This window comes from Electrona antarctica (assembly GCF_951216825.1).
Source record: "Electrona antarctica genome assembly, chromosome: 1".
Classification (NCBI taxonomy): Eukaryota; Metazoa; Chordata; class Actinopteri; order Myctophiformes; family Myctophidae; genus Electrona; species Electrona antarctica.
The window spans coordinates 24,515,692-24,587,780 of record NC_136806.1 but is presented as its reverse complement, the minus strand read 5'-3'; the positions used below and the strand labels follow the sequence as shown (position 1 = coordinate 24,587,780).

The 72,089-nt window shown below is 40.7% G+C and overlaps 2 protein-coding genes across 3 annotated transcripts in view; both read left to right on the top strand.

The window, feature by feature from the left end:
* Window positions 1-6,599, top strand: part of LOC306942096 (E3 ubiquitin-protein ligase RNF38-like) — an 18,339-nt gene extending 11,740 nt beyond the window's left edge. For both annotated transcript variants that reach the window (XM_079527808.1, XM_079527807.1), the window contains 7 exons: window positions 1-150; window positions 1,645-1,806; window positions 1,952-2,055; window positions 2,783-2,864; window positions 2,961-3,082; window positions 3,840-3,939; window positions 5,477-6,599. The exon at window positions 1-150 is cut by the window's left edge and continues 30 nt beyond it. In XM_079527808.1, the coding sequence (XP_079383934.1) occupies window positions 1-150; window positions 1,645-1,806; window positions 1,952-2,055; window positions 2,783-2,864; window positions 2,961-3,082; window positions 3,840-3,939; window positions 5,477-5,539 (783 nt within the window). In that variant the 3' untranslated portion in view covers window positions 5,540-6,599. The remainder of the gene's footprint in view (window positions 151-1,644; window positions 1,807-1,951; window positions 2,056-2,782; window positions 2,865-2,960; window positions 3,083-3,839; window positions 3,940-5,476) is intronic.
* A 14,078-nt stretch (window positions 6,600-20,677) lies between these two features.
* LOC306924797 (neuronal acetylcholine receptor subunit beta-2-like) lies at window positions 20,678-69,585 on the top strand. The gene is made up of 6 exons (XM_079503445.1): window positions 20,678-20,760; window positions 61,877-62,022; window positions 63,739-63,783; window positions 64,251-64,360; window positions 66,667-67,672; window positions 69,245-69,585. Exons 1-6 carry the CDS (start codon window positions 20,709-20,711, stop codon window positions 69,398-69,400), a joined length of 1,515 nt encoding a protein of 504 aa, XP_079359571.1. The 5' UTR covers window positions 20,678-20,708; the 3' UTR covers window positions 69,401-69,585.
* The last annotated feature ends 2,504 nt before the right edge of the window (window positions 69,586-72,089 follow it).

The following is a 72,089-nucleotide window of genomic DNA, read 5'->3' as shown; positions in this document are numbered from 1 at the left end:
CCCATACCCTACCCCTTCCCCTCACTACTCTCCAGTGACCCGGCCTTCCTCCTGCCTCCACACCTCCCTCCCCCTCACCTCTCCCACCACCCACCTCACCTCCCACAGCCTGGACAGTTTGGCCACTATCCTACACAGCAGGCTCGCTCGGTGAGTAGAGTGATGCACATAAATCCCGACTTACAATTAGTTGTGTGCCTTTATCGCGCACCGAAAAGAGCAGATCTACAAGATGGATCTGCTATTTTTGGTGCGCAGATTAAATAACAATCTTGACCAATAATGGGGATGCCGGGATGAAAGTGGTCCTTTGTGCATAAGACTTCCTCCATGCCTTCTTGTTGAGTGATTTGCAGAATTAAAATGTATTCCCTTCTCTCTCTCTGTGTGTGTGTGTGTGTGTGTGTGTGTGTGTGTGTGTGTGTGTGTGTGTGTGTGTGTGTGTGTGTGTGTGTGTGTGTGTGTGTGTGTGTGTGTGTGTGTGTGTGTGTGTGTGTGTGTGTGTGTGTGTGTGTGTGTGTGTGTGTGTGTGTGTGTGTGTGTGTGTGTGTGTGTGTGTGTGTGTGTGTGTGTGTGTGTACACTTCTAGTAATTTTTACTAGTCGGGGGGGGGGGGAAATAAATTTTTGTACATTGAAAAACTGTGTACATGGTCACTATAATCTACCTGATCTTGAGGCCTACAACATTTTCTTGTCAACTAGTACCAACAAGGTCGACTAGTGTGTGTGTGTGTGTGCGTATTGTTCAATTAGAGGAGTTGAGTTGTCTGTCATCGTATACTGTCCAATCAGATGAGGGCAAAGTGTCACAAATGCCTTGGGAAGAGTTTAATCTGAGGGGAGAATAGAGTTATTGCACGATTTTAAACGTTTATAAACTATTTCAATGATTTTAAAGGGCCACTTCACCCCTTTTGCAACCAGATCTTATTTTAATGATGTTTGGGAGACAAACACTTTCCTGGGGTTTTTATGTGGGTAATGTGTTTATAGATATTTTAGTATTTCAAAGTGTCTGTGATGTCATGGACACTGGTCTCACTGTTGGATTACCATAATGCTTTGCTGCACTCACCCCACCTTGTGGAGAGGGGCAGGGCTGTCTTACTGAAGCTGAATTCCAATACCCAAAATCTCAGCCACTCACACTCGGCCAATCCAGCATGGCGGTGGTACCGTGAAATTGGTGACCTGCTGAAATAGGTGACAATCGTGTAGACATCATATAACGTCAGTGTCCAAACGTAAATCATTGCTGTTTGTTTATTAGCAGAGTCTAACCTAGCGGTATTTTGGCCTCGTATTAAAGACCTGCAAGTTATGTCAAGTCTACAAGATAGTCACATATTTTGTCATATCACCAATTTCACCGTAACACTGCCATGCTGGCATGGCTGAGATTTTGGGTATTGGAATTTGGCTTGAGACAACATGTAGTCCAGGAAGGATGTGAGACCAGTGTCCATGACAACAGACACTTTGAAATACTAAAATATCTAAAAACATTTTCCCAAACATCATTAAAAAAAGATCTGGTTGCAAGTGGTGAAGTGGCCCTTTAAGCACTGGAGTGCAATAACAATAGTCTGCTTGCCTCTAGGCAACCACACTAATAACCGTCCTTTTTAAATGCCCCCACCAGCCATTACAGAGGATAGAGAATGATGTGGAGCTGCTAGGAGAGCACCTGTCTTTGGGGGCAGGGCTCCACTACCCCCCAAGTGCCCACCCAGCCCTCACCCCACACTCCACACAGCTGCACTTCCTCTCCCATGATCCTTTGCCACAGGAGTTCTTTGGTGTGGTGAGTGACCGCATTTCGTTTTCTCTCGGGTGTTTGTTCGCTGATTATCGTAGTGATGCATTCTTGTCGGCTTCGTAGAACAGAGTAAATACTTTTAAAATGTACCTGCCAGGTTTAGTGAACTGATCTAATTGTTTTCCATCAGTCCTATCCAAACTTCCTGCCTCGGCGGATCCCAAGCCGGCGTTACCGCTCACAGCAACCACTGCCACCTTCGCCTTACCACCCCAGCTTCCTGCCTTACTTCCTGTAAGTAGATTACTGGTTTGAAAATGGTCTTGCATGATGTACCAAAGATCAAATGAGTTGTACTACATTCCACAGTGTTTAGAGTTGTGTGAACAACAGTCTCACGCTGTACATGCTGTTTGTTAATTTATCACTTGAAACATGAAATTCCGGGGCACGGTGGCACAGTTGGTAGTGCTGTCGCCTCACAGCTAGAAGGTCCTGGGTTCGATTCCCGCTCGGGGCGCTGTGGGTGCTGGCGGCGTGTTTCCTCCTCCACGTCATCAGTGCCCATACCCGAGGCGGGGTTGGCGAAAGGGCCTTTCTGTGTGGAGTTTGCATGTTCTCCCTGTGTCCCCTAGGGAAGGTACCCTCATAAAAAACATGCAGTAATCGTGGTCTCTAAACTGCCTCCCCCTGGCCAACCGGGGCGCCTGATGGAGGGGAAAGGAACTGGTTGGAATAACGTGTTCCTTCCACGCGCTACGTCCAACCAGGGAAACTCCCCCCTGTCAGGTGTAAAGGGAGCAACTTGGACACTCGGGCATGAAGGAAGCATGAGTTCAAGTCCGTTGCTCTCCCCATGTCCCCCATATATGGGGACTAGGTTGGCGGAGGGTGTGTAGAGCCCAGGATCACATTAGATAATTGACACAGGGGTGAAAAATGGGTTACAAAATCGTGGGATAAAAACATAAAAAATAAACATGAAATTCCTAAACTTGCTCTTGTTAAACTTTTCCCTCAGTTCAATGCTGCCAGTCCAGCCCACAGGTCCAGCAATCAGTCTAGAACTTGATGTTGACGATGGAGAAGTGGAAAATTATGAGGTTTGGCTTGTTCCAAATATGTGTCCCACTTTATTTTCCTTTTTATGTATTGCAGACAGAAATCTGAGCCTTGTTATTTTGTTACATGTCACACAGGCTCTCTTGAACCTGGCTGAGCGCCTGGGAGAGGCCAAACTCAGAGGCCTGACTAAGGGAGACATTGAACAGCTGCCTTCCTATCGGTTCAATCCCAATAACCACCAGTCAGAACAAACACTGTGAGTACTGCTCTATTGGAATTATGTACAATTCCCATATTGGTACAAAAGTTGCCCGAGTCCTGAGCTGCTTTTGGTGGAAATGTAGAAACAGGATTGCAGAGTTTGATGGACTTCCATTTAGACTGACACCACGCAGTAATGTGAGGAAAAATAAAACGTGATGTAGTAGTTAAATATATTTGAAAAATCCAGTTTAGGGCTGCAAATGGCTAAAATAATTCTGATTATTTTCATCAAAATCACAATTAGTAATTGGTACTTCTTGGGGATTTGGGGATCAAAAGTTACTTTTTGTATCTTGTGTTATAATCTTGTTCTTTTCAAGGACAGCATGTAAAAGAAAATATTTGAACTGAAAATATTGGTTTGTCTTGTGGCGATTAGCGGTGCGTCGCCACTCACGCCCACTGCTTGCGTTCAGTTCATTCACGTAAGTATGTTCCCTTTTATGAATGACATGACGTCACGCTGCCTGCCTGGCTGCTGGAGTAGTGTGTCGGCGTCATGTCACTTGAGAGGTTGCTTTTTGAGACTGGGGAGGGTTTAAGCGAGGTTATGCCTGCCTCTACATCCCCATTTCCCACAGAACCTCAAAGTGCTAATGTGCATATGATTATTCTGCACTACAGTGAGCATTGACTTAAACATAAACCACTATAATCAGTCCTTCACAAAAATAATAACCAAAAAAAGGGGGGAGGGGGGGAGTTTTTGCCATAGTATTGTGCACTGAAACGACCTTTGTATTTTGCAGGTGCGTGGTGTGTATGAGTGATTTCGAATCTCGCCAGCTGCTGAGAGTCCTGCCCTGTAGCCATGAGTTCCATGGCAAATGTGTCGACAAGTGGCTCAGGGTGAGTTCATTCAGTCAGATGGCCACGGTGTAGTCTGCTGACTAAGGCCTGCTCTGTAATTTTTATTTCAAGGTTGAGAGACGTATCAAGCATGACTACTATGCTTTTTTGATGGCAAGGTCAAAACATAATGAACAGTCTTCTTTTTTCTTCTCTATTCAGATATGAAACATTTGCAACGGATTCATTAACTAGATAACTGCATTCACAAGGGTTTTGAACATAGTTGACAGCAACATGTACTTATAGTGAACTCTACACATCTGAAAAAAAATGCACAATCCCTAAATATGTCATGCAGTTATAGAGACAGTTTTTCTTGAGCGATTAGAGCCGGGGTTCCAAACCCTTCGGTTAACACGGACCGGCTGACTGTTCATAAGGTGCCCAATTGTATGAAAACACAGAAGTAGACTGCTATTTATATTAATTATTATATCATTGGATATCCAAATGGAGTTCTATCCAAAGGATACGATGATTACAATTACAGGTGGACAACTATAGTTAAACTGGCAGAGTGAGGCATCACTACCAGGGTTACACCTTCTGATAGTTGTTGACATGAAATTACCCTCAACTGGTGAGTGTAAAAAAAAACCCACAAACGGTTGTAGCAGCGCTGCTCGATAGACTAGAATAAAGATACCAAGGATTCGTCAGTGATGTCACTGTCATACGATAGTATTTTTCAGACTCGACTGTTCTCGACATTGATATTTGTACAATCCATAAACTAGGAATTCCCAGCCACCTTCTCACGGCCCTGTGGTACATGTCCCATGGACCGGCACCCGTTCGCGTCCCGGTGGTTGGGAATCTCTGGATTAGTTTGACAGTTTGATTGATTGAAGCCACACTATATGAAGGATCACACCGCTGGGACGAGCGCTAAAACGGTCTCGTCCCATCTCGACCCTTTGGTGTGGTTTGGGCTTAAGAGTCCTTGGATTCACCACAGAGAACGTTTATAATAACCCCTCCTGAAGCCTAGAATGACGATGGACAATAAGCCCTGCGAATGCCTTGACAAGACATCCACTGAAAATGCTGTTAGAATATAGCTATTGTTCTCAAATTACTTTAACGTGGCACTTCATGAGAGGACACTGAATGGTAGTTATTTTAATCACAGCTTAAAGAAATTATGTTTGGGGTGGGTGCTATAAGCTTTTCCCCAATTCTCAGCGAGGGATGGCACTGGAAAAATAGGTAATTAAGTTGTTTTATTTGCTTAATTCACATAATTAGGGTTTTATGGAACTAAGCACTCCAATAAAATACCTAATGAGAGCTAAATACTGGAATGAAAATCTTAAAGGGAATTGATTACAATTTTGTGTTATCAGCTAAATGCCCATATTTGTTTTTGTGTGACTGCAATACTATTGTACCGTAGGAAGATTGGAAGCCGTTCTCTCTCGCGCCACTGAAGCATTGAATTGACTACCCCCCCCCCCCCCCCCCCCCGCCCCATATTGAAACTGAAACGGTGCCTAACATGGAGCCTCCTCCTGTCCTCTGTCCATCTCTACAGGCTAACAGGACGTGTCCCATCTGCCGGGCCGACGCCTCAGAGGTCCAGCGAGATTCTGAGTGACCACAGATGGGATTATTGTAGACACTCCTTACTGTCCGTCAAACTGTTCTAGCACTGCCCCCCCCCCCCCTCCCCGTGTTAACACGCATGAGGACATGCGCAGATTGCGCACGCACACACTCTTTCATCCAGTAGCACTTTCTCCCCTTCCCTCCTTCCTGTTGTCATTCTTAATCCTAGTATTGCCTCATCTGTGTATTCCTCTTTTATTTTCTCCATATGCGTTCTGTCATGCCCGTTTTATTTTTTTGTGGACCCCCCTCCCCAAAACCCTCCTTACATCTCTCCTCAGCTCTGAATGTCCCTCAGATTGACCCACCCTCTGACATAGACTCTGGTGAGTCCTCATGCGTATCCCTGTGGGCTTCGGTAAATGCCTACGGTATGTATGGCTGTGTATATGTGTGAGAGTGATCAATCTGTGCTGTCCCAGAGCATGTCTGAGTTTCTGTTATGTTTCAGATGAGTAATGAATGTCTGACTTTTTGTTTTCATGAGTGACTGATTGTACTTACTGTTTGTACATGTATGCACTGTATGTATGCCGTGTGTGTGTGTGTTTTGTTATACACTTTTCTCCTTTATAGTTTATAACACTAAGGCTCCATGCTGCTGCTCGGAGGCCTGATAATTCTGTTTCTGTTTTAATTGATCATTTATTAGTATTATTACTGATTATAAGCGATTGTTTTTCCTGCCTGGCAGTTACCTCATCATTCCGTTTTTGATTATCATTTACGACAGCACACTTCACTGTACAACTTTGAAGTTAAGCAAGCGCATTATATATATTTTTTTCCTTTACTGTTTTGTCAAAGATGAGTTTGTCTGTGACTTTGCAGTGGCACATGTGTTTTATACATATATCTATACATATATATCTATATATACTGTATAAATATATGAATATCTGTATACCAAATAAAAGGCTTGATATGAACTTTTTAAAAACAGCTTTTTGTACAGTTTTTTCAAAAAAGATATTAACATGGTAAAGTTTAATTGTGTTGGATGTGTTAAGAGTGGTGGGTCTTTATTAAACATAATATTGCACACGTTATCACTGGTTTCCTGTTTTTTTTTTTTTTTTCATGGAATTTGGGGTTTGAGCTGCAATTCCACCAAGCTACCATTAGGTGGAGTTACTGTAAAGATCTTTGAGATCAGTTCAAATTGTATCTACAATATTTTAGTCACTGTCTAACGTTCCTCATCCCATATAATAAAATGTTTTCATGAAGAGAAAGCATATTAACATTACGCCTACGGTATATGGATAATCTATGGTTCAGTGTGTGGATGTTTGTGAACTAATCATAAAATATGTTAGAAAAAATAAAAAGAGGTCCAAGGCACTCTGCTCCAGTTAAGTGAAAAATATCCTTTATTATAACTGCATGGCTAAGATCATTGTATCACATAAAATATATTTAAAAAAGACGAGTTATTTAGAACGCTTTGGTTTCACAGGGTAAAATGTCCTTTCTACCACCGTGCAGACTGGGATTGAATCCTCCGCTGGGCGTTTGGCTTGGCTGGGCGTCCATGGAGTAGGGCAATCTGTTGCTTCACCAGTAACTCCTACAGGTCACTATATAGTTGTTTTCCCCAGGATAGTTGGGAAAGTCTTCAGCTGAGATGGCCTTTTATTGGCTGAGATGGGCGGGGAAGGGAGCTTCATGTGATAACCTATGTTCCTCCATGGCTTGTCAAGTCAGACGGTGTGTTTGTCGATGTTCAACGCCATCGGCTGTTTGTAGACACTTGCTTGTCCAACGGTTCACAGGCATGCCAACAGTGAGGCTTCGAAGCTCATTATGCGCACCTGCCATATTGATGATTAAAAAGTTGTTCAAAACATTGTACATATGCAGGATGTTGACAAACACAAGCACTCTTCTTCCCCAGCCATCCCCATAAAAACAATGGCCTACCTACAGGTTAGCTCAGCAGTGAGTGTTGAATTGAGGAGTAGGGACTAGGGTGGTCTTCAGGCTCATACATACTCCAGTTAGGTGATAAGTTATCACCTCAAACGAGTATGACAAGGCCTTCCGCTCATGCAACGTGCTCCTGCAGTGAAGTTCCTGTTCCTCACTACCAGCTGATCAATCAGTAGGTGAAGGAGACAAGCAGTGTGGGGAATTGACAATAACTGAATATTAAATCCTAATGACCAAATATACCGTAATTTATTATATCAATAAAATAAAAACAATTGTGGGTAATGATTCCACATTCTTCTCTTTAATGTATGCATACTTGTTTGCAAAGCCATTTGCTTACAGACTGTCATATGTATGGCAGCACATGCTTGTTCCCCCTAGCTGCCTACCTCCCTATATTCCTTCAAATTGCATGTCTGTTTCTGGCTGTGTGCGAGCCTGTTTCCCTAGCAGCACACGTCTGCTTCCCTACCACCATCTGCCTGTTGACAAGCCTTATGTCAACAACAGATATGTGTGTGATGGGATGGTTATCTGGTGGGACTGGTCTTACTTTGAGATGGCACATATAAACTACACTAATAAACATTTTATGTCCACAAGGTCAAAGGACAACTTCCCTGATATATGGCTCAGCATCAACTGACTCTACTCTACTGTCATGCCTAAAACGTTGTCTTTTGTCACCCTCAGCTTTATTGGCCAAGCATGAGAACATGCACTGTACAATTGTTTCAAAGAACTTGAACACAACCGAAACTGCAACCAATGTGTCATTGTGGATCATTCATCCTCATTTATGTATGCTAAGAAAGGGAATGTTTATGTGGGCAATACATTTGGTTTATTAACTACCCCAACTTCCCTATTCTGGGCATGTCATTTGGCAAAACTAGGTGAACATTTTGCAAAAATAATAAAATATAGCTGAACTCAATTGTAGATGTCTATATTTGGCAAAGAGATGGGTGTAGATGGAAAAAAGGATATAGACCCGTGGGGGACCCCGGTCAACAAACTGGTTAAATGATTCTCGGTCACTCCTGAATCGTGTTTTACTTAATTTATTAGTTGTGACTATACCAAGGAGGACACAGTGAAAATAATCTTTTCAAGTTACAGTATTCCAGCCAACCAACTTTCACAGGCTTTATACCGAACACTGCAGGCATTGATGTAGCCATTATTCTTGCAATTTAAATTACGTTTGCATATTAACACCTGTCACCACTAGATAGCAGTATTTTACAAGTTACCACTCCCTTGGAAGTCGCTGTTAAGTAGGCCTATCACTTCCATATTAGTAGTGGGGGAGAGATTAACACTGTAAAGGAACAGCACAGTGCTGTGGTGGTCACTGTTGATGAAATGAAATCTATATTTACCCAGGGTATCTGGGCTAAGCTCAAGAACTTGTTTCCAGCCAGGCCCTGCTCATAGAACACATTTCATCGTAGTGGTTCCATGCCTTGTTCAAGGGCACTTCAGCGGTGGTAATTTTAACGTGTCGGACGGCTGATTCGAACTAGGAACCTTCCGGTATCAAGACCGCGCCGCTATCCGTTCGGCCACCGCTGATCTTCTCCAGATCAGTGGTTCCAAACCTTTTGTCCTTGGAGCCACTGTTCTTACAGTTGGGTGCCACCGATATTGTCCCTTATCATTTGACCCATTTAGGCTTGACCTCAAAATTTTAAAAAATCCTTCTAAATCCTCCAGTTTTCTGAAATAAATATTTTCACGATTTTTCAAAAATAGCAGACCTACAAGCTCGTAGCGCGCCACTCGGTGGCGCGCTATGAGCTTGTAGATCTGCTATTTTTCAATAGCTAAATTATAACATAATGTTTAAAACACCAAAAGGGGTTCCCGCCCAAAATGGGTTAACTGTCCTTTTGCGCAGATCACGCAAACCTCTGCAAAAAGAAAAGGACAATATCGATGGCCTCCAACTGTACATAGAACAAAAGCTGAGGCTTGGCTACTTAAGACGATGTTACCAAGATCAAACCCCAGTGTTATCCTTCAGCATCAGTTATATAGTATGGTGCATTTATATATAGCACTTATCCAAAGCGCTTTACATAGACTGTGCATTACATCACCCATTCACACACCAATGGTGGAGGAAATGGGGAGAGAGATGGGGAATGACATGCAGCAAAGGCCGTCGGGATTGGGACTGGAACCACTGTATACGTCAGCAGGCTACTTTGGAGCCCCAGTGCCCGGACTGCTGGCATACGGTCTTAATTAAATCATGCTATATTATGTAGGTCTACTAATACCTTCATATAAAATAGGAAAGAATAATAATATGTTATCAAATAAAAATAACCTGGATACACCAATAGCAGTAGTGTTGATACGAAACACTGGAGACCATTATTTCACTTCTTTGTTGAGTGTTAGAGTAGCTCTTTCCTTTTCTGTTTATTCAACAAACAACAATAAGCAGAACATTAGGCCTGGGTCACTACTGGGTGTATTGGTCCTGTCTACAATTAGTGCTCCTATCGTCTGTGCTGCCACGCACGCACGCAAGCAACGCACACACACACCAGTGAAAAATAGGTATATATCAATGTGTTTTGTGTGATTTAATACAACTCTAATATAATCATGTCCACTGTTCATCTCCCCAGGTTATCTCTTTAAAGCCCCCATGGCCACCGGCAGTTTTGTCCTTAGTTGATCTTATTTTGCAGACAAATGGGTCTCTTGTGCCAGCTGGCTGCACAATTATATCTTTGCCAATGCCATGCTATTTGGTCTGGTAAGATAGCCTATAGTATGTATGTGGAAAAACATAGTCATTGAAATAATGTTTTTATTTTTGCTCGTTTGAGGCACATACAGTAAGCAACATTTGTAAGAATGAGGCTGGCTAAGTATATTTATACTCGGTGATGATAGACAATCAATGTAATTGAAAAATATGTAAATAATTAAGAAGAGACAACTATATAAAAAGAGTAAAGTCTCACATAAAGATCACAGAAACTGGCTGAGACAAATGGCAAGTTCGACACAAAATACCATGAAAAGTAAAATGTAATGATTAATATTTTTCCAATTTTACGAACAATATTGTTTTTCTGTAAGGCCCTGCATGGATCAGCTGTACAGAATACATGTTGATGCATAGCTAAAATGTTGTTCCATTCTGAAGGGGTGAACACACACACACACACACACACACACACACACACACACACACACACACACACACACACAAAAATATAGTTCAGTTACTCACAGACACATAGACACACAGACGCAGTGGCAGGATGAGAGGGGTGTAAACAGAAAAGAGGTAGCAGGTGCGTTAAAGGCCCTGAGACAAAATAGCATGAGGACCAACCTCACATGTCACCTCTCATCTGCACACAATCATATGACAGCTGTGTGTGTGTGTGTGTGTGTGTGTGTGTGTGTGTGTGTGTGTGTGTGTGTGCGCGCGCGTGCGCATGCTTGCGAACACACCTGCAGTCTTGTATGTGTGAGTGCTGGAGCTATTTATGATGAGCTGACTGAGGAGATCTGTAAAAAAACTGGTGGAATGCACGCATACACACACACACACGCACGCAAACATATTGTACATGCACGTGTTTGTGTTTCACCCTGTCAGTCTCTGTTTATGACCATAACTAATACATTATAAATGAGCTGCACTGTCAGGGATGACAGCTCAGCATTTTGTTGAATCTTGTGTGTATTAACACCAACAAAATGACATAAAATACCTCATATAAATACTGTACTGTATGATAATATCAAATGTAGATGTTGTAAAAACTGTGTAAACTATAGTCTGGACTTGCTGTATTTAGGTTCTGTGTGTAGATCATGTAACAGTGTGTTATTTTCTTCACAGACCTGCCTCTGGTATTTTCTTCATTTCTTCACTAATTTATCCCAGAAGTTTATATTCCCTCTCCAAGAGACAGGGATGTGTCATAACAAACACAACTATACAGTACAGTACACATACTGTAGTTGTTAGCGTCTCTGCGCGTGTCTTGCTCACAGCAAATGTTGTCTTATTGCGCTGACATTCAGGTCCATGATCCCTTGAAGCTGTTTACTCCCTGGATAATTGGCCCGTTTGATCCCGTTTTGAGTAAACAAGACATCATGGCAATGATGCCAATGGCCTTATAACTCTCTGCACACACAGACAGGCATGTATGCACGCACGAGCACGCACGCACGTGCATGCACACACACACACACACACACACACACACACACACACACACACACACACACACACACACACACACACACACACACACACACACACACACACAGGGATATCATTTCTCTGATGTGGGTTCTGAATTCTCCCCAATGAGTTATTGATCTCTGATCGATTGTGTGGGTTTCTCTTGTGGACTGGGGTTGGAAGGGGGGGTGTCTGTCCACTTTCTTCCTTCCTTTCTTTCCTATTTGCAAACTTGTTTTTGCAGCGAGTCAACCAAGGACGATGTAGGATGTTTACTTTCACACTTGGAGCGCGGCCATCTGTTGCAAGTTCTCCAAATATCTAAAGGCTAAGTAATAAACTGTTCGTTGAAGTCAAGTTGAAATGAAAAATGTGTTTTTAATACTTTTAGATTACAGCTCTCTGTCATGGCAGTGTGACTGTCTGTTCTGACACTTCTATTTCTTTGTTTATTAGCCGGTTGGAGCTGCATTCCACATTCAGTGAGATGTGTTCTGGCAATTACCTGGCTGGTCTCCATCTGACCCAAATACCTGGCTGTCACTGCACACAGTGCTCCGTGATAATAGTAGGCCTAACCTACAGCCAGTGCACATTTCTGTGCTGTCCGTAGTCTGTACTTGGTCAGTTAAATTGAGAACCTGTTTCCGAATCCTTATTGGGCCTGCTTCTAATTCTTGATCTCCTCCACCTGCCAGCCTGACCACCTCTCGAGTCCCCACGCAGCTCCAACCTTTGAGGACCTTGCCTATAGTTCTTCTAGGAGGAGGATGTTAACCATGCCTTTTGGCTTGAGAGATTTGAGGCCTCCCTTGTGTTTGAGTAAATAAATACTCTGTATTTTTAGCATACCATTTCCTTTGTCTTTGTCTGCATCTGGGTTCCCTGTCTGCCTTGACACTCTGGTTATATTGTATATTATATTAACAGTATTAATTTCAACTAATACTATAATGACATCCTATTAACCTCTTCCACTTCTAGTGGCATAGAACTTAAAGATTGGGCATTTTTTTTTACATCCAGAAAATCTTAAAAGTCCATTGATTAGCAAACTATGACATGCACGTCTAACACATTGCAAGCATTAATTCTGCTCTTTGACTCATTTTAGCAACATTATGCTCTGCCCACCAGTAATGATATTTGTAATGATATTTCTGGCTCCAAAACTGTGGAATGCACTCCCCGTTGCAGTCAGAACTGCAGCATCACTCCCAATCTTCCGCCGTAGTCTGAAAACCCACGTTTTCAGACTCCACCATGGCCCATAGCACTTACCCTACCCCCTTAGACAGCACTTTTTAGACTTATAGATAGATAGCATTTGATACAGACTTATAGCATGTTATGTAGACAGCACAATAATTGCATTGTATGTAGTCATAGCACTTCATAGTATATATGTACAGCATAGTATAGTATATATGTATAGTTTATATGTACAGTGTCATTATATAGATATGTTCTAGCTACGTTCTTAGCTTACGCATGTTTCTTGATAAATGCTTTTTATATATGTGATGTATTCCCATGCTTTTTGTTCTTGCTTAATGTAAATCGCTCTGGATTAAGAGCGTCTGCTAAATGCCTAAATTGTAAATTGTAAATTGTAAATTGTCACAAAGAGGTGACCATTTCATGGGCCGTTTACAGCATCTATATCTATCAACAGTTCACTACAAACCAACTCTACTATGATACTCTTTTACCACTACAGTTGAAACCTTTTCATTCTACGTTGTTGACCTATACGACAGGGCTCATGTGTGAAATAATGTACCGTATGTTCTGCTCCAGATAATTCAGTCACATTTTTGTTTTATTCCATGTAGGTTCAAGCAAAGTTCAACCTATGTGATCAGTACTATATATATATACTGTCAATATATGCACCTATCCACTGACTAGAAGACACAAAGTTCAACCTATGTGATCAGTACTATATATATATACTGTCAATATATGCACCTATCCACTGACTAGAAGACACAAAGTGAAATGAAGGCTCCCAAAAGGCTGCATAGTGTAAATCAAGAGATCTTGGAAGCCACTTGATGATATTTATTTGCTCATAATTATTTATTTTCTACAACAATTATAGCACTTAAAGGTAATGGACAATGCTATAACTAGTTATTCTATTTGGCTTTTTATTATGAAGTAATATTATTGTACATGTATTTCCAGTAATTAGCATATTTGCTTGTTGTTACTTAAGCCTAGTTAGTTTCTGTTTTTACTGCATAATCAACAGTTTGGGTATTTTCATGGTACGCAATTTAAATATAGTACAGAAACCACTGTATTTGGTTGAGTTTCCTCTGTCTGCCAAGGCCCACTCCAACATTGTTTTGACTATTGTATTGTAGGTCTCAGCTGTTGCCAATTCTTGGAATGTCCCATTAACCTAATTTATAATTCAGGCATAGCAAATGTAAGGTGAAAATGTTGCTTCAGACCAACTGAATCCACTCATCGTCCGTTTAAGTCAATTATCCATGAGTAAGTAACCCATCGAGCAGTAGACTTTGAACCAGCTGTGCTAATCCAGTGTTGTTTAATAACCCCTAAATACAGTAATGTTCTGCTGGATGAGAGGTTCTTCCAGGAAAAGACAACGATGGCACATTGTATTCTAAATAAATGAGAATGTCCATCATAACAATGTATAAGATTACCTAACTAGAAAAAGTGGGATATATTCCTCAGCCTAGTAAGAAAATGTGTGAAAGATTTCACGTAAATTGCATGCTGCGTTCATGATTTGAGGCTTTTGTTCAAAACGGGGCAATCTTGCAAACTGTGAAAGCCAATTATAGCCAATTAGGATGGAATATGAAATATCGAACAGATCCGACTTGAGCACATGACCATAGAGATACTGTGTAACGATTTGTGAGATTTTTGGACAGTATCTGGAGGAGTAATATCAAAAATGTGTTTTACAAAAGTCGGCCTCCTGGTGGCGCTATAAAAGGCAGATGCGGAAAATGCAGGTCAAAGATTTGTCCTTGGCCTCTAGGGAGTGTGCATGCAACGTTTCACGCAGATTGGTGCAGTTTTAGGTAAAACATGTGAAAGCTGCCTCATGGTGGCGCTATAACAGGCCGTTCTGGAAAATGTTGGGCAGAGGTTCATCATTGGCATCCAGGGAGTGTGTGTGCAAAGTTTGGCATCGACCGGGTTAACGGTGCCGGAGATTAGCTGGTAACGGACGGACGGAAGGACGGACGGACGGACGGACACACGGACGGAGTGCAAAACATACTCTCTCCCCATGCCTTCGGCCTGGTGGAGACAAAAATGTAGAACGGTATATATGTGCTACACCTGAAACCAAGGCATCAGCTAATGTGCTTAACTAGCCAGGTATGTGCATGTACAGTATGCTAGTGAACCAATGGCTATATCTCGTGATAAAGGAGAACCTTGTTCATTTAGAATCTGGTGTGTGTTGCTATAATGCTATTCCACATTCCATAGTCAAGAACACGTCATTCCCTACAGATATAGATAAAAGGCTGCACCTGTACATTTACCAATGGAAAAGCGCTGTAAACTCTGACAGTAATGCTGTGTGAGCATTTCATGTTAATTTCCATATTACATAACATAAACATGGGAACACTTTACCAGTAAGACGCCCTGAGGTCGCGCTGAAACAACAGGTCTGAGATTTTTTTTTATTGACGTTTTCGGGCCGGGTAGGGCGTAAAATGTGTGCTAATTAGTAAGGCCAGGTAGGGCCAGTTAGGCCCCAGTTAGGGCCCATGCAGGTAGGGCTGTGCCTACATTTTCGGGCCTGTTGAGAACTCTAGTTTTCGCTGGCTGCGGGGGGCACCTGCACTAATAACTTTGGGGCGGGAGTTTGAATGGACAGGTATCAATAGGAAGACATCGGAGACGAATAGAAGGACAGGTGGGGAGGATCAACATATGGAATGTCAGAACAGGTCAGCTACATATGGAGATCTAAGGGTTTGAGGATTGAGGTCAGATGTAGAGTTGCTGGTCGGCTCCATATACAGTATGCAGATCTAGGTGATGATCCAGTCTTCTCCATGTATGGCTATCCAGGGTTAGATGAGGTCAGTGTCGTGATCTTCATATATGGAGACGGACATATATGGAGCATGTCATGAGGCGTGATGGACTGATGGCCAGCTTGTAGATTGGCCATTTTTAAAAGATTTCTTATACATTTTATGCATTTGAAAACTTCGGGATAATGAGTACTTTGTACTTTTGGTACTCTGAGTATATTTTTATACCAATAGCTTTGTACTTTTACTCAACAAAACAATTAATTCCAGACTCTACATTGCAGTATCGATACTTTTACTTAAGTGAGTACTTTTTCCACCACTGTCCATTTCTGCAGCTCTATAGATCCTGAGTCTAGTCTCCTTGGGCGTTCCGAGTTATGAGTAACGTGACTGTGTGATGGAACATGCTGGAATGCGTCACGCTGTCATATTGCATTTCCAGTACATGTTGTATAATGCTGTGGGCAGCCTCTGCCTGTCATGTTATTGCCACAGCTGGATTATGTTCAGCATTGAATCTGCTGGTCCCCCAGTTGACATGACAGGCTTTATGTTGAGATGGACTATACCAGTCGTTTTCAACCAGTGGTCCGGGGACCACCAGTGGTCCTTGAGGGGATTCCATGATGTACAACCCTGATGTAGAGGTGGTAAACATCTGGACCCTGATAGAGCTTTAACGCTTGAGAAACTTTCTTCAGTTCGGGAAGCCCTGCCCAAGCTGAAAAAGTTCAGCATCTTTTGTAATATGCTGCAGGCTATAGCCATCTTTACAGCCCTACTGTTAGCAGGGCTAAAAATACATACGTCATAGGATAATGGTGAATATCACAAAATGACAATAAGGATACACAATATTATGAGTAAGAGAAACAAAGGGATGACAGTAAATGAAGTTATAGGGATGAAAAGAAAGCGAGTATCAGTAACCGCCCGAGGATGAAATGAAACCAATTGGACTGATTATCGTGCACTGGAGCAGAGAGCGGCTGTGACAGGCAAACAGTCAGGCATTAGGAAAGCTCCATCTTAGCCTGTCATTTGGTAATGCAACTGTCCCCAAGTAATATGAGTTCATGATATTGCTGATGCTGATACAGTGAGGGATTGGCCACTTCACCAAGGCATGATATTCAGACTGCGGGCGAATACACAGAACAGGCCCTGTGAGGCCTGCTAGTGCTACTACTATGAACTAGTGGGGGCATGTGATGGAAAGGATGGAGGAAAGAAATGAAACTGAAGACTAAACAGAAATTATTTACCATTTTAAACCTTCGTCACTATTGTGTGCATGACAAGATTTTTCTAAAATCTTCAAAAACCTTGAAATATGCCTCAGAGACATTTTAAGTGTGTGATGGTGTGTGGACAGTATAGCATAAGGGAGTGGTTGATTCCTATCACATTACCAGTGCTTTAGGAAGTAAACTAATGGCGTGACGTGAAATACTGGAGTGCTTATGGATGTCCTTGTGTGTGCGTGCGTGCGTGCGTGCGTGCGTGCGTGCGTGCGTGCGTGTGCGTGCGTGCGTGTGTATACACCTGCTGCTTTTGAGTGGTTGTTTGCTGTGTGTTGTCTCATTGACCAGGTTGGTTGAGTCCACACTGAACTCTAAGTAGCTCTGATTTGATTTGCATTCCCTCTGGGTCTTCTCTGTTTGCTTTTAGCATCCAGAGATAATGGTCATGATAGACAGAAGGGCAACGGGGAGGTGGAATGCTACTGTAACTGTATGTTACTGAGGTGCAGGACAGGTATGATGCTTAGGGATGGGTATAGTAATATGATCTGCATGGCATCATAGCTGTGAGTGACTTGCAGATATGGGATGAAAGGTTTAGGCAGCCAGTGACAATGCAGATAGTACACAGTACATTATTCAGTGTTAAGAATAGATTTTTTTACACCGGTGGTTCTCAAATGATTTAATGTCAAGGACCCCCGAATGAATACGTATTTGGCCATCATTTTAGTGTATAACAAAGCCTCTCTGGTCCAGAGACTTACTAGTGCAAGCTGAAAGCTGGCCACAGTTTATCGCAAATAACCATCCACATCCACTTTACAGGACTGGATTGTTATTACACTGTGTAATCATACACGTGTTACCCGGCATATCCCAGCCTCAAAGTACGATAATGTCAACTACATCTAACCCTTTAGGGTTCGGGAGTGCAGGATCAGCCAGATGGGGTTTCCCTGACTGAGCAGATGGGGCTCCCATCATTTGAATGAGGACACTTTGAGCAGGATGGCCCCTGGTTCTCATAGACCTCCTGTCATGGGGGTTTGGGTTTCTGAAAACCATCAGTCCACTTAAATCCTCTGCATTGGTATCTAACTTTAAATCTATGCCATGTGGACAAGGTTTTCCATGTCCTTCTAAAATAATATTTGCACGTGTATTTTACACCGTCTTTTGTTAGATTTTTTTTGTCTTTTGTACTGCAGCTTTTAGTCCTATAGTTCTTTCCCGATGGGAGACAAATAAAGAGAACTTCGACCGTGGCTTCAATTTGTCTCTCCAAGATTCTCCTCCTTTTATTATACTTTTCTTTCATTCTTCATTTTATTTTTTGTCCATTTTGTGGAGCAGTTCGCTGGAGTTTTATGTGTAACACATTTTGTTCTGCTTCTTTGTCCTTCCTCGTCCTCTCGCCCTCTTCACGCTCTTCCCGTCCACCTACCTACATCCGTCTACAGGGATTTCTGGGTTAGTCAGTGGGTGTCTTGACTTGGACCACATAGAAGTGTGCAGGCTGTTCAAAGCGTGGCCGCATAATTAAGTTCAGGATGAGTTAATTACATAATCCCCCTCCCTCTGTAATAGTTATGCAGCCCCTGGTTACCAGCTGAGGCCGCCTGGCCATATCGCTGTGTTTATGCCGGGGAGTGAAATGCCCGGCGCTGTTCTCATCTCATTGTGCTGACCTATTTCACTCTGCCACTACCGCGTATGGCTTCTACAGAAATAGTCCATGGTTAGTGGAGAAGCTTGTAAGGACTAATGTGGAAGAATAAGTGGCTGTCATGCAGGCTGCATTACCCCTATAGGCTTGGGCTGACTGACCCTGGTGCTATTTGGTGTTAAATAATCAGGAGGATCAGAGAGATTTTGGCTGATAGAGGATGGTGTGTGTATCCATTGTCCATTTTCTAATGTCAGTTCATATAGGACACTGTAGGGTATACCTAACAGACTTCTATATATCTTGTCTATAGATGTCTTTCTTTCTTTCTTTCTTTCTTTCTTTCTTTCTTTCTTTCTTTCTTTCTTTCTTTCGTGTATGGCTAAGTGGTTAGTGAGCCCGCCTGGTTGTCCCAGGTACGATTCCAGGCCAGGCCAGTAATGTGTTGATGTGTGTCCCTGAGCAAGACTTTTCCACTTTTCAACCTTTGGTCGTCACTAATGATCATGATTAAATACCACCATGTGTTTTCTATACATGGTCTGTGTCTCATATCTGTGGGCAGTTCAGAAACCCAGTGACATAATCTTTAGGGATTTTTTTTTAAACAGATAAAAACATATATATATTTAGATTTGTATTATCATGAGAACGATGGCTTCCATTTTCACATTGCAACTTTTCAGGAATAGAAAGCCTGCAGATTCTATTAGCTTGGATTCCCCATCGATGATGTCACTGCATGGTGGACGCATTTCTGAACTGCCTACTGCCCTCCTATGAGACACATGTAGAACGAGTAGAAGAAAATGGTGCTATTTTATCATGATTATTACTAGTGAGGAGTGAGGACCAATTATATGAAGGTTGAAAAGTGGTGAAGTGGTCCTTTAACCAAGACTCTTAACCCCAAATTGCTTCTCAGTGCCATAATGCTGCTCACTCCTGCTCACTCCTGAATTTCACCTATGCATAAATGTGACAAAAACACCCCAAAGGAGAGGGGACTATTCTACTATTCTAGTCTATTCTATTCTATTTCTTTGGGTCAGTCAGGGCCTATAGGTAGGCCTATAATCCTTGTGGCACATCCACACCCATGCAGCTCTTCCATTTATCAGACACAGTGACCTTCTGAGATTAAAGTCACATAGAGCATATAGGCCAGCTTTAGTATAATTAGGCCTATGGCCGATTATGAAGCTTAAAAAATAATAGTAAAGATTGCTCTTGGGTTTTAGCTAAAATGCTTGCCTGTGAACATTATGAAAGTTATTTGAAGTGAAAACTAAATAGCCTAGATTGCAAGATTTAGGCTATCATTTGATCTTGCACGAAGGGCGAAATGCGGTCTGTTTAATCTGAAAGGCACTCCTGGGGGATTTGAACTGTAATAGCTTCCTGTTTGTTGTCACAAATTGTCAACTCCTGCGATCAAAACGATAGAGAGCGAAACCACCACCCGGCAGGAAACGCACTCGGCGGACATGGGCGATGGGAGGACTGGCGTATTAGCCTACTATTTGAACATTTCATCAAAAGAATGGAAGTAGCCTACTGTTCAGCATGGACGAACAGGATTATCGTTTCCCTACCACAGTAGCTCTATTTCCAATTCAACACACATATTATTGTTGGAGAAAAATATTGTTTAGATTAACGCTCAAGAGTTAGTGGGACTGTGGGACTGTGGGACTGTGCGCTACCACAGTTGCATTGGTAGCGGGGGGACCCGGTCGACGCGGAGCCCACCACTCGGACGCGTCCTGACAGAGAGCAGCAGCCTCCGTGTCTCTGCCCAGTGCCCACACTCTCTCTAGACGCGCTTCGAAGCCTCAAAGCGTCACTTCTCGCCTGTTAACTTCGGATTCAAAAAGCTTTAAAAATGACACCGTAAGCCAGTCTTTTATTATCCACAGTCTCTTTTATACTTTCTTTATTTCAACATCGAGGCGGGAGCGATAAGGGCACACTCCTACCATCTGCAAGTTTGGTTTTGTTGCGTGTCGTCGCACTGGAGGGAGGAAGCGATGGCAGCCCCGGTGAAAGCAGCGCTCGCTCTTCTGGTTCTCACCGTGGCAAGTGAGTAATACCCTCAGATACATCATACACACACCGGCCCCACGAGGGACCAGATAGGCTATAGGAATGTTGTTGGTTTGCTTGATAAAGGACGCACTCTCCGTGTTGTAAGTTGTCTGTCTCTGTTACATTAGGCTACATGATGCTGGGTTCTTCTAACCACGTCCAACAACTCGGTCTGGGAAGTCTATTTCAAGATGATAGATTAATGCTGATCATGCTGTTCCCAGTTGGATCAATATGCCATCATGGTGCCGGTGTTATTATTTCTTTTGACATGTTTAAACACATTTCTGTCATTCGTTGAATATCACAGTATAACGGACGAGCCAGTGGGAAAGTATAGTGCACGTTTCTGTGCGTCAGACTGTGTTAACACGTGATTTTCAGCACGCCTCAATTAACTACATGCTCACTTCTGCACAACAAAACCACGCGGTGATTACGCAGTGGGCACTATATCCGTATGTGATATATTTGAAGGGGCTGCATGTATTGTCTTTTTTTTTTTTTTTGCATAGACCTACATTCCCCCATGCCGTTCGAAAACAAAATCCATTGCTGTTAAATAGTGAATACAGAATAGGCCTACATCAGTTTTCATTAACCAGTTGCTTGGCTGTGTATCTTTTACAAGGTCCATTAAGCACTAAAAGATAGTGTGACTCTAATTGACGACGCACAATGGCATTTAAATCAGCCTGATTAGCTACATTTCATAATTGTATATGAGATATGCTATACACAGCATGTGCTTTGACCTAAGATACACTAGGCTATATGCGTAATGTCCCACAATCCGTGTCAATTTAGGCCAAGGCTAATGATGATACTTATAGGGGATTATATAGTGGATGGCTTCTGATTATCCATGCATGTTCACTGGACTATTGTAAATCATTAGCATACATTTCAATTGGAAAATTCTGGAATGGGGATTTTATTTTATTTTTTCGTTTGTGGTGAACTGTCCAGGGTGCTGAAATTAGATCTGGTCATCTGAGTCAGGCAACTGTCAGTGCATTTGAAGGTTTGTCTCTTGTAACTGGTATGTGCATCAGAATGCAGTTTTTGAGCACACTGTGACTGGGCGGGAGTCCCATGCGTGCAGGAGCTGTCCACGGTCCTGAAATGGGATCTTACCTGCAGTAAATCACAGGCCCAACTCATTAGTCATTACCACTTATAGTTGTACATTTCTTGTCACATCTAATCAAAAACTGAAATAAACAATCAGCTGGGAATGGGATGTATAGTATTAAATTAAGGGGTAATGGTTCCCTGTGTTCTCACTGACTGTGGGTGTACAACTACTGTATGGTAATAACTATGGTAATGAGTTGGGCCTTTGATTTACTGCAGGTAAGATCCCATTACAGGACCATGGACAGCTCTTGTGTGTGACTTAGCACCACTGGTGATCAGAAATTCCTTCAAACAGGGTTTAATAGATTCTGGTTTTAACAGATGGAGAGTAGTTACAATTAGCCATTAAGGACTCAAGCACCTTTTAAGCACACTGTATGCCAATTGCCAAAATGATAAACTTTTGCCAAGCTACTAGGTAGCAGGTAATCTCAATAATATTTGTGTAAAATTTAGGATCATTTTCTGTATACCTGAGTGTCTGAAGAACTTGCATATATGTGGGAAATTGTTATCTAAACTAAATGCTTAAATAATAGTGCTTCCTGCTAGTTCAAATGATGACATTTATTTTATGTAGGCCCTATATTTACCCATTTTGAGTCTTGAAAGACCAAAATAATTGTTTCACTGATTAAAATCAAATCAGCACCCCTTCCTTTTTTAGAATGATAGTCAACATTTACAATTTACATAATCTTTATTTTGTTTTTATTCCAGGCAGGCTTATAGGTTCAATGACTTTGCACCAGTGATGTTTATGTTTATTGCATGTATAGGTCCAATTCTTCTACTTTTCCTTCCTTTGTTTCCTAGATTTTTTCTTGTGGCATTCATTTGAGCTGTCTACATTTCCTTCAGTGACTCACAACAGCAATGCTAGAAAACTTCTTAACCACGTTCAACCTGGCGTTCCTCTTTAGGACATGCAATTGCTTAAAAATGTTTGCAAACATTTTCAAAAATAGTGGAAATAGCCGATTTAATAGCTTGTATATAATCATTTTCGCTATTTTTGAAATAGTCCTTAAGTGGTTAGCACTAGAAATGTACTTAGGAACATTTGAGCCTCACTTATTTGACTGTCAAGTTGACTGACATAGTTTTAGTGGGCATCAACAAATGGTTGACCTTGATCCCTCTTTATCTCCCTTTGCCCCCTTGTAGCCTTTTAGTTACCCCCATCTGCCTTAATTTGCTAGGTTCTCCTCCATCTCCTTCCTCCTTAATGTGCCCCCTGCAGTGCATTTCTATTCTGTTTGGCCAGTGGGAACTGTCATGGGGAATGGTCTGGGGCCCAAGCCCATTCTTATCAAACCTCACCCCATGGTTGCTACAGTAAAACGGCAAACCCAGAAGCTACTTCATTGGAGTGCATGCACTCCCTGTCATTCTGTTTGATTTCATATATCCGTCTGTCTCTGTCACATTAAATATGACAATCATACTGTATCTCATCCGTTTCTCCATCCTCTATTCTTCACTGGTGTGCTGTAAACCTTCTGACACCCGCAATACATCCACCACTCTTCTGTCTACATTTCTCTCTCTCTCTCTCTCTCTCTCTCTCTCTCTCTCTCTCTCTCTCTCTCTCTCTCTCTCTCTCTCTCTCTCTCTCTCTCTCTCTCTCGCTCGCTCGCTCTCTCTCTCTCTCTCTCTCTCTCCCTCCCTCTCTCCCTCTCTTTCACACACACACACACACACACACACACACACACACACACACACACACACACACACACACACACACACACACACACACACACACACACACACACACACACACACACTCTTTCTGTGTCTTTCTCTCTCAGTCGCAGCTGTATGCTGTGGTAGTGGGTGTGCTAACATGTTGTACAGCTATAGGTCTGACGGCTGTGCCGTGCCTTAGAGCAGTGGCTCTGAAACGTTTTTTTTACTAAATCTTTCCCTGATTTCTGAATCCAAGTACTCCCTTCAACCGACTACAACCTTTTGCATAGACAAAGTCCAGTTCAAACTGGACCTTTGTTCCAAATAGAACAGCATCATGGAAAATAAGTATTTCTTACTATTCAGTAACAGTTGTGCTAGGGACATTTTTAATTTATGGTTTTAACACATCAATGATGCGACACTCCATATTAGTTCAATTTAAAAGGGACAACATTAATAAACATACAAGTTAAATGCATACTTGCATACTACAAATATTATGTACATTATGGGCTCCATTTCCGTCACCGCTAAACCCCTTATCCCTAAACTTCTTTGCCTTTTTTTTACTATTTTGAAAAACATTTTTGAATAGTTCAACTAGCCAATCTACATTGACACGTTGTGAGCTTGTAGACTGGCCATTTTAACTATTCAAAAATGTTTTGCAAAATAGTAAAAAAAAGACAAAGAAGTTTATGGATAAGGGGTTTAGCGGTGACGAAAATGGAGCCCCTGGTATACATTTCATTTTGATTTTCATTTGATATTTTCATTCACTTAAAGTGGATACAATATTCAATATTTGTATGTGGGTTACACCATTTGACATTTTCAGGCAATTCTGTAATCTTCATTGTAAAAATGGTGCAAGTGTCTTTTCAAATGACATGAAACCAACAACAAAATGTACATTTTAACAAACCTGATACATTTTAAAAGATTTATCCATTCGTCAACTTGCCAACGCCATTTAGTCACTGTCTGAAGCATATACAGTACTGTATACTGCAGAGAGATGTGGAAAGAGACCTGCAACCCAAAACAAAATGTTTTAGGTACAACTAGAAAAAGTGCCCTTCTGGGCACAGTTCTCCACCAGGAGGATAGGAGTGTGTGTGTGATGTTTGGCAAAATGTTTAGGAGCAATATAAGTCTGTGTGTGTGTGTGTGTGTGTGTGTGTGTGTGTGTGTGTGTGTGTGTGTGTGTGTGTGTGTGTGTGTGTGTGTGTGTGTGTGTGTGTGTGTGTGTGTGTGTGTGTGTGTGTGTGAGCCACACTTCCTTGGCTTCCGGAGGAAACCCAACGGGAAACTGGACATCCGTTCCGCTGGCTTTGGGGTTTGGTCGGACTGGCCAGACCTAAATGACCTCTGTGTCCGTACTGGAGTGTCCCTGGAGTGGGTGCGGTCTGACTCAGAGACTGTGAGGGTCTCCGAGGATATTATAACTGACCCCCTCACCCAGGTCAGGGCAACGGCCACCTATGCTGGACACAGTCACCTGCTAACAGCTACAGGTGCCAGACGAGTCCTCATGGATGTACACCAGCACCAACAACAACAACACTGGACTGGACTAAAACTCCAAGGGAAGCTTGCATGTCTTCCCCATGCTGATCACTCCGTTTCACACGCATTCATCAAGAACACTGCACTCAATGAGGACATTATCACATTCATAGTTAAGGCCAGACTACAAGTCCTTCCCACCAGACTCAATCTATCCATCTGGTTCCCCACCACTCAGGTCCCTCATTGCTTGCACCACACCACAGAACAGATCACTGAAACACTGTCACACATCTTGAATGGGTGTTATGCATACAAAGGAATGTACATAGCACGCCATGATAGAATAGTGGAACTCATAGCAAAGGATATATCAAAATACCATGCATCTTCAGTGAGAATGTACAAACATTCCAGGGTCATTCCATCCATGTTCCAACTCAGTGATAACTCGGATACCTTTACATCTCTAGCAGCTAATACACCAGATATTGTTGTGGTTGATGAAGAGTCCAGAGAAGTGTCTGTATTAGAGATAGCCTGCACCTTTGACCACAGCCTAGAGGAAGCCAGGTCATAAAATACCAACCACTTCTACATAACATCTCAGAGCTGGGCTATAGGTGCAGACTATTTGTATTTATATTTGGCAGCCTAGGGCATATGCACAGACTGGTTGTTAGAGGGTTCCAACAACTTGGGATGCCCAAAAAGGAGGAAAAAAGGCTGGCAAAGTATTGTGGTGTCTCTGCTATAATTGGCAGCCGTCATATATGGCGGAGACGCTGTTACTTATACCCATAGAGTACTGTGTGACATGCCTGTTGTATCATGAAAACACATGCCATGACTTTGCAGATGTAACTTTAATGCACCTATAATATTTGTGTCCTTGTATGCATATCCTTTGTGTGGACATAAATAAATGGTTAAAATGTGTGTGTGTGTGTGTGTGTGTGTGTGTGTGTGTGTGTGTGTGTGTGTGTGTGTGTGTGTGTGTGTGTGTGTGTGTGTGTGTGTGTGTGTGTGTGAGACGCGGCTTGGCCTGTTGTAGCGCCACCATGAGGCTGATTTGAAAACTGTGGCATTTCTTCCAAAGCCTAGTGGGAATATGCATGCACAGTTTCACCACAATCGCTGCGTTGAGTAGTTGTGGCGATTTGTACAAAACGGGTACAAAGCGGGCTACTCCTGAAAAGTTTAGAATTTTATTGTAGCCAATGAGGGTGGATTATGAGAAATCAAACAAACCCGTCTTGATCACATGACTATGGAGAGCATGTGTACCAATTTGCGTGAAATTTGGATAAAATCTGAAGTAATATTAGAAAATGTGTTTTACATATGTCGGCCTCCTGGTGGCGCTATAAAGAGCAGATGTGAAAATTTCCAGGCAAAGGTTTTTCCTTGGCCTCTAGGGAGTTGGCATACAAAGTTATCCACAGATCCGTGCAGTTCGAGGTAAAAACACTTTTCGGCCAGTTATAGCTCCACCATGAGGCTGAGTTGAAAATGTTCATGTGGCATTTCTTCCTCGGCCTAGTGGGAATGTGCGTGCACAATTTCACGGAAATCACACGATGTGTTCATGATTTGCAGCATTTTGTTTGAAACTGAGCACTCCTGCGAACTTTGGAAGCCAATCTTAGCCAATCAGGATGGAGTCTGAGAAATCTGAAAGACCTGTTACGTTGAATGGCTCTAGAGAGACTGTGTACCAATTTGCGTGATGTTTGGACAAAATCTGTAGGTGTACTGTCCAAAAACCTGTTTTGCACAAAGCGGCCTCCTGGTGGCGCTATAACAGGCCATTCTGGAAATTTTGGGGCAGAGGTTCATCGTTGGCATCCAGGGAGTGTGTGTGCAAAATTTGGCATCGACCGGGTTAACGGTGCCGGAGATTAGCTGTTCACAGACGGAAGGACGGACGGACGGACGGACGGAGTGTAAAACATACTCTCTCCCCATGCCTTCGGCCTGGTGGAGACAACAACATACTATAGTGTGCCGTCCGAAACCATGGACTATAGTATGCCGTTTTTCATCATTTTTGAGGATTTGAAAAAAAGACGAAAATCACTCCGATACGATGGGCTATAGCCCTTGGTCTCGGAGTGATTTTCGTCTTTTTTTCAAATCCTTGTTTTTAATCATTTTTGACCATGGGCTATAGCCCACAAAAATAAAAATAAAATACAAAAAATAAAATAACAGGAGATTTGTCTATTGTTTCTTGTGCTGTTGTTTATCTCTAGAGGTTTGAATGCTTATGAACCACAATGGAAACAAGTCTCTGGCTCTTATATCATTATCTTTTTTGCTTTTTGTACACAGCAAGCACATGGCTCACTGGGTACAGAGCCTGCCTTGGAATCAGGAGGCCACAGGTTCAAGTCCTCACTCTGACATGGTAGGGCCCCAAAATCATGAAAAAATTGCATACTATAGTATGCCCGAGACCATGGGCTATAGCCCACCGAGACGATGGGCTATAGCCCATGGTCTCGGAGTGATTTTCGTCTTTTTTTCAAATCCTTGTTTTTCATCATTTTTGACCATGGGCTATAGCCCATATCGGACGGCATACTATAGCATGCCGTTTTTCATCATTTTTGAGGATTTGAAAAAAAAACAAAATCACTCCGAGACGATGGGCTATAGCCCATGGTCTCGGAGTGATTTTCGTCTTTTTTTCAAATCCTCGTTTTTCACCATTTTTGACCATGGGCTATAGCCCATATCGGACGGCATACTATAGCATGCCGTTTTTCATCATTTTTGAGGATTTGAAAAAAAGACAAAATCACTCCGAGACGATGGGCTATAGCCCATGGTCTCGGAGTGATTTTCGTCTTTTTTTCAAATCCTCGTTTTTCACCATTTTTGACCATGGGCTATAGCCCATATCGGACGGCATACTATAGCATGCCGTTTTTCATCATTTTTGAGGATTTGAAAAAAAGACAAAATCACTCCGAGACGATGGGCTATAGCCCATGGTCTCGGAGTGATTTTCGTCTTTTTTTCAAATCCTCGTTTTTCACCATTTTTGACCATGGGCTATAGCCCATATCGGACGGCATACTATAGCATGCCGTTTTTCATCATTTTTGAGGATTTGAAAAAAAGACAAAATCACTCCGAGACGATGGGCTATAGCCCATGGTCTCGGAGTGATTTTCGTCTTTTTTTCAAATCCTCGTTTTTCATCATTTCAGCATGCTACTAGTCCTACATACTTACACCTAGAAACCCCATTAAATCCTATTTAGGTTCATCTTACGGTGGACATGTTTGCCTGAAAAGGAATCTTTGAAATGTTTCATAGTTTTAGAAATATAGTGCTTTCAAATTTGAGAAATTTACAATGGGGCTCAATGGCAGATATTGGCACGTCAAAAAAGCACTTTCACCTAGAAACTCCATTCACACTTTTTATAATTCAGCTTACTGTGGAGACACATGCTGGAACTTTTTACTTTGAAATGTTTTGTAGTTTCTGAGTTATTTAACTTAAACGCCCAATGCATTCTCAATGGCAATAGCACAAACTTTGGCATGCTACTAGTCCTACATACTTACACCTAGAAACCCCATTAAATCCTATTTAGGTTCATCTTACGGTGGACATGTTTGCCTGAAAAGGAATCTTTGAAATGTTTCATAGTTTTAGAAATATAGTGCTTTTAAATTTGAGAAATTTACAATGGGGCTCAATGGCAGATATTGGCACGTCAAAAAAGCACTTTCACCTAGAAACTCTATTCACACTTTTTATAATTCAGCTTACTGTGGAGACACATGCTGGAACTTTTTACTTTGAAATGATTTGTAGTTTCTGAGTTATTTAACTTAAACGCCCAATGCATTCTCAATGGCAATAGCACAAACTTTGGCATGCTACTAGTCCTACATACTTACACCTAGAAACCCCATTAAATCCTATTTAGGTTCATCTTACGGTGGATATGTTTGCCTGAAAAGGAATTTTTGAAATGTTTCATAGTTTTAGAAATATAGTGCTTTCAAATTTGAGAAATTTACAATGGGGCTCAATGGCAGATTTTGGCAAGTAAAGATTTGAGTGGCGTTTGAACCCACAACCTCCAGATCATGTAGTCAGTGTGCTAAGTCACTGAGCCACTTGCTACCTGCCACAACACAGTTTGCCTTGCCCTTTGAGTAACAACATTTATACAAAAATAAAATAGAAAAAATAAAATAACAGGAGATTTGTCTATTGTTTCTTGTGCTGTTGTTTATCTCTAGAGGTTTGAATGCTTATGAACCACAATGGAAACAAGTCTCTGGCTCTTATATCATTATCTTTTTTGCTTTTTGTACACAGCAAGCACAGTTGGTCACTGGGTACAGAGCCTGCCTTGTAATCAGGAGGCCACAGGTTCAAGTCCTCGCTCTGACATAGGGCCCCAAAATCACGAAAAACCACATTCTATAGTATGCCGTCCGATACCATGGACTATAGTATGTCGTGTTTCTTTTTTCTCGTGATTTTCATCTTTCTTTTCAAATCCTCCAAAATCACAAAAAACGAAATACTATAGTGTGCCGTCCGAAACCATGGACTATAGTATGCCGTTTTTCATCATTTTTGAGGATTTGAAAAAAAGACAAAAATCACTCTGAGACGATGGGCTATAGCCCATGGTCTCGGAGTGAATTTCGTCTTTTTTTCTAATCCTCGTTTTTCATCATTTTTGACCATGGGCTATAGCCCATATGGGACGGCATACTATAGCATGCCGTTTTTCATCATTTTTGAGGATTTGAAAAAAAGACATAATCACTCCGAGACGATGGGCTATAGCCCATGGTCTCGGAGGTCTTTTTTTCAAATCCTCGTTTTTCATCATTTTTGACCATGGGCTATAGCCCATATCGGACGGCATACTATAGCATGCTGGATTTCATCATTTTTGAGGACTTGAAAAAAATTGGCACGTCAAAAAAGCACTTTCACCTAGAAACTCCATTCACACTTTTTATAATTCAGCTTACTGTGGAGACACATGCTGGAACTTTTTACTTTGAAATGTTTTGTAGTTTCTGAGTTATTTAACTTAAACGCCCAATGCATTCTCAATGGCAATAGCACAAACTTTGGCATGCTACTAGTCCTACATACTTACACCTAGAAACCCCATTAAATCCTATTTAGGTTCATCTTACGGTGGACATGTTTGCCTGAAAAGGAATCTTTGAAATGTTTCATAGTTTTAGAAATATAGTGCTTTCAAATTTGAGAAATTTACAATGGGGCTCAATGGCAGATATTGGCACGTCAAAAAAGCACTTTCACCTAGAAACTCCATTCACACTTTTTATAATTCAGCTTACTGTGGAGACACATGCTGGAACTTTTTACTTTGAAATGTTTTGTAGTTTCTGAGTTATTTAACTTAAACGCCCAATGCATTCTCAATGGCAATAGCACAAACTTTGGCATGCTACTAGTCCTACATACTTACACCTAGAAACCCCATTCAAACCTATTTAGGTTCATCTTACGGTGGACATGTTTGCCTGAAAAGGAATCTTTGAAATGTTTCATAGTTTTAGAAATATAGTGCTTTCAAATTTGAGAAATTTACAATGGGGCTCAATGGCAGATTTTGGCAAGTAAAGATTTGAGTGGGGTTTGAACCCACAACCTCCAGATCATGTAGTCAGTGTGCTAAGTCACTGAGCCACTTGCTACCTGCCCCAACACAGTTTGCCTTGCCCTTTGAGTAACAACATTTATACAAAAATAAAATACAAAAAATAAAATAACAGGAGATTTGTCTATTGTTTCTTGTGCTGTTGTTTATCTCTAGAGGTTTGAATGCTTATGAACCACAATGGAAACAAGTCTCTGGCTCTTATATCATTATCTTTTTTGCTTTTTGTACACAGCAAGCACTGTGGTTCACTGGGTACAGAGCCTGCCTTGTAATCAGGAGGCAGCAGGTTCAAGTCCTCGCTCTGACATAGGGCCCCAAAATCATGAAAAAATTGCATACTATAGTATGCTGTCCGAAACCATGAACTATAGCAGGTCTATTTCGTGATTTTCATCTTTTTTTTAATCATCCAAAATCACGAAAAACTACATGCTATAGTATGCCGACCGATACCATGGACTATAGTATGTCGTTTTTCATCATTTTAGAGGATTTGAAAAAAAGACGAAAATCACTCCGAGACGATGGGCTATAGCCCATGGTCTCGGAGTGATTTTCGTCTTTTTTTCAAATCCTCGTTTTTCATCATTTTTGACCATGGGCTATAGCCCATATCGGACGGCATACTATAGCATGCCGTTTTTCATCATTTTTGAGGATTTGAAAAAAAGACAAAATCACTCCGAGACGATGGGCTATAGCCCATGGTCTCGGAGTGATTTTCGTCTTTTTTTCAAATCCTCGTTTTTCACCATTTTTGACCATGGGCTATAGCCCATATCGGACGGCATACTATAGCATGCCGTTTTTCATCATTTTTGAGGATTTGAAAAAAAGACAAAATCACTCCGAGACGATGGGCTATAGCCCATGGTCTCGGAGTGATTTTCGTCTTTTTTTCAAATCCTCGTTTTTCACCATTTTTGACCATGGGCTATAGCCCATATCGGACGGCATACTATAGCATGCCGTTTTTCATAATTTTTGAGGATTTGAAAAAAAGACAAAATCACTCCGAGACGATGGGCTATAGCCCATGGTCTCGGAGTGATTTTCGTCTTTTTTTCAAATCCTCGTTTTTCATCATTTCAGCATGCTACTAGTCCTACATACTTACACCTAGAAACCCCATTAAATCCTATTTAGGTTCATCTTACGGTGGACATGTTTGCCTGAAAAGGAATCTTTGAAATGTTTCATAGTTTTAGAAATATAGTGCTTTCAAATTTGAGAAATTTACAATGGGGCTCAATGGCAGATATTGGCACGTCAAAAAAGCACTTTCACCTAGAAACTCCATTCACACTTTTTATAATTCAGCTTACTGTGGAGACACATGCTGGAACTTTTTACTTTGAAATGTTTTGTAGTTTCTGAGTTATTTAACTTAAACGCCCAATGCATTCTCAATGGCAATAGCACAAACTTTGGCATGCTACTAGTCCTACATACTTACACCTAGAAACCCCATTCAAACCTATTTAGGTTCATCTTACGGTGGACATGTTTGCCTGAAAAGGAATCTTTGAAATGTTTCATAGTTTTAGAAATATAGTGCTTTCAAATTTGAGAAATTTACAATGGGGCTCAATGGCAGATTTTGGCAAGTAAAGATTTGAGTGGGGTTTGAACCCACAACCTCCAGATCATGTAGTCAGTGTGCTAAGTCACTGAGCCACTTGCTACCTGCCACAACACAGTTTGCCTTGCCCTTTGAGTAACAACATTTATACAAAAATAAAATAGAAAAAATAAAATAACAGGAGATTTGTCTATTGTTTCTTGTGCTGTTGTTTATCTCTAGAGGTTTGAATGCTTATGAACCACAATGGAAACAAGTCTCTGGCTCTTATATCATTATCTTTTTTGCTTTTTGTACACAGCAAGCACAGTTGGTCACTGGGTACAGAGCCTGCCTTGTAATCAGGAGGCCACAGGTTCAAGTCCTCGCTCTGACATAGGGCCCCAAAATCACGAAAAACTACATTCTATAGTATGCCGTCCGATACCATGGACTATAGTATGTCGTGTTTCTTTTTTCTCGTGATTTTCATCTTTTTTTTCAAATCCTCCAAAATCACAAAAAACGACATACTATAGTGTGCCGTCCGAAACCATGGACTATAGTATGCCGTTTTTCATCATTTTTGAGGATTTGAAAAAAAGACGAAAATCACTCTGAGACAATGGGCTATAGCCCATGGTCTCTGAGTGATTTTCGTCTTTTTTTCTAATCCTCGTTTTTCATCATTTTTGACCATGGGCTATAGCCCATATCGGACGGCATACTATAGCATGCCGTTTTTCATCATTTTTGAGGATTTGAAAAAAAGACAAAATCACTCCGAGACGATGGGCTATAGCCCATGGTCTCGGAGTGATTTTGGTCTTTTTTTCAAATCCTCGTTTTTCATCATTTTTGACCATGGGCTATAGCCCATATCGGACGGCATACTATAGCATGCTGGATTTCATCATTTTTGAGGACTTGAAAAAAATTGGCACGTCAAAAAAGCACTTTCACCTAGAAACTCCATTCACACTTTTTATAATTCAGCTTACTGTGGAGACACATGCTGGAACTTTTTACTTTGAAATGTTTTGTAGTTTCTGAGTTATTTAACTTAAACGCCCAATGCATTCTCAATGGCAATAGCACAAACTTTGGCATGCTACTAGTCCTACATACTTACACCTAGAAACCCCATTAAATCCTATTTAGGTTCATCTTACGGTGGACATGTTTGCCTGAAAAGGAATCTTTGAAATGTTTCATAGTTTTAGAAATATAGTGCTTTCAAATTTGAGAAATTTACAATGGGGCTCAATGGCAGATATTGGCACGTCAAAAAAGCACTTTCACCTAGAAACTCTATTCACACTTTTTATAATTCAGCTTACTGTGGAGACACATGCTGGAACTTTTTACTTTGAAATGATTTGTAGTTTCTGAGTTATTTAACTTAAACGCCCAATGCATTCTCAATGGCAATAGCACAAACTTTGGCATGCTACTAGTCCTACATACTTACACCTAGAAACCCCATTCAAACCTATTTAGGTTCATCTTACGGTGGACATGTTTGCCTGAAAAGGAATCTTTGAAATGTTTCATAGTTTTAGAAATATAGTGCTTTCAAATTTGAGAAATTTACAATGGGGCTCAATGGCAGATATTGGCACGTCAAAAAAGCACTTTCACCTAGAAACTCTATTCACACTTTTTATAATTCAGCTTACTGTGGAGACACATGCTGGAACTTTTTACTTTGAAATGATTTGTAGTTTCTGAGTTATTTAACTTAAACGCCCAATGCATTCTCAATGGCAATAGCACAAACTTTGGCATGCTACTAGTCCTACATACTTACACCTAGAAACCCCATTCAAACCTATTTAGGTTCATCTTACGGTGGACATGTTTGCCTGAAAAGGAATCTTTGAAATGTTTCATAGTTTTAGAAATATAGTGCTTTCAAATTTGAGAAATGTACAATGGGGCTCAATGGCAGATATTGGCACGTCAAAAAAGCACTTTCACCTAGAAACTCCATTCACACTTTTTATAATTCAGCTTACTGTGGAGACACATGCTGGAACTTTTTACTTTGAAATGTTTTGTAGTTTCTGAGTTATTTAACTTAAACGCCCAATGCATTCTCAATGGCAATAGCACAAACTTTGGCATGCTACTAGTCCTACATACTTACACCTAGAAACCCCATTCAAACCTATTTAGGTTCATCTTACGGTGGACATGTTTGCCTGAAAAGGAATCTTTGAAATGTTTCATAGTTTTAGAAATATAGTGCTTTCAAATTTGAGAAATTTACAATGGGGCTCAATGGCAGATATTGGCACGTCAAAAAAGCACTTTCACCTAGAAACTCTATTCACACTTTTTATAATTCAGCTTACTGTGGAGACACATGCTGGAACTTTTTACTTTGAAATGATTTGTAGTTTCTGAGTTATTTAACTTAAACGCCCAATGCATTCTCAATGGCAATAGCACAAACTTTGGCATGCTACTAGTCCTACATACTTACACCTAGAAACCCCATTCAAACCTATTTAGGTTCATCTTACGGTGGACATGTTTGCCTGAAAAGGAATCTTTGAAATGTTTCATAGTTTTAGAAATATAGTGCTTTCAAATTTGAGAAATGTACAATGGGGCTCAATGGCAGATATTGGCACGTCAAAAAAGCACTTTCACCTAGAAACTCCATTCACACTTTTTATAATTCAGCTTACTGTGGAGACACATGCTGGAACTTTTTACTTTGAAATGTTTTGTAGTTTCTGAGTTATTTAACTTAAACGCCCAATGCATTCTCAATGGCAATAGCACAAACTTTGGCATGCTACTAGTCCTACATACTTACACCTAGAAACCCCATTCAAACCTATTTAGGTTCATATTACGGTGGACATGTTTGCCTGAAAAGGAATCTTTGAAATGTTTCATAGTTTTAGAAATATAGTGCTTTCAAATTTGAGAAATGTACAATGGGGCTCAATGGCAGATTTTGGCAAGTAAAGATTTGAGTGGGGTTTGAACCCACAACCTCCAGATCATGTAGTCAGTGTGCGAAGTCACTGAGACACTTGCTACCTGCCCCAACACAGTTTGCCTTGCCCTTTGAGTAACAACATTTATACAAAAATAAAATACAAAAAATAAAATAACAGGAGATTTGTCTATTGTTTCTTGTGCTGTTGTTTATCTCTAGAGGTTTGAATGCTTATGAACCACAATGGAAACAAGTCTCTGGCTCTTATATCATTATCTTTTTTGCTTTTTGTACACAGCAAGCACTGTGGTTCACTGGGTACAGAGCCTGCCTTGTAATCAGGAGCCAGCAGGTTCAAGTCCTCGCTCTGACACAGGGCCCCAAAATCATGAAAAAATTGCATACTATAGTATGCTGTCCGAAACCATGAACTATAGCAGGTCTATTTCGTGATTTTCATCTTTTTTTTTAATCATCCAAAATCACGAAAAACTACATGCTATAGTATGCCGACCGATACCATGGACTATAGTATGTCGTTTTTCATCCTTTTAGAGGATTTGAAAAAAAGACGAAAATCACTCCGAGACGATGGGCTATAGCCCATGGTCTCGGAGTGATTTTCGTCTTTTTTTCAAATCCTCGTTTTTCATCATTTTTGACCATGGTCTATAGCCCATATCGGACGGCATACTATAGCATGCCGTTTTTCATCATTTTTGAGGATTTGAAAAAAAGACAAAATCACTCCAAGACGATGGGCTATAGCCCATGGTCTCGGAGTGATTTTCGTCTTTTTTTCAAATCCTCGTTTTTCACCATTTTTGACCATGGGCTATAGCCCATATCGGACGGCATACTATAGCATGCCGTTTTTCATCATTTTTGAGGATTTGAAAAAAAGACAAAATCACTCCGAGACGATGGGCTATAGCCCATGGTCTCGGAGTGATTTTCGTCTTTTTTTCAAATCCTCGTTTTTCACCATTTTTGACCATGGGCTATAGCCCATATCGGACGGCATACTATAGCATGCCGTTTTTCATAATTTTTGAGGATTTGAAAAAAAGACAAAATCACTCCGAGACGATGGGCTATAGCCCATGGTCTCGGAGTGATTTTCGTCTTTTTTTCAAATCCTCGTTTTTCACCATTTTTGACCATGGGCTATAGCCCATATCAGACGGCATACTATAGCATGCCGTTTTTCATCATTTTTGAGGATTTGAAAAAAAGACAAAATCACTCCGAGACGATGGGCTATAGCCCATGGTCTCGGAGTGATTTTCGTCTTTTTTTCAAATCCTCGTTTTTCACCATTTTTGACCATGGGCTATAGCCCATATCGGACGGCATACTATAGCATGCCGTTTTTCATAATTTTTGAGGATTTGAAAAAAGACAAAATCACTCCGAGACGATGGGCTATAGCCCATGGTCTCGGAGTGATTTTCGTCTTTTTTTCAAATCCTCGTTTTTCACCATTTTTGACCATGGGCTATAGCCCATATCGGACGGCATACTATAGCATGCCGTTTTTCATCATTTTTGAGGATTTGAAAAAAAGACAAAATCACTCCGAGACGATGGGCTATAGCCCATGGTCTCGGAGTGATTTTGGTATTTTTTTCAAATCCTCGTTTTTCATCATTTTTGACCATGGGCTATAGCCCATATCGGACGGCATACTATAGCATGCTGGATTTCATCATTTTTGAGGACTTGAAAAAAATTGGCACGTCAAAAAAGCACTTTCACCTAGAAACTCCATTCACACTTTTTATAATTCAGCTTACTGTGGAGACACATGCTGGAACTTTTTACTTTGAAATGTTTTGTAGTTTCTGAGTTATTTAACTTAAACGCCCAATGCATTCTCAATGGCAATAGCACAAACTTTGGCATGCTACTAGTCCTACATACTTACACCTAGAAACCCCATTAAATCCTATTTAGGTTCATCTTACGGTGGACATGTTTGCCTGAAAAGGAATCTTTGAAATGTTTCATAGTTTTAGAAATATAGTGCTTTCAAATTTGAGAAATTTACAATGGGGCTCAATGGCAGATATTGGCACGTCAAAAAAGCACTTTCACCTAGAAACTCTATTCACACTTTTTATAATTCAGCTTACTGTGGAGACACATGCTGGAACTTTTTACTTTGAAATGATTTGTAGTTTCTGAGTTATTTAACTTAAACGCCCAATGCATTCTCAATGGCAATAGCACAAACTTTGGCATGCTACTAGTCCTACATACTTACACCTAGAAACCCCATTAAATCCTATTTAGGTTCATCTTACGGTGGACATGTTTGCCTGAAAAGGAATCTTTGAAATGTTTCATAGTTTTAGAAATATAGTGCTTTCAAATTTGAGAAATTTACAATGGGGCTCAATGGCAGATATTGGCACGTCAAAAAAGCACTTTCACCTAGAAACTCTATTCACACTTTTTATAATTCAGCTTACTGTGGAGACACATGCTGGAACTTTTTACTTTGAAATGATTTGTAGTTTCTGAGTTATTTAACTTAAACGCCCAATGCATTCTCAATGGCAATAGCACAAACTTTGGCATGCTACTAGTCCTACATACTTACACCTAGAAACCCCATTCAAACCTATTTAGGTTCATCTTACGGTGAACATGTTTGCCTGAAAAGGAATCTTTGAAATGTTTCATAGTTTTAGAAATATAGTGCTTTCAAATTTGAGAAATTTACAATGGGGCTCAATGGCAGATATTGGCACGTCAAAAAAGCACTTTCACCTAGAAACTCTATTCACACTTTTTATAATTCAGCTTACTGTGGAGACACATGCTGGAACTTTTTACTTTGAAATGATTTGTAGTTTCTGAGTTATTTAACTTAAACGCCCAATGCATTCTCAATGGCAATAGCACAAACTTTGGCATGCTACTAGTCCTACATACTTACACCTAGAAACCCCATTAAATCCTATTTAGGTTCATCTTACGGTGGACATGTTTGCCTGAAAAGGAATCTTTGAAATGTTTCATAGTTTTAGAAATATAGTGCTTTCAAATTTGAAAAATTTACAATGGGGCTCAATGGCAGATATTGGCACGTCAAAAAAGCACTTTCACCTAGAAACTCTATTCACACTTTTTATAATTCAGCTTACTGTGGAGACACATGCTGGAACTTTTTACTTTGAAATGATTTGTAGTTTCTGAGTTATTTAACTTAAACGCCCAATGCATTCTCAATGGCAATAGCACAAACTTTGGCATGCTACTAGTCCTACATACTTACACCTAGAAACCCCATTCAAACCTATTTAGGTTCATCTTACGGTGGACATGTTTGCCTGAAAAGGAATCTTTGAAATGTTTCATAGTTTTAGAAATATAGTGCTTTCAAATTTGAAAAATTTACAATGGGGCTCAATGGCAGATATTGGCACGTCAAAAAAGCACTTTCACCTAGAAACTCTATTCACACTTTTTATAATTCAGCTTACTGTGGAGACACATGCTGGAACTTTTTACTTTGAAATGATTTGTAGTTTCTGAGTTATTTAACTTAAACGCCCAATGCATTCTCAATGGCAATAGCACAAACTTTGGCATGCTACTAGTCCTACATACTTACACCTAGAAACCCCATTCAAACCTATTTAGGTTCATCTTACGGTGGACATGTTTGCCTGAAAAGGAATCTTTGGAATGTTTCATAGTTTTAGAAATATAGTGCTTTCAAATTTGAGAAATTTACAATGGGGCTCAATGGCAGATTTTGGCAAGTAAAGATTTGAGTGGGGTTTGAACCCACAACCTCCAGATCATGTAGTCAGTGTGCTAAGTCACTGAGCCACTTGCTACCTGCCACAACACAGTTTGCCTTGCCCTTTGAGTAACAACATTTATACAAAAATAAAATAGAAAAAATAAAATAACAGGAGATTTGTCTATTGTTTCTTGTGCTGTTGTTTATCTCTAGAGGTTTGAATGCTTATGAACCACAATGGAAACAAGTCTCTGGCTCTTATATCATTATCTTTTTTGCTTTTTGTACACAGCAAGCACAGTTGGTCACTGGGTACAGAGCCTGCCTTGTAATCAGGAGGCCACAGGTTCAAGTCCTCGCTCTGACATAGGGCCCCAAAATCACGAAAAACTACATTCTATAGTATACCGTCCGATACCATGGACTATAGTATGTCGTGTTTCTTTTTTCTCGTGATTTTCATCTTTTTTTTCAAATCCTCCAAAATCACAAAAAACGAAATACTATAGTGTGCCGTCCGAAACCATGGACTATAGTATGCCGTTTTTCATCATTTTTGAGGATTTGAAAAAAAGACGAAAATCACTCTGAGACAATGGGCTATAGCCCATGGTCTCGGAGTGATTTTCGTCTTTTTTTCTAATCCTCGTTTTTCATCATTTTTGACCATGGGCTATAGCCCATATCGGACGGCATACTATAGCATGCCGTTTTTCATCATTTTTGAGGATTTGAAAAAAAGACAAAATCACTAAGAGACGATGGGCTATAGCCCATGGTCTCGGAGTGATTTTGGTCTTTTTTTCAAATCCTCGTTTTTCATCATTTTTGACCATGGGCTATAGCCCATATCGGACGGCATACTATAGCATGCTGGATTTCATCATTTTTGAGGACTTGAACAAAATTGGCACGTCAAAAAAGCACTTTCACCTAGAAACTCCATTCACACTTTTTATAATTCAGCTTACTGTGGAGACACATGCTGGAACTTTTTACTTTGAAATGTTTTGTAGTTTCTGAGTTATTTAACTTAAACGCCCAATGCATTCTCAATGGCAATAGCACAAACTTTGGCATGCTACTAGTCCTACATACTTACACCTAGAAACCCCATTAAATCCTTTTTAGGTTCATCTTACGGTGGACATGTTTGCCTGAAAAGGAATCTTTGAAATGTTTCATAGTTTTAGAAATATAGTGCTTTCAAATTTGAGAAATTTACAATGGGGCTCAATGGCAGATATTGGCACGTCAAAAAAGCACTTTCACCTAGAAACTCTATTCACACTTTTTATAATTCAGCTTACTGTGGAGACACATGCTGGAACTTTTTACTTTGAAATGATTTGTAGTTTCTGAGTTATTTAACTTAAACGCCCAATGCATTCTCAATGGCAATAGCACAAACTTTGGCATGCTACTAGTCCTACATACTTACACCTAGAAACCCCATTCAAACCTATTTAGGTTCATCTTACGGTGGACATGTTTGCCTGAAAAGGAATCTTTGAAATGTTTCATAGTTTTAGAAATATAGTGCTTTCAAATTTGAGAAATTTACAATGGGGCTCAATGGCAGATTTTGGCAAGTAAAGATTTGAGTGGGGTTTGAACCCACAACCTCCAGATCATGTAGTCAGTGTGCTAAGTCACTGACCCACTTGCTAACTGCCCCAACACAGTTTGCCTTGCCCTTTGAGTAACAACATTTATACAAAAATAAAATACAAAAAATAAAATAACAGGAGATTTGTCTATTGTTTCTTGTGCTGTTGTTTATCTCTAGAGGTTTGAATGCTTATGAACCACAATGGAAACAAGTCTCTGGCTCTTATATCATTATCTTTTTTGCTTTTTGTACACAGCAAGCACTGTGGTTCACTGGGTACAGAGCCTGCCTTGTAATCAGGAGCCAGCAGGTTCAAGTCCTCGCTCTGACACAGGGCCCCAAAATCATGAAAAAATTGCATACTATAGTATGCTGTCCGAAACCATGAACTATAGCAGGTCTATTTCGTGATTTTCATCTTTTTTTTTAATCATCCAAAATCACGAAAAACTACATGCTATAGTATGCCGACCGATACCATGGACTATAGTATGTCGTTTTTCATCCTTTTAGAGGATTTGAAAAAAAGACGAAAATCACTCCGAGACGATGGGCTATAGCCCATGGTCTCGGAGTGATTTTCGTCTTTTTTTCAAATCCTCGTTTTTCATCATTTTTGACCATGGTCTATAGCCCATATCGGACGGCATACTATAGCATGCCGTTTTTCATCATTTTTGAGGATTTGAAAAAAAGACAAAATCACTCCAAGACGATGGGCTATAGCCCATGGTCTCGGAGTGATTTTCGTCTTTTTTTCAAATCCTCGTTTTTCACCATTTTTGACCATGGGCTATAGCCCATATCGGACGGCATACTATAGCATGCCGTTTTTCATCATTTTTGAGGATTTGAAAAAAAGACAAAATCACTCCGAGACGATGGGCTATAGCCCATGGTCTCGGAGTGATTTTCGTCTTTTTTTCAAATCCTCGTTTTTCACCATTTTTGACCATGGGCTATAGCCCATATCGGACGGCATACTATAGCATGCCGTTTTTCATAATTTTTGAGGATTTGAAAAAAAGACAAAATCACTCCGAGACGATGGGCTATAGCCCATGGTCTCGGAGTGATTTTCGTCTTTTTTTCAAATCCTCGTTTTTCACCATTTTTGACCATGGGCTATAGCCCATATCAGACGGCATACTATAGCATGCCGTTTTTCATCATTTTTGAGGATTTGAAAAAAAGACAAAATCACTCCGAGACGATGGGCTATAGCCCATGGTCTCGGAGTGATTTTCGTCTTTTTTTCAAATCCTCGTTTTTCACCATTTTTGACCATGGGCTATAGCCCATATCGGACGGCATACTATAGCATGCCGTTTTTCATAATTTTTGAGGATTTAAAAAAAGACAAAATCACTCCGAGACGATGGGCTATAGCCCATGGTCTCGGAGTGATTTTCGTCTTTTTTTCAAATCCTCGTTTTTCACCATTTTTGACCATGGGCTATAGCCCATATCGGACGGCATACTATAGCATGCCGTTTTTCATCATTTTTGAGGATTTGAAAAAAAGACAAAATCACTCCGAGACGATGGGCTATAGCCCATGGTCTCGGAGTGATTTTGGTATTTTTTTCAAATCCTCGTTTTTCATCATTTTTGACCATGGGCTATAGCCCATATCGGACGGCATACTATAGCATGCTGGATTTCATCATTTTTGAGGACTTGAAAAAAATTGGCACGTCAAAAAAGCACTTTCACCTAGAAACTCCATTCACACTTTTTATAATTCAGCTTACTGTGGAGACACATGCTGGAACTTTTTACTTTGAAATGTTTTGTAGTTTCTGAGTTATTTAACTTAAACGCCCAATGCATTCTCAATGGCAATAGCACAAACTTTGGCATGCTACTAGTCCTACATACTTACACCTAGAAACCCCATTAAATCCTATTTAGGTTCATCTTACGGTGGACATGTTTGCCTGAAAAGGAATCTTTGAAATGTTTCATAGTTTTAGAAATATAGTGCTTTCAAATTTGAGAAATTTACAATGGGGCTCAATGGCAGATATTGGCACGTCAAAAAAGCACTTTCACCTAGAAACTCTATTCACACTTTTTATAATTCAGCTTACTGTGGAGACACATGCTGGAACTTTTTACTTTGAAATGATTTGTAGTTTCTGAGTTATTTAACTTAAACGCCCAATGCATTCTCAATGGCAATAGCACAAACGTTGGCATGCTACTAGTCCTACATACTTACACCTAGAAACCCCATTAAATCCTATTTAGGTTCATCTTACGGTGGACATGTTTGCCTGAAAAGGAATCTTTGAAATGTTTCATAGTTTTAGAAATATAGTGCTTTCAAATTTGAGAAATTTACAATGGGGCTCAATGGCAGATATTGGCACGTCAAAAAAGCACTTTCACCTAGAAACTCTATTCACACTTTTTATAATTCAGCTTACTGTGGAGACACATGCTGGAACTTTTTACTTTGAAATGATTTGTAGTTTCTGAGTTATTTAACTTAAACGCCCAATGCATTCTCAATGGCAATAGCACAAACTTTGGCATGCTACTAGTCCTACATACTTACACCTAGAAACCCCATTCAAACCTATTTAGGTTCATCTTACGGTGAACATGTTTGCCTGAAAAGGAATCTTTGAAATGTTTCATAGTTTTAGAAATATAGTGCTTTCAAATTTGAGAAATTTACAATGGGGCTCAATGGCAGATATTGGCACGTCAAAAAAGCACTTTCACCTAGAAACTCTATTCACACTTTTTATAATTCAGCTTACTGTGGAGACACATGCTGGAACTTTTTACTTTGAAATGATTTGTAGTTTCTGAGTTATTTAACTTAAACGCCCAATGCATTCTCAATGGCAATAGCACAAACTTTGGCATGCTACTAGTCCTACATACTTACACCTAGAAACCCCATTAAATCCTATTTAGGTTCATCTTACGGTGGACATGTTTGCCTGAAAAGGAATCTTTGAAATGTTTCATAGTTTTAGAAATATAGTTCTTTCAAATTTGAAAAATTTACAATGGGGCTCAATGGCAGATATTGGCACGTCAAAAAAGCACTTTCACCTAGAAACTCTATTCACACTTTTTATAATTCAGCTTACTGTGGAGACACATGCTGGAACTTTTTACTTTGAAATGATTTGTAGTTTCTGAGTTATTTAACTTAAACGCCCAATGCATTCTCAATGGCAATAGCACAAACTTTGGCATGCTACTAGTCCTACATACTTACACCTAGAAACCCCATTCAAACCTATTTAGGTTCATCTTACGGTGGACATGTTTGCCTGAAAAGGAATCTTTGAAATGTTTCATAGTTTTAGAAATATAGTGCTTTCAAATTTGAAAAATTTACAATGGGGCTCAATGGCAGATATTGGCACGTCAAAAAAGCACTTTCACCTAGAAACTCTATTCACACTTTTTATAATTCAGCTTACTGTGGAGACACATGCTGGAACTTTTTACTTTGAAATGATTTGTAGTTTCTGAGTTATTTAACTTAAACGCCCAATGCATTCTCAATGGCAATAGCACAAACTTTGGCATGCTACTAGTCCTACATACTTACACCTAGAAACCCCATTCAAACCTATTTAGGTTCATCTTACGGTGGACATGTTTGCCTGAAAAGGAATCTTTGGAATGTTTCATAGTTTTAGAAATATAGTGCTTTCAAATTTGAGAAATTTACAATGGGGCTCAATGGCAGATTTTGGCAAGTAAAGATTTGAGTGGGGTTTGAACCCACAACCTCCAGATCATGTAGTCAGTGTGCTAAGTCACTGAGCCACTTGCTACCTGCCACAACACAGTTTGCCTTGCCCTTTGAGTAACAACATTTATACAAAAATAAAATAGAAAAAATAAAATAACAGGAGATTTGTCTATTGTTTCTTGTGCTGTTGTTTATCTCTAGAGGTTTGAATGCTTATGAACCACAATGGAAACAAGTCTCTGGCTCTTATATCATTATCTTTTTTGCTTTTTGTACACAGCAAGCACAGTTGGTCACTGGGTACAGAGCCTGCCTTGTAATCAGGAGGCCACAGGTTCAAGTCCTCGCTCTGACATAGGGCCCCAAAATCACGAAAAACTACATTCTATAGTATACCGTCCGATACCATGGACTATAGTATGTCGTGTTTCTTTTTTCTCGTGATTTTCATCTTTTTTTTCAAATCCTCCAAAATCACAAAAAACGAAATACTATAGTGTGCCGTCCGAAACCATGGACTATAGTATGCCGTTTTTCATCATTTTTGAGGATTTGAAAAAAAGACGAAAATCACTCTGAGACAATGGGCTATAGCCCATGGTCTCGGAGTGATTTTCGTCTTTTTTTCTAATCCTCGTTTTTCATCATTTTTGACCATGGGCTATAGCCCATATCGGACGGCATACTATAGCATGCCGTTTTTCATCATTTTTGAGGATTTGAAAAAAAGACAAAATCACTAAGAGACGATGGGCTATAGCCCATGGTCTCGGAGTGATTTTGGTCTTTTTTTCAAATCCTCGTTTTTCATCATTTTTGACCATGGGCTATAGCCCATATCGGACGGCATACTATAGCATGCTGGATTTCATCATTTTTGAGGACTTGAACAAAATTGGCACGTCAAAAAAGCACTTTCACCTAGAAACTCCATTCACACTTTTTATAATTCAGCTTACTGTGGAGACACATGCTGGAACTTTTTACTTTGAAATGTTTTGTAGTTTCTGAGTTATTTAACTTAAACGCCCAATGCATTCTCAATGGCAATAGCACAAACTTTGGCATGCTACTAGTCCTACATACTTACACCTAGAAACCCCATTAAATCCTATTTAGGTTCATCTTACGGTGGACATGTTTGCCTGAAAAGGAATCTTTGAAATGTTTCATAGTTTTAGAAATATAGTTCTTTCAAATTTGAAAAATTTACAATGGGGCTCAATGGCAGATATTGGCACGTCAAAAAAGCACTTTCACCTAGAAACTCTATTCACACTTTTTATAATTCAGCTTACTGTGGAGACACATGCTGGAACTTTTTACTTTGAAATGATTTGTAGTTTCTGAGTTATTTAACTTAAACGCCCAATGCATTCTCAATGGCAATAGCACAAACTTTGGCATGCTACTAGTCCTACATACTTACACCTAGAAACCCCATTCAAACCTATTTAGGTTCATCTTACGGTGGACATGTTTGCCTGAAAAGGAATCTTTGAAATGTTTCATAGTTTTAGAAATATAGTGCTTTCAAATTTGAAAAATTTACAATGGGGCTCAATGGCAGATATTGGCACGTCAAAAAAGCACTTTCACCTAGAAACTCTATTCACACTTTTTATAATTCAGCTTACTGTGGAGACACATGCTGGAACTTTTTACTTTGAAATGATTTGTAGTTTCTGAGTTATTTAACTTAAACGCCCAATGCATTCTCAATGGCAATAGCACAAACTTTGGCATGCTACTAGTCCTACATACTTACACCTAGAAACCCCATTCAAACCTATTTAGGTTCATCTTACGGTGGACATGTTTGCCTGAAAAGGAATCTTTGGAATGTTTCATAGTTTTAGAAATATAGTGCTTTCAAATTTGAGAAATTTACAATGGGGCTCAATGGCAGATTTTGGCAAGTAAAGATTTGAGTGGGGTTTGAACCCACAACCTCCAGATCATGTAGTCAGTGTGCTAAGTCACTGAGCCACTTGCTACCTGCCACAACACAGTTTGCCTTGCCCTTTGAGTAACAACATTTATACAAAAATAAAATAGAAAAAATAAAATAACAGGAGATTTGTCTATTGTTTCTTGTGCTGTTGTTTATCTCTAGAGGTTTGAATGCTTATGAACCACAATGGAAACAAGTCTCTGGCTCTTATATCATTATCTTTTTTGCTTTTTGTACACAGCAAGCACAGTTGGTCACTGGGTACAGAGCCTGCCTTGTAATCAGGAGGCCACAGGTTCAAGTCCTCGCTCTGACATAGGGCCCCAAAATCACGAAAAACTACATTCTATAGTATACCGTCCGATACCATGGACTATAGTATGTCGTGTTTCTTTTTTCTCGTGATTTTCATCTTTTTTTTCAAATCCTCCAAAATCACAAAAAACGAAATACTATAGTGTGCCGTCCGAAACCATGGACTATAGTATGCCGTTTTTCATCATTTTTGAGGATTTGAAAAAAAGACGAAAATCACTCTGAGACAATGGGCTATAGCCCATGGTCTCGGAGTGATTTTCGTCTTTTTTTCTAATCCTCGTTTTTCATCATTTTTGACCATGGGCTATAGCCCATATCGGACGGCATACTATAGCATGCCGTTTTTCATCATTTTTGAGGATTTGAAAAAAAGACAAAATCACTAAGAGACGATGGGCTATAGCCCATGGTCTCGGAGTGATTTTGGTCTTTTTTTCAAATCCTCGTTTTTCATCATTTTTGACCATGGGCTATAGCCCATATCGGACGGCATACTATAGCATGCTGGATTTCATCATTTTTGAGGACTTGAACAAAATTGGCACGTCAAAAAAGCACTTTCACCTAGAAACTCCATTCACACTTTTTATAATTCAGCTTACTGTGGAGACACATGCTGGAACTTTTTACTTTGAAATGTTTTGTAGTTTCTGAGTTATTTAACTTAAACGCCCAATGCATTCTCAATGGCAATAGCACAAACTTTGGCATGCTACTAGTCCTACATACTTACACCTAGAAACCCCATTAAATCCTTTTTAGGTTCATCTTACGGTGGACATGTTTGCCTGAAAAGGAATCTTTGAAATGTTTCATAGTTTTAGAAATATAGTGCTTTCAAATTTGAGAAATTTACAATGGGGCTCAATGGCAGATATTGGCACGTCAAAAAAGCACTTTCACCTAGAAACTCTATTCACACTTTTTATAATTCAGCTTACTGTGGAGACACATGCTGGAACTTTTTACTTTGAAATGATTTGTAGTTTCTGAGTTATTTAACTTAAACGCCCAATGCATTCTCAATGGCAATAGCACAAACTTTGGCATGCTACTAGTCCTACATACTTACACCTAGAAACCCCATTCAAACCTATTTAGGTTCATCTTACGGTGGACATGTTTGCCTGAAAAGGAATCTTTGAAATGTTTCATAGTTTTAGAAATATAGTGCTTTCAAATGGGGCTCAATGGCAGATTTTGGCAAGTAAAGATTTGAGTGGGGTTTGAACCCACAACCTCCAGATCATGTAGTCAGTGTGCTAAGTCACTGACCCACTTGCTAACTGCCCCAACACAGTTTGCCTTGCCCTTTGAGTAACAACATTTATACAAAAATAAAATACAAAAAATAAAATAACAGGAGATTTGTCTATTGTTTCTTGTGCTGTTGTTTATCTCTAGAGGTTTGAATGCTTATGAACCACAATGGAAACAAGTCTCTGGCTCTTATATCATTATCTTTTTTGCTTTTTGTACACAGCAAGCACTGTGGTTCACTGGGTACAGAGCCTGCCTTGTAATCAGGAGGCAGCAGGTTCAAGTCCTCGCTCTGACATAGGGCCCCAAAATCATGAAAAAATTGCATACTATAGTATGCTGTCCGAAACCATGAACTATAGCAGGTCTATTTCGTGATTTTCATCTTTTTTTTTAATCATCCAAAATCACGAAAAACTACATGCTATAGTATGCCGACCGATACCATGGACTATAGTATGTCGTTTTTCATCATTTTAGAGGATTTGAAAAAAAGACAAAATCACTCCGAGACGATGGGCTATAGCCCATGGTCTCGGAGTGATTTTCGTCTTTTTTTCAAATCCTCGTTTTTCACCATTTTTGACCATGGGCTATAGCCCATATCGGACGGCATACTATAGCATGCCGTTTTTCATCATTTTAGAGGATTTGAAAAAAAGACAAAATCACTCCGAGACGATGGGTTATAGCCCATGTCTCGGAGTGATTTTCGTCTTTTTTTCAAATCCTCGTTTTTCACCATTTTTGACCATGGGCTATAGCCCATATCGGACGGCATACTATAGCATGCCGTTTTTCATAATTTTTGAGGATTTGAAAAAAAGACAAAATCACTCCGAGACGATGGGCTATAGCCCATGGTCTCGGAGTGATTTTCGTCTTTTTTTCAAATCCTCGTTTTTCACCATTTTTGACCATGGGCTATAGCCCATATCGGACGGCATACTATAGCATGCCGTTTTTCATCATTTTTGAGGATTTGAAAAAAAGACAAAATCACTCCGAGACGATGGGCTATAGCCCATGGTCTCGGAGTGATTTTCGTCTTTTTTTCAAATCCTCGTTTTTCATCATTTCAGCATGCTACTAGTCCTACATACGTACACCTAGAAACCCCATTAAATCCTATTTAGGTTCATCTTACGGTGGACATGTTTGCCTGAAAAGGAATCTTTGAAATGTTTCATAGTTTTAGAAATATAGTGCTTTCAAATTTGAGAAATTTACAATGGGGCTCAATGGCAGATATTGACACGTCAAAAAAGCACTTTCACCTAGAAACTCCATTCACACTTTTTATAATTCAGCTTACTGTGGAGACACATGCTGGAACTTTTTACTTTGAAATGTTTTGTAGTTTCTGAGTTATTTAACTTAAACGCCCAATGCATTCTCAATGGCAATAGCACAAACTTTGGCATGCTACTAGTCCTACATACTTACACCTAGAAACCCCATTAAATCCTATTTAGGTTCATCTTACGGTGGACATGTTTGCCTGAAAAGGAATCTTTGAAATGTTTCATAGTTTTAGAAATATAGTGCTTTCAAATTTGAGAAATTTACAATGGGGCTCAATGGCAGATATTGGCACGTCAAAAAAGCACTTTCACCTAGAAACTCTATTCACACTTTTTATAATTCAGCTTAGTGTGGAGACACATGCTGGAACTTTTTACTTTGAAATGATTTGTAGTTTCTGAGTTATTTAACTTAAACGCCCAATGCATTCTCAATGGCAATAGCACAAACTTTGGCATGCTACTAGTCCTACATACTTACACCTAGAAACCCCATTCAAACCTATTTAGGTTCATCTTACGGTGGACATGTTTGCCTGAAAAGGAATCTTTGAAATGTTTCATAGTTTTAGAAATATAGTGCTTTCAAATTTGAGAAATTTACAATGGGGCTCAATGGCAGATTTTGGCAAGTAAAGATTTGAGTGGGGTTTGAACCCACAACCTCCAGATCATGTAGTCAGTGTGCTAAGTCACTGACCCACTTGCTACCTGGCCCAACACAGTTTGCCTTGCCCTTTGAGTAACAACATTTATACAAAAATAAAATACAAAAAATAAAATAACAGGAGATTTGTCTATTGTTTCTTGTGCTGTTGTTTATCTCTAGAGGTTTGAATGCTTATGAACCACAATGGAAACAAGTCTCTGGCTCTTATATCATTATCTTTTTTGCTTTTTGTACACAGCAAGCACTGTGGTTCACTGGGTACAGAGCCTGCCTTGTAATCAGGAGGCAGCAGGTTCAAGTCCTCGCTCTGACATAGGGCCCCAAAATCATGAAAAGATTGCATACTATAGTATACTGTCCGAAACCATGAACTATAGCAGGTCTATTTTGTGATTTTCATCTTTTTTTTTAATCATCCAAAATCACGAAAAACTACATGCTATAGTATGCCGACCGATACCATGGACTATAGTATGTCGTTTTTCATCATTTTAGAGGATTTGAAAAAAAGACGAAAATCACTCCGAGACGATGGGCTATAGCCCATGGTCTCGGAGTGATTTTCGTCTTTTTTTCAAATCCTCGTTTTTCATCATTTTTGACCATGGGCTATAGCCCATATCGGACGGCATACTATAGCATGCCGTTTTTCATCATTTTTGAGTATTTGAAAAAAAGACAAAATCACTCCGAGACGATGGGCTATAGCCCATGGTCTCGGAGTGATTTTCGTCTTTTTTTCAAATCCTCGTTTTTCACAATTTTTTACCATGGGCTATAGCCCATATCGGACGGCATACTATAGCATGCCGTTTTTCATCATTTTAGAGGATTTGAAAAAAAGACAAAATCACTCCGAGACGATGGGCTATAGCCCATGTCTCGGAGTGATTTTCGTCTTTTTTTCAAATCCTCGTTTTTCACCATTTTTGACCATGGGCTATAGCCCATATCGGACGGCATACTATAGCATGCCGTTTTTCATAATTTTTGAGGATTTGAAAAAAAGACAAAATCACTCCGAGACGATGGGCTATAGCCCATGGTCTCGGAGTGATTTTCGTCTTTTTTTCAAATCCTCGTTTTTCACCATTTTTGACCATGGGCTATAGCCCATATCGGACGGCATACTATAGCATGCCGTTTTTCATAATTTTTGAGGATTTGAAAAAAAGACAAAATCACTCCGAGACGATGGGCTATAGCCCATGGTCTCGGAGTGATTTTCGTCTTTTTTTCAAATCCTCGTTTTTCACCATTTTTGACCATGGGCTATAGCCCATATCGGACGGCATACTATAGCATGCCGTTTTTCATCATTTTTGAGGATTTGAAAAAAAGACAAAATCACTCCGAGACGATGGGCTATAGCCCATGGTCTCGGAGTGATTTTCGTCTTTTTTTCAAATCCTCGTTTTTCATCATTTCAGCATGCTACTAGTCCTACATACGTACACCTAGAAACCCCATTAAATCCTATTTAGGTTCATCTTACGGTGGACATGTTTGCCTGAAAAGGAATCTTTGAAATGTTTCATAGTTTTAGAAATATAGTGCTTTCAAATTTGAGAAATTTACAATGGGGCTCAATGGCAGATATTGACACGTCAAAAAAGCACTTTCACCTAGAAACTCCATTCACACTTTTTATAATTCAGCTTACTGTGGAGACACATGCTGGAACTTTTTACTTTGAAATGTTTTGTAGTTTCTGAGTTATTTAACTTAAACGCCCAATGCATTCTCAATGGCAATAGCACAAACTTTGGCATGCTACTAGTCCTACATACTTACACCTAGAAACCCCATTAAATCCTATTTAGGTTCATCTTACGGTGGACATGTTTGCCTGAAAAGGAATCTTTGAAATGTTTCATAGTTTTAGAAATATAGTGCTTTCAAATTTGAGAAATTTACAATGGGGCTCAATGGCAGATATTGGCACGTCAAAAAAGCACTTTCACCTAGAAACTCTATTCACACTTTTTATAATTCAGCTTAGTGTGGAGACACATGCTGGAACTTTTTACTTTGAAATGATTTGTAGTTTCTGAGTTATTTAACTTAAACGCCCAATGCATTCTCAATGGCAATAGCACAAACTTTGGCATGCTACTAGTCCTACATACTTACACCTAGAAACCCCATTCAAACCTATTTAGGTTCATCTTACGGTGGACATGTTTGCCTGAAAAGGAATCTTTGAAATGTTTCATAGTTTTAGAAATATAGTGCTTTCAAATTTGAGAAATTTACAATGGGGCTCAATGGCAGATTTTGGCAAGTAAAGATTTGAGTGGGGTTTGAACCCACAACCTCCAGATCATGTAGTCAGTGTGCTAAGTCACTGACCCACTTGCTACCTGGCCCAACACAGTTTGCCTTGCCCTTTGAGTAACAACATTTATACAAAAATAAAATACAAAAAATAAAATAACAGGAGATTTGTCTATTGTTTCTTGTGCTGTTGTTTATCTCTAGAGGTTTGAATGCTTATGAACCACAATGGAAACAAGTCTCTGGCTCTTATATCATTATCTTTTTTGCTTTTTGTACACAGCAAGCACAGTGGCTCACTGGGTACAGAGCCTGCCTTGTAATCAGGAGGCCACAGGTTCAAGTCCTCGCTCTCACATAGGGCCCCAAAATCATGAAAAAATTGCATACTATAGGATGCTGTCCGAAACCATGAACTATAGAAGGTCTATTTCGTGATTTTCATCTTTTTTTCGAATCATCCAAAATCACGAAAAACTACATGCTATAGTATGCCGACCGATACCATGGACTATAGTATGTCGTTTTTCATCATTTTAGAGGATTTGAAAAAAAGACGAAAATCTCTCCGAGACGATGGGCTATAGCCCATGGTCTCGGGGTGATTTTCGTCTTTTTTTCAAATCCTTGTTTTTCACCATTTTGACCATGGGCTATAGCCCATATCGGACGGCATACTATAGCATGCCGTTTTTCATCATTTTTGAGGATTTGAAAAAAAGACAAAATCACTCCGAGACGATGGGCTATAGCCCATGGTCTTGGAGTGATTTTCGTCTTTTTTTCAAATCCTCGTTTTTCATCATTTTTGACCATGGGCTATAGCCCATATCGGACGGCATATTATAGCATGCCGTTTTTCATCATTTTTGAGGACTTGAAAAAAATTGGCACGTCAAAAAAGCACTTTCACCTAGAAACTCCATTCACACTTTTTATAATTCAGCTTACTGTGGAGACACATGCTGGAACCTTTTACTTTGAAATGTTTTGTAGTTTCTGAGTTATATAAACGCCCAATGCATTCTCAATGGCAATAGCACAAACTTTGGCATGCTACTAGTCCTACATACTTACACCTAGAAACCCCATTAAATCCTATTTAGGTTCATCTTACGGTGGACATGTTTTCCTGAAAAGGAATCTTTTAAATGTTTCATAGTTTTAGAAATATAGTGCTTTCAAATTTGAGAAATTTACAATCGGGCTCAATGGCAGATATTGGCACGTCAAAAAAGCACTTTCACCTAGAAACTCTATTCACACTTTTTATAATTCAGCTTAGTGTGGAGACACATGCTGGAACTTTTTACTTTGAAATGATTTGTAGTTTCTGAGTTATTTAACTTAAACGCCCAATGCATTCTCAATGGCAATAGCACAAACTTTGGCATGCTACTAGTCCTACATACTTACACCTAGAAACCCCATTCAAACCTATTTAGGTTCATCTTACGGTGGACATGTTTGCCTGAAAAGGAATCTTTGAAATGTTTCATAGTTTTAGAAATATAGTGCTTTCAAATTTGAGAAATTTACAATGGGGCTCAATGGCAGATATTGGCACGTCAAAAAAGCACTTTCACCTAGAAACTCCATTCACACTTTTTATAATTCAGCTTACTGTGGAGACACATGCTGGAACTCTTTACTTTGAAATGTTTTGTAGTTTCTGAGTTATTTAACTTAAACGCCCAATGCATTCTCAATGGCAATAGCACAAACTTTGGCATGCTACTAGTCCTACATACTTACACCTAGAAACCCCATTCAAACCTATTTAGGTTCATCTTACGGTGGACATGTTTGCCTGAAAAGGAATCTTTGAAATGTTTCATAGTTTTAGAAATATAGTGCTTTCAAATTTGAGAAATGTACAATGGGGCTCAATGGCAGATTTTGGCAAGTAAAGATTTGAGTGGGGTTTGAACCCACAACCTCCAGATCATGTAGTCAGTGTGCTAAGTCACTGAGCCACTTGCTACCTGCCACAACACAGTTTGCCTTTCCCTTTGTGTAACCACATTTATACAAAAATAAAATACAAAAAATAAAATAACAGGTGATTTGTCTATTGTTTCTTGTGCTGTTGTTTATCTCTAGAGGTTTGAATGCTTATGAACCACAATGGAAACAAGTCTCTGGCTCTTATATCATTATCTTTTTTGCTATTTGTACACAGCAAGCACAGTTGGTCACTGGGTACAGAGCCTGCCTTGTAATCAGGAGACCACAGGTTCAAGTCCTCGCTTTGACATAGGGCCCCAAAATCACGAAAAACTACTTTCTATAGTATGCCGTCCGATACCATGGACTATAGTATGTCGTGTTTCTTTTTTCTCGTGATTTTCATCTTTTTTTTCAAATCCTCCAAAATCACAAAAAACGACATACTATAGTGTGCCGTCCGAAACCATGGACTATATAGTATGCCGTTTTTCATCATTTTTGAGGATTTGAAAAAAAGACGAAAATCCCACAACCTCCAGATCATGTAGTCAGTGTGCTAAGTCACTGAGCCACTTGCTACCTGCCACAACAGTTTGCCTTGCCCTTTGAGTAACAACATTTATACAAAAATAAAATACACAGCAAGCACAGTGGATCACTGGGTACAGAGCCTGCCTTGTAATCAGGAGGCCACAGGTTCAAGTCCTCGCTCTAACATAGGGCCCCAAAATCATGAAAAAATTGCATGCTATAGTATGCTGTCCGAAACCATGAACTATAGCAGGTCTATTTCGTGATTTTCATCTTTTTTTCGAATCATCCAAAATCACGAAAAACTACATGCTATAGTATGCCGACCGATACCATGGACTATAGTATGTCGTTTTTCATCATTTTAGAGGATTTGAAAAAAATACGAAAATCTCTCCGAGACGATGGGCTATAGCCCATGGTCTCGGAGTGATTTTCGTCTTTTTTTCAAATCCTTGTTTTTCACCATTTTTGACCATGGGCTATAGCCCATATCGGACGGCATACTATAGCATGCCGTTTTTCATCATTTTTGAGGATTTAAAAAAAAGACGAAAATCACTCTGAGACGATGGGCTATAGCCCATGGTCTTGGAGTGATTTTCGTCTTTTTTTCAAATCCTCGTTTTTCATCATTTTTGACCATGGGCTATAGCCCATATCGGACGGCATACTATAGCATGCCGTTTTTCATCATTTTTGAGGACTTGAAAAAAATTGGCACGTCAAAAAAGCACTTTCACCTAGAAACTCCATTCACACTTTTTATAATTCAGCTTACTGTGGAGACACATGCTGGAACCTTTTACTTTGAAATGTTTTGTAGTTTCTGAGTTATATAAACGCCCAATGCATTCTCAATGGCAATAGCAAAAACTTTGGCATGCTACTAGTCCTACATACTTACACCTAGAAACCCCATTCAAACCTATTTAGGTTCATCTTACGGTGGACATGTTTGCCTGAAAAGGAATCTTTAAAATGTTTCATAGTTTTAGAAATATAGTGCTTTCAAATTTGAGAAATTTACAATGGGGCTCAATGGCAGATATTGGCACGTCAAAAAAGCACTTTCACCTAGAAACTCTATTCACACTTTTTATAATTCAGCTTACTGTGGAGACACATGCTGGAACTTTTTACTTTGAAATTATTTGTAGTTTCTGAGTTATTTAACTTAAACGCCCAATGCATTCTCAATGGCAATAGCACAAACTTTGGCATGCTACTAGTCCTACATACTTACACCTAGAAACCCCATTCAAACCTATTTACGTTCATCTTACGGTGGACATGTTTGCCTGAAAAGGAATCTTTGAAATGTTTCATAGTTTTAGAAATATAGTGCTTTCAAATTTGAGAAATGTACAATGGGGCTCAATGGCAGATTTTGGCAAGTAAAGATTTGAGTGGGGTTTGAACCCACAACCTCCAGATCATGTAGACAGTGTGCTAAGTCACTGAGCCACTTGCTACCTGCCACAACACAGTTTGCCTTTCCCTTTGAGTAACAACATTTATACAAAAATAAAATACAAAAAATAAAATAACAGGAGATTTGTCTATTGTTTCTTGTGCTGTTGTTTATCTCTAGAGGTTTGAATGCTTATGAACCACAATGGAAACAAGTCTCTGGCTCTTATATCATTATCTTTTTTGCTATTTGTACACAGCAAGCACAGTTGGTCACTGGGTACAGAGCCTGCCTTGTAATCAGGAGACCACAGGTTCAAGTCCACGCTCTGACATAAGGCTCCAAAATCACAAAAAACGACATACTATAGTGTGCCTTCCGAAACCATGGACTATAGTATGCCGTTTTTCATCATTTTTGAGGATTTGAAAAAAAGACGAAAATCCCACAACCTCCAGATCATGTAGTCAGTGTGCTAAGTCACTGAGCCACTTGCTACCTGCCACAACACAGTTTGCCTTGCCCTTTGAGTAACAACATTTATACAAAAATAAAATACACAGCAAGCACAGTGGATCACTGGGTACAGAGCCTGCCTTGGAATCAGGAGGCCACAGGTTCAAGTCCTCGCTCTGACATAGGGCCCCAAAATCATGAAAAGATTGCATACTATAGTATGCTGTCCGAAACCATGAACTATAGCAGGCCTATTTCGTGATTTTCATCTTTTTTTCGAATCATCCAAAATCACGAAAAACTACATACTATAGTATGCCGTCCGATACCATGGACTATAGTATGTCGTTTTTCATCATTTTAGAGGATTTGAAAAAAAGACGAAAATCACTCCGAGACGATGGGCTATATCCCATGGTCTCGGAGTGATTTTCGTCTTTTTTTCAAATCCTCGTTTTTCACCATTTTTGACCATGGGCTATAGCCCATATCGGACGGCATACTATAGCATGCCGTTTTTCATCATTTTTGAGGTTTTAAAAAAAAGACGAAAATCACTCCGAGACGATGGGCCGTTTTTCATCATTTTTGAGGATTTTCGTCTTTTTTTCAAATCCTCGTTTTCGGACGGCACGCCGTTTTTCATCATTTTTGAGAATTTGAAAAGAAGAATAACTCCGAAACTACAAAACAATTCATAGTAAAAAGTTCCAGCATGTGTCTCCAAGTCCTTAGTCAGCTGAATTATAAAAAGTTGAATGGAGTTTCTAGGTGAAAGTGACTTTTTGACGTGCCCATATCTGCCATTGAGCCCCATTATACATTTCTCAAATTTGAAAGCACTATATTTCTAAAACTCCAAACATTTCAAAGATTCCTTTTCAGGCAAACATGTCCACCATAAGATGAACATTTTAAAGTTTGAATGGGGTTTCTAGGTGTAGGTATGTAGGACTATATATAAGTAGCGTGCCAATTTCTGCCAATGTTTTTTGTTATATCCAGGAATCTCCTCTCTTTAGTCCAGAGTTCCGGGTGTAGTATCGTACAACGTAGGAGCACATGTTTTGAACAAATAGATGAAGTATACCTGTTCTCACAGATATCGTCTTTCAGTATGCTATCACCCAAATCTTATTAATAGAAGAGGATTGCAGTGTTTACAGTTCACTATCTAACTCATACACATCATGTCCTTACCCAACTGGCACCAATAATGAGTTAACTATTTATGATGCGTTTATGATGCTATTATTAGTAGTAATTAGTCTTACCGGTAATGATAAAATAATAAAGCCTTATTATTTGTTAATAACACTAAATACTAATAAGCAGGGCTTGTAAGGTGCACTAGGTGAACCACCTTTCAGCGAAACCGTTTTCAGCCCAATTTATTCTTTGTCGTATGACGAAGGTTCTACATACTGGCAGGTACTCTCCTAGCTGGCAGGTGAGCCAGTAAAATCAGCAGAGACAAGACGTGCAGAAATGTGTGAGAATATGGGAATTGATATAATGACTAATTTGAGAAGAAAAATAATTGGCTATCTACATTTTTTTTAAACAGAAAAATGAAAATTCATAATATACTCTGAAATGGCGAGCTTTAATAATCTTTTTTTTGGTCCTTTACTTTTGAATAGGGATATTATCATCTAAAATTAAATCAATGATACACCAGTTGAATATGCCAAAACCAAGATGGTACTTTATCAACCAGTGGATACAGTGTGATGAATATGCATGTTATACGTGTTGCTGGAACTTGACCATTTGGACATGGATATACATGGATGGTACTTGGCTTTCATAAGCTGGCTGGCTTCTAGCTATAGTTTGCTGAGTGAGGCCAATGACAGCTGAAGCCTGAATTGTTGTTTTGGCCGCTGGAAGGCCACCCAGATGGCAAGCCATTGAATAATTTACTTTCTAGATCTCACGACCACTGAAAATAGAGAAACCACAAACGGAATGCAGAATTTGGAACCTTTTATTTTATTTTCGTTTTAGTATTCTACATTTGTGACCAGGCCCATCGGTCCAGCCATCCACCATGTGTCCAACAGAAGTATCAGTGTTTTAATCAGCGCTTGTGGGAAAAAAACTTTAGTTTGAATTTTCTAAAAACAAGCAAGAGAATAACCTTTGATTGTGTCGGAGCTTCCGTGCATGTGAGATGATGGCATTTTTATTTTAACGGCGATGAATTATTGAGATGGGGAGAGTGCAGTGAGGCGGATGGAGGTAGTGTGTGTGTGTGTGTGTGTGTGTGTGTGTGTGTGTGTGTGTGTGTGTGTGTGTGTGTGTGTGTGTGTGTGTGTGTGTGTGTGTGTGTGTGTGTGTGAGAGAGAGAGAGAGAGAGAGAGAGAGATGATATGTGCTGGTCTGGTCTTGTTTTCTTTAATGCTCTGTTTCTGCTGTTACGCATTCACGCACATCTAATTTGACTTTACATTTATCTTTAGAGCACTTACTATCAGCGCTATTAACAATCCATACTGTATAGCATATTGCAATTCAGATCGCATTTCATTTTCAATGCTACCTGACCCTGTCTTTGGAACAATGCTATAAATGTTGTACTGGTTTTATAGTCTTTTAGTGCACTGCTGCTTTACAGTTTTACAGGAATATAAGGTCATTTATTTATTTATTCCTTACAAATCAGAGAAAGCACTGTTTGTGATTAAGTTAGTTAGCTAAGTTAGCTAATGCTGATATATGGATCTTTACTAATACATTCAGGTACAGTTGCTCTAACTGAAACAAAAAGGGTGTTAAGATAAAGCTACTCTTCATGTGGCCTGGCCCTGGTATGATCCTATGAATGGTAAATGGTAAATAGCGCCTTTATCCAAGGCGCTTTACATAGATTTTGCATATAGGATCATGATGGCCTAATGAGTTATCCTGGCTCATGAGGATCATTCCTTGGCTCATCCCATTCGTTCTTTAAATTCATGAATCCAAGCGATTTCCCTTGAAAGAGTGTAGTTTAGATACGCAAGCATTATAATAGAACATAATCCCTTTATTATACTAATCTCATTTTTGTCTCCATACTGTGGAGTGTGTTACTGGACTCTTTGTGCGTGCGTGTATCATATAGTACCACCCACATTTTAGACAGAGATCTATGTCTTATAACCCTCTTAGCACACTCACCCTCAGGGTTTGTTTACGTCATATTGCACTTGTCTTTGTTTCCACTTGGAAATTTGTATGGAGGAATTCCCTCATTCTTTGACTAAAGCTTTGGGAGTGGAAACCAGATACTGTAGTTTCTCTATGAAACCAGTAAGACGCCTGAGGGTGAGAAGCAACGTCGCCCTAAATGGCGAGGTCACGTGCACGCATCCGCCTGGGTGACAGCAGACTGCTGAGTGAGGGCTGGCGCTTTGGCATGGGTACATTTTCAGGCCTGTTAAGAACTCTAGTTTTCGACGGCTGCCGGGCGCGGCCGCACTAATAACTTTGGGGCAGGCCCGTCTAGAGTTTAAATGGACAGGTATCAGTCAAAAGGGAGACAAGGACCAACATATGGAATGTCAGAACAGGTCAGCTCCAAATATGGAGATCTAAGGGTTTGAGATGTAGAGTTGCTGGCCAATATTGATGACATCAGGGATCTCCATCCCTGATGATGTCATGTGATGTCACGTGCTCCATCCCTGATGATGTCACGTGCTCTCTCACCCCGACCAACAAACACACACACTGACAGGAAATGCACGATTCTATACCTTCGGTCGCAATCATAACCCAACTCTAGAAAACACCCAACCCTCATGCCAAAATGTACAACCCCAAATGTCTGGGTAATTTATGCTTGGGTTATTTATTGGCCAATTTATGCTTAAAGGCCCAAGAATGTAAGGGAGATAATATAACTTTACTTTTATAACTTTATTTTGTATTACTATCCCCATTAGCACTTGCAGAACAGGAAGGACGGGTGGGGAGGGATCAACATATGGAATGTAAGAACAGGTCAGCTCCATATATGGAGATCTAAGGGTTTGAGGTCAGATGTATAGAGCTGCTGGCCGGCTCCATATAGGTGATGAATCTGATCCAGTCTTCTCCATGTATGGTTATCCAGGGTTAGATGAGGTCAGTGTCGTGATCTTCATATATGGAGATGGCCATATATGGTGGTGTGACGTGTCACGAGGCATGTCACAAGGCGTGACCATATATGGAGGTGTGATGTCAGGAGGCGTGACCATATATGGAGGTGTGATGTCACGAGGCGTGAACATATATGGAGTCATGACGGAAATTCAGGTTTTCATAGTAAATGCGACCTATGGTCGCAACAAAACAGATACAACACACAGACAACAGATCACCTACACAAGTTAAGAAATATATTTCAGAAATGTACAATTTTAAAATATTGTAAATTTCATGATAAAAGGAGAAAGAAAACCAGCCTATAGCCTTACTTTAAACAAGAGAAGAGCTGGTCATGTTTCCTTTCTGTGATATTTCTATAACAACAAAGGTAATGTGTGTAATGCTCAGTTGGTTGTACTGAAACATTGTATACATCAAATCCACAAAACTTCAGTCACCACTAGCAAAATGTGTTACAGCATGGATAGAAGACCCTAAAACAGATGTATGTTTAGGGACATATAGCACACATGACAGGTTATGGGTGGATTACATATAGCCTAAGTGAAAGAAGTACTGTGGTCCGTGGGAGGAAACAGGATTTAATTTGTGTGCATGTGTGTTTATGTCATTGCTAATTTGATTGCCATATGAACCATATGTTTCACACACACACACACACACACACACACACCAAATGGGTGGGAAATGTTCTTGCAGCACGACATTTAAACATCGGGTCACTACACACTGACTGACTTTGTGTGTTTGTCTGTGAGTATGCAGGAGTGTGTGCGAGTGTGCATGTGTACTGAGTATGTTTCTATACATTCATAGTGCTGTGATCAATCAGAGATGGTCAGAGCGATTTTCAGAACTCCAAATGTTTCTCTGCAACTGTGCCAAGCAACAGCAGTAGTGATGGAGAACTCAGATGTGGCTGAGTTACATAACCACACATGATGCATAGCATTCCTGTTCTGGGGCTGGGCATGTCATAAAAGGAGAACATTTGGCGATAATATAGCAGAGCTACAATTCGGCAATTTTATTTATGTGGGTGTATTTCGTTTTTAGATGCTTACTGTATGTCTCTCTCTCTCTCTCTCTGTGTGTGTGTGTGTGTGTGTGTGTGTGTGTGTGTGTGTGTGTGTGTGTGTGTGTGTGTGTGTGTGTGTGTGTGTGTGTGTGTGTGTGTGTGTGTGCGCGCATGCAGCTGCCTTGAGTGCAGAGGTGGAAGAGAAGCTGGTGAACCACCTGTTGTCTCCAGAGCGCTACAACAAACTCATCAGACCTGCCGTCAACAAGAGCCAGCAGGTCACCATCCATATTCAGGTGTCCCTGGCGCAGCTTATCAGTGTGGTGAGAACACACACATGCATTACTGTATGACACATGCTTTGATTAAAGAGGGTTGCATGCTCCGCCCGAACATCCAAACTTTCTTTGCACAGGTTACTGTAGGTTATGTAACTACAAAATTACATCATTCAGAACTTTGGATGGGCAGTCTCAGAACTTTCTTTGGACGCTCCTGCACCCCTATAGATGTTCTGACTGTCCTGTAACTGTCCTGTCCTGTCGCGATTTGTTTTCATTTGTGGAGTTCCGGAAAAAAGAAAAACAGAAAAAACAACTCCCATTGAAAAGCATTGGCAGAAAAAAGGTTCAGTTTGACTCCACCTGATAAGGCTTCATTCTGATGCCATCAAGAAAAATAAGAATACACACTGCTAAAATAATCTGTTTTTATTGAACTCTCAAGGTTTTCATGGGGAATTTCGAAATGCCTGATGAAATTCTGAGAGCGCAATTGAAACAGCAGAGCTTGTTTTACCAGTGTGCAGATGTTATTTTTCTTGATGTTGAACTCTTCTTTGTCCTGCACCTGGGCATTGGTGCGCCCGCTTCGAATGGGATCAGTGTATTGAAACGGGGAAAATCAGGTGCAATCAGGCCTTTCAATAGACTGAGTAGACGTCTACCCGTCTACTCAGGTGCTCAGTAGGTTGATTCCTTCCTATTGTGTAGGTTGATCTGTGCAGTTTAATGCATCGCATGCAGCTACTGGAGCTCAGTAGGTGATCATTCCTTTCAATGCAGCCGTGGTGTCTACCGCGTCGAACATCGAACATGCACTGCTCCCGTGCTTGCGGTTATGTTTAGGTTAGGATTAGAGATAGGGATAGTAATTTCGGAACAAGGAACCTTCTGACTAACGACACGGCACCGCTCCAGTAGCTGCATGCGATGCATTAAACTGCACAGATCAACCTACACAATAGGAAGGAATCAACCTACTGAGCACCTGAGTAGACGGGTAGACGTCTACTCAGTCTATTGAAAGGCCTGATTGCACCTGATTTTCCCCGTTTCAATACACTGATCCCATTCGAAGCGGGTGCATTAGAAGTGGATGTGCGTGCACCACCTTTTCATGCATTCGTTCTGATGCCAGCCATGGGTACCGCACTTCTGTATAAAAGTCACATATTTTATTTTTATATTACATATTACATATTTGTATGCGAAATCAATGACGACATGGAGCAACTTCATGGCATATTACAGTAATGTCCATTGTCCACAATGTAAAAATTGTTTACAAACCTGACATAGGAATCACTGCTTTGAGTGGCTGCATCTCTCCTGCCTGTGTCTGTCTGCCTGTGTGCTTTCCGCAGCAATCGCTGCTCCAGTAGACCTACAGTACAGTATAGTCTCATGACACAAGCCAACCTCCGGAAGGTACAAACACCTCTGTAATCCCCTCTGAATGACCATAAACACATGTGTCGTAAGAAATGTCATAACCAAATTTCCCACAGCACGACGGAAGGGATATCCAAACCGTTCGCTTCCAACTCTGGCATTTGACGCCTGGCATTTAGAACATGAATGGGCATTTGTCCGTCCGACGTTTTTTTTTGACAGGCCATCCCAATGAAGTTTGGACGTCGGATGGACTATTTTGAAGCATTTGAACCCTATAATCACTGACCTACAGTATGTTACATGTAGCAGCAATATTACTGATAAGCAGATGATAACCATGAATGTATCCTGTCTCTTTTCCAGAATGAAAGAGAGCAGATCATGACCACTAACTGCTGGCTCACTCAGGTGAGACGTTCTCCATGTTCTACCATGTCTCTGTGTCCCCTGAACGTCTCCCCGCACGCACGCACGCCAGATGCAGCTATCTCAACACACTACTACGTAACTGTCACATAGTGTTACATTGTAACACGTGCACACATACACTGTGCGCGCGTGTGTGTGTGTGTGTGTGTGTGTTTGTGTGTGTGTGCGTGCGTGCGTGCGTGCGTGCGTGCGTGCGTGCGTGCGTGCGTGCGTGCGTGCGTGCGTGCGTGCACTTGTGTGTGTTTTGGATGAGTGAGTGTTTATAGGCATGCATGCATACAGTAAATGTTGTGTAAAGTATGTGTATTAAACTTTGCCCCATTGTGTGCAAAACCATGCATTGTGTATGTGCAACTGCACACACATTCTTGTATGTGCGATCATGTGTGTATTTTGCTTATTACTACACTTACTACTTATTGTGTGTTTGTTGTGAACTCCTTCAGGTGTGGCATGACTACAGATTAATGTGGGATCCTGACGAATATGAAGGAATACAGAAAGTCCGCCTCCCGTCACAACATATCTGGCTGCCAGACATCGTCCTCTACAACAAGTATGCTGTAGAGATGTAAAAAGATGTACAGTATAAAGCCTGGGGCACGGTGGCACAGTCGGTAGTGCTGTAGCCTCACAGCTAGAAGGTCCTGGGTTCGATTCCCGCTGGGGACGCTGTGGGCACTGGGGGTGTGTTCCCTCCTCCGCGTCATCAGTGCCCATACCCGAGGCGGGGTTGGCGAAAGGGCCTTTCTGTGTGGAGTTTGCATGTTCTCCCCGTGTCCCCTAGGGTAGATACCCTCACAAAACCATGCCGTAATCCTGGTCTCTAAAACTACCTGTTCCTTCCAGCCGGGGAAACTCTCCCCTGTCAGGTGAAAAGAAGCAGCTTGGACTCCTCATGCATAGAAGGAAGCATGAGGTCAGTCCGCTGCCCCCCCAGGTTGGCAGAGGAAGTGTAGTGCCCACGATTACATTAGATAATTGACACTGGGTGAAAAAATGGGTTACAAAATTGTGGGATAACATTTAAGAAAAGAAAAAATAGATGTATAAAGCGTGGGAGTATACAGCAGCTGCATGTCTCAGTGCAGTGACATTCTGTGATTATTTGCCATAATCATATTTTGAAAAATTATCATTTTACAATACGAGACTTAGCGTTGGGGGGTGCGTCAGTTAGGTCAGGAGGTAACAGGGGGTGCACGGCCATAAAGGTTTGGGGACCGCTGCTGTAGAGTATGTGACTGTGTGTGTGTGTGTGTGTGTGTGTGTGTGTGTGTGTGTGTGTGTGTGTGTGTGTGCGTGCGTGCGTGCGTGCGTGCGTGCGTGCGTGCGTGCGTGCGTGCGTGCGTTACGTTTGTTAAAGGCGGTCTAAACAAACATTAAAAGTCCACATGGCTGCCATATTACGTCATTTCAAAAGCAGGACGCTGGATGGGTTAGCATAACCTCAAAGAAGACTGCATATCCTCACTGGGACACACCTGTGACTGAGGAATGCACCTTTCATTCTCTCTTTCATTGCACCCAGATGAACGCACAAGCTGACAGGCGTTTAATGTTTCAAGCCTGTTGTATTAAAAGCCTTTTACTTATCAAACCTACCCTGAGTGCTTGAACCTGGATGTGTTATGCCCTTTTGGTCATACATTTTCCATTATTCCCTTCCAGGAGCCCCAGTAGTCCTGTAACTTCTCTCTTCTCGATAGAGGGGGTGTTCAGAGCACATAGACATACATATCACTCTCATCAACATACTACTAAATCCCCAAATGAACACAACGCTACACATAAAGTCCCACAACATAATCCCTCAATGCATTCCCATATTCAAATAGCAACATAAAACACAATAAACACACTTTGACAAACAAGTGCATCATGGGAAATCAATATAGAGCTTCAGCGGACACGGCCCCAGCGTTCAGACCAGAACCTGCTGGTTCTAATCTGAACATCTATAGAGCTTCAGCGGACACGGCCCCAGCGTTCAGACCAGAACCTGCTGGTTCTAATCTGAACATCCCTAATCTGGGCAATGTGGGCATAATAGGTGAGCATTCAGTAGGAAAGAAAAGATACGATAATTGTAACAATGTACTGCAAGCAATGGCCATTTTCATGACAGCCTTATTTGTACAGGTCTGAACATCCAATGCATTTACTGTATCTAAAGGTTATGTTTGAGTCTGACTCAGCCCAGGTCTATAGGTCCGGAATGGGACAGGAGGTCACAATAGACAGGTGGTCCCTCTACATATTTAACCAGTCTGCATATTCACAGAAGTTATGAAGCATTAGAGAGCAAGTGTGATGGCTGGCTTCTTGACCTGCTCTATAATTGATAGGCCATTGATGTATAATGCAACACCTGCAGCCTGCAGGGCGAGAAAGAAAACTACATCTCAGCAGATTTGAGGTGGGGATGGGCAGTTGATGCCATCTTTGGTGTCCTGGATGGATGGTTGTCACTTACAAAATCTTGTTGAGGTCCATGTTAATTGTCGCCAACCTCTGATGTATTCATGTTTGTTTTTAATTTCACCTCAGCAGACACAGAATAATGGTGTTACATTGATTGTCCAAATTAAACGGTTCGCCTTTCACCGTAAGAATTGGCATGGAAACAGAGATTCTGTTGATCAAGCAAGCTTAATGCACTTAACTGGTAGGGCAAGCTTCCTTTGAAGGTTTTTTGTGTGAGTGAGAGATGTGATGTGTTTTGAGAATGTTATTTTTTAAATCTTCATATGCATTGTATTGCGTGAGTGCTCATTTCTATTACTTCTCTCTATGGTACATTTATTACAATCATCCTGTGTCCTCTTTTCTCCTGCCTTCTCCTTCCTCCACCCCACTCAGTGCTGATGGAACATATGAGGTCTCCTTCTACTCCAATGCCGTGATCTCCCACAATGGCGAGGTGAACTGGCTGCCGCCTGCCATCTACAAGTCAGCCTGCAAGATCGAGGTGCGCGACTTCCCATTCGACCAGCAGAACTGCACCCTCAAGTTCCGCTCCTGGACCTACGACCACACCGAGATCGACCTCATCCTGCTCAGCGACTTCGCCAGCCGCGACGACTTCAAGCCCAGCGGCGAGTGGGACATTGTCTCGCTGCCTGGGCGCAAGAATGAAGACCCCAATGACATCACCTACCTTGACATCACCTACGACTTCATCATCAAGAGGAAGCCACTGTTCTACACCATCAACCTGATTATTCCCTGCGTCTTGATCACCTCCCTGGCCATTCTGGTGTTCTACCTCCCGTCGGACTGCGGGGAGAAGATGACGCTGTGTATCTCAGTGTTGCTGGCCCTCACTGTGTTTTTACTCCTGATCTCTAAGATCGTGCCACCTACGTCCTTAGCAGTGCCTCTGATCGGGAAGTACCTGATGTTTACCATGGTGCTGGTCACCTTTTCAATCGTCACCAGCGTGTGCGTGCTCAACGTGCACCATCGCTCCCCCAGCACGCACACCATGCCGCCCTGGGTCAAACGCATCTTCCTGTATCGGCTTCCCTCCTTCCTGTTCATGCGCCGGCCCGGCAGATCCAACATCCGCGAGAGGTTCCGGAAAAAGCACCATCAGCGGTCATACTCGGACCTGAAACTCCGGGATGGGTCGCTGTCATCTGGCGCCGGGGGTTCCGGCAGCCCGGCGGGAGTGGTGGACTCCTCCTCGTCCTTCTATGTGAACGAGGAGTCGACCAAACGCTACAGTTGGAAGATCAACGACATGTCTGAGAACACAGAGTTCAGGAAGAGGATGACACTCAAGTGCAACATCGACATGGAGGAGGCGGTGGACGGAGTGCGATACATTGCTGAGAAGATGAAGAGCGAGGATGATGATGAAGGGGTGTGTATTGGACGTGTGTGTGTGTGTGTGTGTGTGTGTGTGTGTGTGTGTGTGCGTGCGTGCGTGCGTGCGTGCGTGCGTGCGTGCGTGCGTGCGTGCGTGCGTGCGTGCGTGCGTGCGTGCGTGCGTGCGTGCGTGCATGCGCGTGTGTGTGTTTGTTTAATAAGATGCCCATAAAACATTTAGTTGACACATTATTAGCTGGGGCTCTAGTTCTCATTTTGATGTTTGCGTTTCATTTATTAAAAAAGCAGTATATCCAGTGTATCCTACAAGTTACAATGCAATCTATAATCATGTCAAATAAGCATTCAAGAACAACTTGATAATGCATGTTCTCCTGGGCAGGCAGAATACATAAGATTACAAAGTATGCTTTTGTACTGTTGGAGAAATTATACATTTAAATATGTGTTGTTTGATAATGATTAGTATACAGAGTGATTGTACAGAGTTGTACTCAGCTTTGGAAGAGCAACTTTGATTTGTGCATTTGTCCAGGCACCCCATTAATCACGCTCTTGTGCATGTCTAAAAGCAGCTACGCCATCAACGAAGCCCAAAACACAGCCCACAGAGATTCACAGTGACCGCTCTCGCAGCGAATTCATCACAAACCATACACGCCATGCTTTCATTATCATATTTCAAGACAACAGTTGTCTTAGTCTATTAGTCTGCCACAGCAGTGTTTCACATACATAGTTTGAGATACTATAATCCCAGGACCCAGGCATAGAAGCGCATTGAGGGGCGGCAGTGGCTGTAGAGTATGTGACTGTGTGTGTGTGTGTGAGCCCGGGTTCCCAGTTCGAACCCGGGCTCCCCCAGAGTTAGTGTCGAAGTGTCCTTGAGCAAGACTCTGAACCCCTAATTCTCCCGATGTGCAGGTTGGTGCCTTGCATGGTTTCCTCCAGCATCGGTGTGTGATTGTGTATGTGAATGGGTGAATGTAATGCACAATCTCTGTAAACTGCCGCTATATAAATGCACCATTTAACATTTAGAAGACAGGAAGTAGAAAATGATGGCTTTTTCAATGCCATTAACATGTTATGTCACTGTCAGTATAGAGAATGAAAGTTAAAGGAGAATTCCATGCTAGAAAGCTTTCTTACCTTTATTTGTAGTTGTTACGTCCCCACCAAAGAGGTCCAGGTGTTATTTTGTGCAAAAGCGCATTATTGGCTATTTCCCCTACCATACGCCCTCAAAGAAATGCATTGAATTGCATTGAATTGAATGGGGATATGGGGTGTTATGCTAATTTGCTTATTTCCATCGCTCAAAAATCAACATTTTTTTGTATATATCCTCTCTTCATAATGTAAATAGTATCCTGAGCGGCACACTTTACTACTTACTTTGATGGAAATAAGCGAATTAGCACAAAACCCCAACCCCCATTAAGGGCTTATATTAGGGGAAATAGCCAATAATGCGCTTTTGCACAAAATAACACCTGGACCTCTTTGTTGGGGACGTAACAACTACAAATAAAGGTAAGAAAGCATATTTAATTCTGGTATATGAATGGGTTTTACATATAACATATGTTCTCTTTGTCACTAGATCATTGAGGACTGGAAATACGTGGCCATGGTGATCGATCGTCTGTTCCTATGGATCTTTGTGACGGTGTGTGTAGTCGGGACTCTTGGCCTATTCATGCAGCCCCTCTTCCAGAGTTACAACATCCCCATTATTGATGACACGGAGAAAAACTGAACACAGAAATCTGACCTTTGACCTGAACATCAAACTGCCCTTGACCGAAATGGACTTGAGCCCTCCACCCCCACCGCAAATAACAAGTTGACACACATATCTGGCAAGCATCACATTCTCACGATGTTACTCCTTTCCCTTGCATATGGCAGAGACAATAAAGCGTTATTCATAGTCTGGATTTTCGGTGGTGAGGTGAACACCGAACTACAACATGATGTCACGAGCCGCAGTGAAGAGCAAACCACCACCACCTCCCCATCCCTTCAATAATGGCCTCATCAATAATTTGCTGAGTCTAAAGATATGCAAACCCCACCCACACACTTCAACGAGGAGACAAATATATCCAAAATATATCCTACTCTATATTACAGGAGCCTTCATACACATGCCACGGATGTGTGCACAGTCACAACAGCTGAGCACCCCTCTTGTGTATCCTTGCCAAGCTTACGTTTTAAACATTTGCCTTTTCAGAGCGACAGCGAGAAGGGGTCATGTCTGTTGGACAGAAAAGACTAAAGCCAGCCTATTTCTGTATTAAACATAATTCAATATGTTATTTTCGTACGCTGAAGTATAAATTAGCTGTTTTGTTCTGCTGTGTGGACTCATCTGTGTTGTTGCAGCTCCTAGCTTAACTTGACAGACTGATCAAGGCAATAGCAGAAACTGCTGCTTTTTATGCTTGGCGATTAAGTGTGTGTGTGTGTGTGTGTGTGTGTGTGTGTGTGTGCGTGCGTGCGTGCGTGCGTGCGTGCGTGCGTGCGTGCGTGCGTGCGTGCGTGCGTGCGTGCGTGCGTGCGTGCAAGTAAATAAAGGTCTATTCATACTCCAGTTTTAGGTCATAAGGTGCCCACTGAAAACATGACATCACGCCGCGGTGGAAAGTGTTTCACCGCTAAGCCAAACACATCTCTTTTTACTAACCGGTCACCTGTAGTCCCAAAATGAACAAAATTAGGACTTAAGCCTGAGTTACACTTAATTCCCTGTTGTGCACCGAAAATAGAAAATCGGCTATTTTCAGTGTAGGATACGATTCGCAACCAAGTTTAAGGCTTGTTCACCATGCTTCTGTTACAAAGGTACAGTACACTGTTTTCATCCAAGCAGTGCTCATTTGCCATCCAGAAGAAACCAGCAGCAATATTGTACAGTATTTTATACACACAGGCGCCTACTGGAGCCTTCATACACATGCCACAGATGTGTGCACAGTCACAACAGCTGAGCACCCCTCTTGTGTATCCTTGCCAAGCTTACGTTTTAAACATTTGCGATAAGGGATAAGGGGTCATGTCTGTTGGACAGAAAAGACTAAAGCCAGCCTATTTCTGTATTAAACATAATTCATATTTCATCGTACAACCATGTCACTCGCCAAAAATAAGTGAGCGATATGTTATTTATGTTATCTGGCTCTGCACTATAATACCTATAGTTCATGTATATTTTGAGCGTTGCATCAAGTCAATTCTTATGAGGTTACTCCATGTCCAGTAATTATTTCTAAAAAGCAATTGTAACTTCTTGTCACTGTAATGATGCACTCCTCTGTCACGGCAACCAATGTTAGCCAAGGGAAAGTGTACTAGTGTACTAATCCTGCTATATTTATTTGTCTCATCTTATGTATTTTAGTTTATCTCAGTGGATGGAATGGGACATTGCTTTTTTCCGTTCCCACAGGTTATAACATTACATGTAACGTGTTGATTTCTTTTCTCCTGTCTGGACAGCTGCATTGTGGGTACGAAATTAAAGTTACTGTAAAAGACAAAACTGATGCTGATGTCTTCCTAAATAGTGTTTTAAAGCAATATCTGTAATAAATACTACATACGTTTATTTTGTCCTAATCTATAAAACTATAACAGATTGTACACAGTAACAACCATCAATGAAAACCATTACATGTCCACATGTCAACAACACAGAGCAGTTGGCATTTTGGACAGACGTTTATGGAGAGCATGACATTTGGGAACTATCTGGGGTTTGAGCAAAACATTATTCATTAGAATGTCTGCTCTCTGGGTACTGCGGCAGTGAGGAAACGGCAACGTTAACTTGTGTGGACACAACACATGCAAATGGACATAAGATATGACACAAACGTGTGCGCAGCACGCACGCACGCGCACACACACACACACACACACACACACACACACACACACACACACACACACACACACACACACACACACACACACACACACACACACACACACACACACACACACACACACACACACACACACACACACACACACACACACACACACACACACACGGCATGTGCACACATAGACATCAAAGAGCCCCTGCAACAGTCAACAGAATTGCCCCATATACGCTTGTGAACTTGAATGCAGCATATTATGTTGAAATCCATGCCATACGCAGCATCTCCATATCCATCCATCCATCTTCAACCGCTTATCCGTAGTCGGGTCGCGGGGGCAACAGCTCCACCAGAGAGCTCCAGACTTCCCTCTCCAGAGCAACATTAGCGACTTCCTCCTGGGGGATCCCGAGACGTTCCAAGGCCAGTGAGTCGATGTAATCCCTCCATCTACAATTCTACACCTTGGTCTGCCCCGGGGTCTCCTCCCAGTGGGACGTGCATCGAGGACCTCCCTAGGGAGACGCTCGAGAGGCATCCTAACCAGATGCCCGA

Excerpts from the sequence above, each read along its gene's own strand:
- LOC306924797 (XM_079503445.1), top strand. The coding sequence starts at position 20,709 with ATGGCAGCCCCGGTGAAAGCAGCGCTCGCTCTTCTGGTTCTCACCGTG. Across the intron at positions 62,023-63,738 it reads TGGCGCAGCTTATCAGTGTG|AATGAAAGAGAGCAGATCAT; the intron begins GTGAGAACACAC and ends TCTCTTTTCCAG. Across the intron at positions 67,673-69,244 it reads GCGAGGATGATGATGAAGGG|ATCATTGAGGACTGGAAATA; the intron begins GTGTGTATTGGA and ends CTTTGTCACTAG.